Source organism: Lytechinus variegatus, chromosome 6 (assembly GCF_018143015.1).
Source record: "Lytechinus variegatus isolate NC3 chromosome 6, Lvar_3.0, whole genome shotgun sequence".
Lineage (NCBI taxonomy): Eukaryota > Metazoa > Echinodermata > Echinoidea > Temnopleuroida > Toxopneustidae > Lytechinus > Lytechinus variegatus.
In genome coordinates this window covers 41,059,305-41,131,393 of record NC_054745.1, presented here as the reverse complement: position 1 = coordinate 41,131,393, position 72,089 = coordinate 41,059,305, and the positions used below count along the sequence as shown (strand labels likewise).

Here is a 72,089-nt window from a genome sequence, read left to right as displayed (position 1 = left end):
AGAGTAGTAGTAGTAGTAGTAGTAGTAGTAGTAGTAGTAGTAGTAGTAGTAGTAGTAGTAGTAGTAGTAGTAGTAGTAGTAGTAGTAGTAGTAGTAGTAGTAGAAGTAGTAGTAGTAGTAGTAGTAGTAGTAGACATATTCCTGGAAATAGTAGTAGTAGAAGTAAGTCGTAGTAGTAGTAGTAGTAGTAGTAGTAGTAGTAGTAGTAGTAGTAGTAGTAGTAGTACATGTAGTAGTAGTAGTAGTAGTAGTAGTAGTAGTAGTAGTACTAGTAGTAGTAATATTAGTGGAAGTCGCAGTGTGAAATGGTCTATCTTCATTCTTGTCATCTCCTCCGTCCATCTACAATAATTCCCATTCAATGACCCCATCCTAGATCTTTGTGGAATTCATGGTCATCCCTAATCAAAGAAAACATACTACCAACCCTCCAAGAATATTGTTGGGTATGTCATCCTTCATCTCTCCCTCTTCTTTATTTCTACCTTTTTAATCATAATTCTTATCCTCCTTTTCCTGTTCTGATCCTCATTGACCTTATTCTTCCTTTTATCCTCATTTTTTCCCTTCCTTTTCTTATACCCCTTTCATAAACCCAATTATGCGGCTAATAGCAGCATAATTTGGTCGTAAAATTGGAGGAGGACCAGAGTTATCCGCATTATTTTGATGCTGCTATTTTCTGCATTATAGCAGCATCGGGACAAGATTTTGAGTTTATGAACGCATTTCCAAATAATGCGGATAATTGCCGTGGTGCGGTCACAAGGTCACCCTTTTCCAACACAACCGCATCGGAGGGGGGGCGTGTCCAGTTGTCATGACGATTATCCGCCTTTTTCAGGACGGGCGCTCGTAAAATAATGCGGCTTATTTTCGGAGTTTGTGAATGCAATTTTTATTGAATTATCCGCATTACTCTAATAGGCGGCTAATTGGAGGATAGGTTTATGAAAGGGGTATTAGTTTCTCCACTCCTCCTCCTCCTTCTCCTTCTTCTTCTTCTTCGTCTTCTCCTCAGAGACTTCTCTTTTGCTTCTGTATCCCTCCTCTTTCTGTTTCATCCTCTTTCTCCTCCTCCACCTCATTCCTCCATCCTTATCCCCACCCTTGTTACTTGTGGAATCCCATCTTTCCAAATGACAGAAAACATTCCCTCCCAGCAATACATACAGTACATCACAATACCTACAGATGTACTACATCATTCCCATCCTGATACCTACACGTTACCCATCTTCTGGCAGCTCTATCCATATCTTGCGGATATTTTCATGCACGACTGCTAATATTGCTAAACTGTAAATGACATTTTGTCGCAGCCAGCCAGCCAGCCATGGGAAGACGGAGTCAGCCATGGGGAAATGAGAGGTGAGGGAAGGTGAAGAGAGGTGAAAAGAGAGAGGAAGACAGAAAGAGAGGGATGGGGTAAAGAAAGAAAAGGACAAAGAGGTAGGGAGAGAGGGAGGGGGAGAGAGAAAGAAGAGACTGAATGATGGAAAGAAGCAGTAAGTATACTCAACAAATTAAGAGGTGAAGGGGTATAACAAAGAAACAACAGTGGAAAGTGATGATATTTGACAGAGAGATGGAGCAAAAGAGGGGGAAGGGACAGAGATGAGGAGACAAAGATAGAATGTGGGTAAGAAGTAGAGAGGGAGATAGAAAGCGGGACCAAAGTGGAAACTTTCTCCCCTCCCCTTCTTCCTCCTTCTCCTCCTCTTTCTCCTCCTCCATCTTATTCTTCTCCTCCTCCGTCTTATTCTTCTCCTTCTCCGTCTTCTCCTTTTCTTTCTCCTCCACCTTCTCCTCCTTCTTCTCCTCCTCCTTTTCCTCTGTCTTCTTCTCCTCCTCCTTCTCCTCCACCTCCTCCTCCTCCTCCTTTTCCTTTTCCTCCTCCTCCTTTTCCTCCATCTTCTTCTCCTCCTCCTTCTCCTCTTCCTTCTCCTCCACCTTCTCCTCCTCCTCCTTTTCCTTTTCCTCCGTCTTCTTCTCCTCCTCATCCTCCTTCTTTGTCATCATCATTCTCCTCCTTCTTCCTTAAGAGGAAGCAGGAAGGGGACTAGTAAAGGGTGAAAATAACCTGGAGCTCTGAAATATTAAACACCCTTTTTGCATTTTAACACAAAATAAACATCATATTTGTTGTTACTGTATCGCCTATTAAATAAATGCTATGCTTCTAAATATCTTGTTCTGACAGGAAAACAGAAAACAAATCTTGCTGTTGTTACAACTACTTTGTACCGTTATATTTTCTCCTTTTTGTTTTTGTAGAGAGTGCGAATACACTCTACCAATAGTCCCAAAAGTCTAATGAGAACACACCACAAAAAGAGAGGCTGATGAGAACACACCGATGTAAACACAGCTATCAGCTATGGGAAAGCAATATAGATGTCATTAAAGTGTTGGCAAGCCAGTCTAATGCCTTTTTCATAACAAAACAGTATGGGCCTCCATCTCATTTAGCCTTCATACAAGGCCCTGAGTCAGATAGAATGTAGAAACAGAGCAACTAGAAAAGAGACTAATCGCCTGGGTCAGACAGAATTGACAGCTAGTCTCATCGCAGTTCCTGTGTGGTATGGACAAAAAAGATTAAGCTACATGTACATGGCAGTTACAAAGGTCTTGTCAAAAGGCTAGTGTTAAGTAAAACTGCAGGGCATTTAAAGGGGAAGTTCACCCTGACAAAAAGTTTATTGTAAAAATAGCAGAAAAAATAATGAAAAATATTGCCGAAGGTTTGAGAAAAATTCATCAAATAATTAAAAAGTTATTAGAATTTCAATTATTTGATTTGTGACGTCATATGCGAGCAGCATTCCTACATAGCGAATGGTAAAAAATCAATGAAATGTCATTTTCTCAGAAAATTGAAAATGGTTTTTACTGTACCTTTTGTATATCAATAGACAAATCATTTCACATCCGATCATGAATAGAAAACAAAATCAAGTCATCACGAACCTTGTAAAATTTGAAATTCATGCGTTTTATATTACATAACACACGGGGCAGCTGCTCGTTTATGACGTCACAAATCCAAAACTTTTAACTCTAATAACTTTCTTACTATTTAACGGATTTTCCTCAAACCTTCACCAATATTTTTTATTATTTTTTCTGCTATTTTTACAACAAAGTCTTCTTCAGGGTGAACTTCCCCTTTAATAAGACCAATTTGGTGCGAATGTTGTTTTTATGGTAATTTCTAACGGGGGGGGGCTTTAAGTAGGCTTGCCAAAGGATAATGAATGTACTGACATTGCAACACACCTAGCTCATTGCATGATATATTGAATGTACGTTTGTTGTTCTTTGGAAACACCCTACTTATATCTTTCCATTATCTTTTTTTGTTTCACCATGGACCCTACATTTTTTCACACTGTCTTTCTTAACCCCATACTACTTGCTTAGCTGGGGTTAATGTCTTAACCCCTGACTATCGTATAGCTCATGAAGATTGATGATTTTTGCCACACAGAGCATGATTAACATGCAATTTTGACTTCTGTCATCGGTTAATGCTTAGCCCTAATTTTCCTTAGCCTGGTTTTGCTTCATACTGCATCTCTTAGCACTGCAATTGTGGTGCTTGCACCGCAATGAGCCAGCTAACCCTGCTTCTTTGCAGGGCCAGATTGTACCGTACTATTTATCGTGCTAGCCCACTTTGCTAAAATGTTGTGGGAAATGAAGTGGGCTAAGCCAGGGCTAAACTTAACTACATAGCCTATGGAAGAGAAAATCTGAAAAATGGTCTCTATTCTGAGTGAAACCTTGATCAACAAGTGGGTCTTCACTCTTCACACAACACAACATGTAGCAAGAAGACTACTTGGTGTTTCCTTCTGTATGTACTCAAGTCATTGGCAGTGACCTTAAGCTGTGTATTCAGACCACTTTAGAAGTACTTTCCCCAGAGTGGAGGGTTTGCACAGCAGACTAGCATGACAACTCTTGTAACAAAGATCCTATCATAACAAAGGATGATCTCACAAATAAGATTTCTGGAGGCTGACAGCAGCAGAGAAAGCAAGGAAACAACCCCCTATTGTCATTTTGCATCCATTTATGGTGTCCTCAAAGTGGGGTCATGAGTGGAAGTGTCGTGGAAGATTTAGTATGGATGGAAAAATTGTCCCCCATTGTCGAGATCCATCTCCTCTTTTGCAGGTTTGAACTTGATGGTGGTATTCTGCATTCAAAGAATTCCTTAAAGATAAGTACAGGGCCTATACTTAGTATTATTGTTTTGTTGGTCATATTTTGATTAATTGATCATGGATGCAGAAACACAGAAAGCAGTAATCTTTAAAGACTATAGCATCAGTTCTAAGGAGTATGTTTCATATATGAATGAACCTTTCATCTGGCAAATTATGTTACCATAGTAACAGTGCTTCTCAACCAATCAAATTCAAGGAAAGTAATTGGATTCTGACAGCAACAAAGTGTTGAAGAAGAGCTCCCCTGGGGACCGTTTCATGAAAGTCATCAGCAAAAAGTTGTCTTTCTCCAAAATTTACCATATAGTAACAGGCAGAGGCAAGTGCTTCACTGTAATTAGAGCTCATGAGCTCTTGAGAGTTGAACATACATGTACATGTAGATAGTCAGGCAGAATTCAATTAAATCCTTTTAAGCGGGGGAGGGCTAGCTGCTCTTTACCCAAATTACAGACAGACAACACTGACTACCCCCTCCCCCAGATGTTATGAGGAAGCTGCAGTCATTGACCAGCATAGCTACCACACATCGCATCACCTGGGAACAAATGAGCTTTATTTCTGAAAACCATGAATACTTGAATACATCTCTCCTGTCCCTAAATGGATATGTAGATACAAAATTTAAAATTTGCTTCTCAATACAATAAAAGCCAGCCCACAACTTATAGAGTACAGGGGGCCATTTCATAAAGCTGTTTGTATAAAGTTAAGAGTGACTTAACAACGAGTGGTGAACCTTTCTTAAGCGCTCAACCATCGCCAATGAAGATACGGTATACCATTTAGAAGAAAGGATCACCAGTCGTTCTTAAAGTCGCTCTTAATTTACAAACAGCTTTATGAAACATCCACCAGATATCACTTGTGGGACACATTATTCAATAAGACAGTTTTCCATGCTGCGCTCAGCTGCCAAATTATGACAATTTCGATCAATTTTGGAGACTGTCTGAAAATGCATTGACATTCTAGATGGGATGGATAGTATGTTCTCTTCCAAAGAAAAGAGTATAATACCAAGGCAAGTTCATATTCTAATTTTGTGTGCAGATCATCTCAATAACTATTTTAAAATAAAGAGCTGTCTGGGCTTTATGAAGTTAGTATGTCTGCTGTGAGAAAGGATCTTGAATACATACGTTGTAAGCTCAAAGTACATATGAAACTTTTAATAGAAAAATCTGTTTTTCTAAGAAAGGTGGCGAAAACACATATTTCATCATTTTTGTAGAAATTAGGTACACGTCTCAACGCTCTTCAAGCACTCTGCTAATTATAATAATGAGGATGAAAGCATTACCAATAGAATAAGAAATATCAGCATAATACAAATTGTGATGGAAATAATATTAATAATATAATGTTAATATCAACAATACTACTAAGTACAGTTAGTACTACTACTACTACTACTTCCAATGATAATAATAATCATCATCATCATTAATACCTATGATGACAATAATAACATTTTTTAAGATGAAAATGTTCAAAATACAATATTTAATAGGAAAATTTTCATATTTTTTTATGATCAGAAAGGTGGTGAAAAAATATCATTTTGTAGAGATTAAGTTTACACATGAAGGCCTACAACAGTATGCCTGCAATGTATAAAGCACTTTGTGCCTCATGGGCAAGCCAATTGTGATACTGTGCTCTTTACATGTAGGATAAAATCATTAGTAATATTATGAGGAATACAAATAATAATGAAATACATGCAATATTGATAATTATATAATACGTAGTAATAATTGCTGCTGTTATTTCTGCTTATGATAGCTTTAAAGGCCTAATACGGGGCCTACTCCTGCATTTGAATTATTTGTACTACATATGACTTATGCATGTTTATTATCATTTGTTTTTATGTTAATGTTTAATCATATTTCTGAATGTTTACTGTCAGCGGAATACCCTTTTTTTTTAAACCAAATTCCAAAGAATTGCTCAAATTTGGTAGATATTAAAGAGTAATTATTGTCATACTTAGTTTATCTTTATCATTTTAGTATATAGTCATGAACAAAAGTTTCGACAGACAAGTATACGACGGTTTTATATTACATTAAAAAAACATAATGAAGTATGTCTTTGAATACGACATTATGCAAGCCTCCTTTTGAATACTCTCACAATTCCAAACCCTTTAAATTCATATCACTGACTCTGTAATCTAACAGAAATTATGTAAATAAGAGCATTTTCGGATGTTATTTTGATGACATCTATCCTTTGCTCTCTCAGTGTACATAGCTGCTTGTAATTGCCTGCATACTTAGGACGTTTGCCTTTATCACTCACCTTTTGTCATGTATGTTAAACAGTTGTCAATGACCATACATGTGGCTCCAACTAAAGGGACATTTACAATAGAAAGTCAAGTTACAATTTACAATGATGTTAAATTGCATCTAATCCACATGTTTGTTGGTCAGCTGCCTATCTAGCTTTTCAAATCAAACATTCTTTTTTAATCATAGTAATTTACAGAACAGGTTAACAACCTGAACATAGATTATGAACCTATCGTGTCGCAAATACCTTTTCAAATGTGATTCTATTATCATCGTTGTTTGCAATTTGACTTTCTATATAGTCCACTTGTCCATATGTAAATTTTATTCTTTGCAGTTACGATCCGTTGCATTTATTGTATGGATCAGGTTCATTATGCTAATGAAGATATCCACCGTATTATGTCAGGTTAGATTACATTCTTTTATTATTCAAAATCTATCTACTACATAGACCTATGATTTCATTCATTTATACCCTTGCTCAATATATAAGGTTTATCAAATCCCGGTGTGACCCCCCCCCCCTTATTTTTCATCTAAAGCCCGGAGTCTGTTCGTCACATGTACGCGCTCATGATCGGACACACTCTTCTTACATCATGTACATGCACCCTCACTTGCACCTGCACACACCTTTCACTCCAAGCTTTCAACACCGTATTGCAAACCCAAGTTTATACATACCCTTCATGAACCTGGATGACGTATTGGATAATGCAGTATTTACACCCCAGTGTAGATACTATACTGCCAACGAATTTAATTCAGTTTTTAATACTACCCAAATTAACAAACCAATTCACCTTAGCTTTATGCATATAAACATTAGAAGCTTGCAAAAGAACTTTGATACTTTCAGTGAGTTTTTTTCTATATTGAATACTTTTCCCTTTTCTGTAATCGCAATGTCAGAAACTTGGTTACATTCAACCACCCCATCCATTTTCAACATTGACAATTATACATTTAAACATAGTGATCGTAATCGTGGAACTGGAGGAGGTGTCGCTTTTTATATTCACAATGATCTAAATTTTAAAATAAGACATGATATTCAACTCCAAGGTATAGAATCATTATTCATAGAAATTATTGATGAAAAAAATAAAAACAAGATAGTCGGCGTAATCTACAGACCACCAAATAATATCGCCAACATATTTATGGATGAATTGGAATCTTGTCTCGAATGTATATCACACGAAAACAAGGAAACTTATCTCATGGGCGATTTCAATATAGATATATCTATGCCTTATACTCCACAGGGCCAACAGTTTATTAACTTGTTTTCATCATTTTCATTTAAATCTCTCATTAACAGACCAACACGGATAACAAGTACAACACACACAATCATTGATAATATATTTTCCAATGTAGGTCTATTAAATAATGATAATAACAATGGAATAATTTACTACGACATTTCAGACCATTTACCCATATTCACAATTTGTAAAGATAATAGACATTTACAAAAACAACAAAATATAGAAAATATTACCCGACGAAAAGTGACTAAACGTAACATTGAAACTTTAAAAACTGATTTGAGTGCAGAGAGTTGGGAAGATGTCTATAGAGAAGACAATGTTAATAAATCATATGATGTATTTTTAAATAAACTTATTCATTACTATGAAAAAAATATACCTCTGATAAAAATTAAACTAAGTAAAAAGAAGAATAAAAAACCATGGATCACTCAAGGCATAGTTAAATCAATACTGACTCGTAATAGATTATATAAAATATCACTAAAATCACCTACTCAAGAACATAAAAACAAATACAAAAAATATCGTAATAAATTAACGTCAATAATCCGTTTGGCACGCAAATCGTACTTTTCGAACAAAATAGAAAACAATAAAGATAATAATCAAACATTATGGCACACAGTAAACGAAATGTTAGGTAAGAAAACGCATGATCTTAATGTTGATTTCCTTCTAAACGGACACACAACGAAAAACCCTTCCGAAATTGCTGAAGCATTTAATTCTTTTTTCGCCAGTGTTGGTCCTAACCTTGCATCTAGCATTGTGACTAATACCAACAACTTTTCTACATATTTAAATAACAATGCCGAACATTCTTTATTTTTTAATCCTACTAATCTTCATGAAATTTTAGAAATCGTCCGATCCTTGAAATCTACTAAATCGTGTGGCCATGATGGTATCAGTGTATATTTACTAAAACAAATAATTCATTTTGTGGCTTCTCCCCTTGTACACATTTTCAATTTATCTCTCTTAAAGGGAATTTTCCCGGATCAACTTAAACTTGCAAAAATAATCCCCATATACAAAAAAGAAGACCCTTGCCAAATTGCTAACTACCGCCCTATTTCATTACTACCAAGCATATCCAAAATACTTGAAAAAATTGTTTATAAACGACTATATTCTTTTCTGGACACAAATCATTTATTAATTCCCAACCAATACGGCTTTAAGAAAATTCACTCAACTGACTATGCAATCTTACAATTATATGATAAAATAACAGATTCACTTTCCAAAAAAGAGCACACCATTGGGGTTTTCATGGATCTATCGAAAGCATTCGATACCATGAATCATCATATTTTGTTGTGTAAATTAAAGAAATATGGAATTAGAGGTAGTGTACATTCTTGGTTTAAAGATTATTTAAATAATAGACGTCAATTTGTTAATTTTAAATTCAAATCATCCCATACATGCCCTGTTAAATGTGGAGTACCTCAGGGTTCAATTCTAGGCCCCCTATTATTTTTAATCTATATGAATGATATTGTTAATGCATCACCTTTACTTACATACGTTTTATTTGCAGACGACACTAACATATTTTATTCACATCAGAACTTAAACATTCTAGTCGCAACTCTAAATCAAGAATTAAAAAAATTATCATTATGGTTTAAATCAAATAGACTCTCCCTTAACATAAATAAAACAAACTACATGTACTTTAAACATATTAATTCGAAACAAGTATTTCGCGATATCATTTATATCAATGATATGCCCATTAACGAAAAACAGGAAACAAAATTTTTAGGTGTATTGATCGATTCTAACGTAACATGGAGTAGTCATATTCGTAATATAAGCATGATGATTGCAAGGGCTATAGGCATCTTGTACAAATTGAAATATTATATATCTCAAAGATCATTACTAATGCTTTACAACTCCTTTATTTTGTCACACATTTCTTACTGTACAACATATCATGGGGAAATAGTAACAAAATAAAAATAGACTCAATATTACGTCTTCAAAAGAAAGCTCTTCGTATTTGTTATCACTCTCATTATCTCGCCCATACTGATCCAATATTTCATTATTTTAAAACATTGAAAATTTACGATATTCACACTTTTCAAACTGCCATTTTTATGTATAAATTGTCCAACAACACTATTCCAGCATCCTTCCGTAATATTTTTGTTTACAACAGAGACATACATTCATACCCTACACGACATTCATCTGACTTTCACCTAACAAATCCAAAAATAATAATTGCTCACAAAACAATACGTCATCACGGTCCTGAAGTTTGGAACACTTTGCCGAATAACATTAAACAAGCTACCTCTCTTTTGTCCTTTAAAGCTTTATTAAAGAAGTTTCTTGTATCAAAGTACGTGTAAAAATCTCACCTGCACCCACATCTGCACCACCTCACATGACCCCTTTACCCTCTCCCCCTTTTTTTTCTTAACATTTCAAATAATTATGTGACATCATTATTATAGACCCGTGATTTTTTTTCTACAATGGTTTTCATGTAGCTGCCTTCCTTCGGCTGCTATTCTCTCAAGCATTTTGCTTATGATAGCTGGCCACTGCATTTTATTTTATATAATTATTATTACTTACATGTACATGTATATCTATGTAAATTATTCTATTATGTAATCGTCACAATTTGTAATTATTTCATTTATTTTTGTATTTCTTTATATTCATTATGATTACTGTCTTTGATATACTGAATTTTCAATAAATGCAGAAACACCTGCAAAATGTAATGTCACATTTTGTTATTTTGATCATACAGTATAAATTACAATTATTGTGATTTTTTTTAAATCATTAATGTATGCAGAAACCCCTGCTAATAATAATAACAATGATAATAATGATAATAGGCCCTACTTGTAATAATTAAAATTAATAAAGAATGTCAACAATATTTGTACTCATATGGTCACTCAAGCTAGGTAAACACGCAGAGAATTCAAATAAACACCTATTCTATCGCATGCCACTGCACTGCCTCTAGAGGGGCTAGGAACTGTTGTCCAGTAGAGCCTATAGCTTATCCTGACAAGACACTCAATTTATTTACATAGAGCTTGGTAAGATGACCTCTCGTCATCAGTCACTACTCCTCGGTACCCTAATCCTATTCCAGCCAAACTAATTTATGAAATGAGATCGACGCTTGCTCGTCGGTCAGGTGGAAAAGTATTTCACGCGTACGCCACAAGGGTACGCTCTACGGATCTAGCCTGCAAGTGCAGCTCATTGAGGTACAATGGGTCAACATTTATCTTAATCATTCATTTTCATAATTTGAATACAGAGCATAAAATCAATGAACAATGAATACCGGTACATGTAAATGTAATGAAATTTTAAAGTTTTGATTTGCGATATAAAATGCACGCATCTCCTCCATATCACTTACCGGTAATAATGTAATATTCATATATTCCATATAAATAGTTTGTTCATAGACGTGGGAATGAAATGGTTTGTTTGATGTATCCTCCCTCACAAATTATACAAAATCACTTTCAATTCGTTAAATTCGTTTGATATCTTTTAAAAATTTACATCACATGACAATACATACATGGATGAGCACCTCCTCTGTGACATCACATAAGAGTAAAAAAGGGTCAGAACTCTTAAAATTCTTTGGTGGAATTTTACCAAACCTCACATTCACCAATATTTTTCTTTTTTCTTTCTGTTTAAACAATAACAAAACTTATTGTAGGGAAAAACTCCCCCCTGTCTAAACAAAGAGCAACATGAGATCTATGACTATGACCAATAAGTTTGATGAACTAGAGACGACTCTTCAAAATAAATGTGTATGCTATGACTGAATCATGGTTAACCTCTAAATACTGTGGAATTATTTTTTTCAAAGTAGGCGGTTTCAGACCGCCTCGAAGTTCGCCAGTTCCAGGTATTCTCTGATCGGGAAATTTACCCCGATCAGAAAATACCAGGTATTTTGGTAATGTGAAAGCAAACTACGCGTAATTTCCCCGAAAGAAAATACCCGCTAAATAGTAGGTACTTGGCGAAATTACGAGAACTTTCGTGGGGATTTTTCCAAGGTCGCAGGTATTTTGGCGATGTGAAAGCAAATTACGGGAAGTTTTAGCCAAGCTTGTCGTTGGGCGCGGCGGCGTGGGTGGCTGCTGGGCTTGTGATTTTGAATCTCGCGCCTTGCCTGCTTATCAGACCATACTGCGCATGCTCGTAACTTCGGGAACTTATCCCGAAGGATGTGTTTCGGGGCGGTGTGAATGCAGGAATAATTAACAGGTATTTTGTAGCCTTAAAAAGTTCTCGTAATTTAACGGGGATTCTTGTGATCGAGGGGGTTTGAAACCACCTACTGTTCCTGATGAACTGAAATTCACCTGGGTACAAAAAGTTCCCTGTAAAATTGTCAACTGTAAATTGCAAAACAATAGGTGGTTTCAAACCGCCTCGATCATAAGAATCCCCGTCAAATCACTATAACTTTTTTACGCTAAAAAATACCCATTCGTTATTCCTGCATTCACAGCGCCCCGAAACATACCCTACAGGATAACGATAAGTTTCTGAAGTTACGAGCATGCGCAGTATGGTCTGATAGCGAGATTGAAAACCACTAGCTCAGCAGCCACCCACAGTGCCGGCGCTCAACGACACGCTGGGCTAAAAGTTCATGTAAATTGCTTTCACATTGCCAAAATACCTGCGACCTTGGAAAAAATACCTGCGAAATTTTTCGTAATTTTGCCAAATACTACTATAGTGGGTATTTTCTTTTTGGGATATTAGACACAATTTGCTTTACTTGCCAATATTACCTGGTATTTTCTGATCGGGTAAATTTTCCGATCAGAAAATACCTGGAACTTCGAGGCGGTCTGAAACCACCTCATGTAGCAGATGCATGGGCCCGTGAGCTAGATAGAAAAAAGTCACCTCAGAAAAAATTCTAAAATATAAATAAATTACTCACCAGTTGCCAGCCGAAGCTATCCAATCACATAGAGTTTATCAGAACGAAAAGACTGTCTCCAATCTCAGAATCAACTTTTTTTTTTTTCAGGCAGCTTACGAGAATAGATTTTGTTCAATGAGCAATCATTCACAAATTAAGCAAATCTGTGAACAGCGAGGTGAATTTCAAAATGCCCCACAAAAAAATATTTTCAGGTAGTTTCACAAGTAGGCAAGCGATGGCAATCTTAAATTTTGAGATTAATCATGCAGTTAATTTCAAATGCAAAGGCAGATGAAAAGTTCAAAGTCATACACAGATAAGGCAGAAGACTAGGCGAGGGGAGAAATGCCACTATAACTTGAGTCGAAGATCAATTGGATTTAAGACTGTCTAGTAGAAAAGGAACATTTGCCTGATGGAAGATGACACCTACAATGTGTAGTGCAAGAAAGTCACAAGTCCTTGTCATGCAACTGATGAATACAATAATTTTTTATTTCTTTCTGTGTTTATATATTACGGATAAGGAGTTTATGCAGTAGGCAAATTCAATCAAACTGGGATTTGTTGGAATTTAGTGATCAGCTGAGTCAGACAACACTTGAAGTTATGAAAAAAGACAATAATTTGCACATTAAAGAGGTGAATCGACAAGAAAGGTTTTACTTCAAAAGCCTAAGCAATCAAACTAGGAGATTCTGTGTTGAACTTTAGCGATGAGGTTTGTCGGACGACGCTTGAAGTTTTGAGTCGAAGACGATTAGCAGTTTCGAAGCATGGAATCGATGGCAAGAAAGGCTGATCTAATACCCCGTATTAGTATTTGAAAACAGCCCAGCTGCAAAACTGCAAAAAGTCTTCAGTAGAGGAACAATCTTAAAGCAAACTTTAGATGTTCCTGAAGTATTGGCAAGTAATAAGTGGTAGGCATGAAGAGTTGAAATGCTTCCTTGGCTGGCTAAGGCAAGATCTGGTGTGGGGATGTTTTAGACAGTGCTACATGTAGATTAGGCCCCCCAAATAATTACCAAAAATCAATGCCATGCAATGACCACTAAATGTTTCTTTCTCTAGCCCCCCCCCCCCCCCCTTTCTCTCTCTCACACTTTCTTTCCCTCAATATTCATCTTTGTTATATATAGCAAATTGCCAAACACAATATCAATGAAATGCTTTCTTTTAACAGACCCCACCCCACCAAAGTTCTCTGTCTGTCTCTCTATCTCTCTCTTTCATTCTCTAATCATCTCAGTACAGTCCCAAACAACATCAACATATGAAGCACCCCCCCCCCCTCCCACCCTCCTTTCCTCTCTCTGACTGAAAGCAATAACAGACAAAAGAAAATAATCAAAGACAAAAATATGCTAATTATCAGAATTTATAAAATCCATATCTGCCCATCTGTCCTTTCGCATTTGAAGCCAGTAGTCAGATCAATAAATCCATTTGGGTTAGTTAGGGACCTACTCCCGTCTGCCAGTAAAATATTGATTCTATACATCATCCAGCTGGACATTTACTGGCAGTGGTCACTCTCTTTCGGCCACTGCTGACCATAGATAATTGACTCATGGTGGGCAGTGACCATTCTTTGTTGGTTTAGTTTTCAAGCCCTTGTGTTCAAAAAAAGATGCTCATGAAAAATACTGAAGAATCTTTAGTTGAGTTTTAAACATGTGTTCATTTATAATGATCACAAACATTGATCAGTATTTAACAAAACAACAGATCAAGTTGGCAGAAACCACTGACTACTTTATCGTTTACATGCAAAGGTAGAATTCTGCACATTTGTACATCATTATTCACTGTTCAATACGCCACCTCACATACCCTGGCATCAGTGGGGACCGTGACCCGGAGGAGACAATGATTAGAGGGGCACTGTATTGTTTGTGAACAATGCTGTGCCCCTCCAATGCTTTGTCTCCTCCGGGTCAGGGTCCTTCAATGCCTGGCATAACTAAAGAATTATTTTATTTTTAAAAAAGCAAATGAAGTTGGAACATCAAGCCAAATACATGGTTTAGATGTAAAATTAACTATGTATCTGGTTAAATAAAATATCTAAAACGTTCAAAACGTGTGAGCTCAAGTTTGCTTGAAAATGCAGGTACAGCATAAGGAAAGAAGCCGTGTCAATCTCATTAATCAACGTGACAGTTGGTATTTCTTCAAATGTACAGGTACATTTTAACAACAATTCATAATTTCCTATTGGAAACATTCAAACTTGCATCCATTTTTTTTTCACCTCAAACAATTAAAATTAGAACATCATAGATTATAGAGCATCCCTGTTCATTTTCAGCCTCCCTGTTCATTTTCAGCCTCCCCGTTCTCCATCTGTATCCCCTCCAGGAACTCCCTCCCCTATGTGTATTCTCTGCTCTTCGCCCCCCCCCCCCTTCACTCTCTCTCTTTTTCTGTTTCTTTGTTAATAATAATGTGACATACTTTTTATAGTGCGCCAAATCAACTCTGTGCTCAAGGCACATACATGTAAAGAGCTATATATGTGTATATGTTAGAGTTAAATAAAAGAGATTTGAGATTTCTTTAAGTCTTGACAGAAGTGCACGTATGTAACGTATATATCCCGGGGCCACTTACATTGACGAGTGGATACCATGCGCGACCAAAAAAACATGTAAAAGGGATGTCTTTTTTACGATAGGGCACGTTACGTACGTAACGAGATAAGGGTATCAAAAACACCAAAGGGTATCTATTTCGCTAGGAAAGCTACGTGTTTAGGGTCAAATTTTCGGGGATGATAAAACAAAATTGAATGTTTGATAAAGGATACATTGCCCTAACACTCCGTGTTTAGAGTCCGATTTGCGCGAGTTGTGGAAGGTGGGGCCATACGAAACCAAATGGTGTGTAAAGGTAAAACCGACGACCAACGGACCCGTACATGACAATATATCACTGTACTTGTTTTAGGGGTTCATTTCAGGGATTACTTGCCAAGACAAGAGTATCGTTTCGTTTTCAATGTTAAGGGTAGGCTTTGAGACGCCAATACTTGTTAAGGGGTGCATTTTCAAAATATGGAAAATACGTGTTAAGGGTGCTTTTCGAGACCCAATTGTCGCGCATGGTATCCACTTGTCAATGGAAATCCCCCCCCCCCCCCCGGGTATATATATATATATATATATATATACACTGTACATATTTGTTTCTTTGTTTTTGTCCTTTCCTTCCGTCCTTCCTAATTTTTGTCTTTCTTTCTAATAGGGTGTTGCAAGAAACTTGCAATTGATCACAGGTCAATTTCAGGACCCCAAATCAATTGAAATTCATGCATTTCATTGCAAATTTGCAACTGATTGAGGGTCTGATTCTTGCATCAACAAATATAAACTCATTTGCTTCATTTAAAATTGATCTATCATTTCTAAAAATGAATTCAAAATTTTGCAATCGATCGCAAATATTTTCTTGCAACACCCTCTATGTCTCTCCCTCTCTTTTTTCTCCTCTATCTCTCTTTCACCTCTGTAGAAACCATCATCTGTGCATGACTGCATCTTGTAATATCTAAAGAACATCTTTCCTCATTGCTTTTCCACATGTCAGCTATGCAGTTATCAGTGCATACAGTGTCTCACAGTTGCATCTAATATTGTTCTTAGGGTCAATCATGAAAGGACACTCTAAATTATTATTTAGGAAACCAGAAACTCGAGAAATACAAATACTTTTTAGATACTTCTTAAATTTTTTCAATGAAAAATGTTATTGATTATGAGTGTTTTGTTATATCTTGAGTCACAGCTATAGCAAGGGTAATATACATGTAAAGTGCACAAATGAATAGGTACCTAGATTATCGGCAGTCTCACAAATGCTATATATTATATCAAATAATGTATGTCTCCACTGGCGGTTCCAGGGGGGGTACAGACAGCCTGCTTCCCCCCCCCCCCCCTTGAGAGGCACAATTAAAATTTCTAATGTGAAAATGGGGTAAAAGCAGAAGTGTACCCCCTTTTTTATTTTTTTTTTGCTTATTCCTCAAAAAAATGTGCCCCCCCCCCCTTTAAAAAAATCCTGGATGCGTCCCTGTATCTATACACTCAGGTACAACAAGAAGAAAAAAATGTGTTGTTTGAAATGATGAAATCACCCATTGAAGACATACACTGGTAGACCATATCAGGTGTGGATACAAAATTTCCTAAAGGGGGGGGGGCATTTTTTAACAGAAAAAAAAATGACAAGCCAAATAATAGTTTCATCATTTGACAAGCAAAAAAACCAACAAAAATCACTAAAAAATGGAGGTCATAATGTTCTAGAGAAAATTTGACAACGCAAAGAAAAGAAAAAGAGAGGTCATTTGATTCCAGGGAAAATTTGACAACCCCCAACAGAGGAAAGAAAAGGTAAACACAAAGGAAAATTTGACAACCCCAACAAAGGAAAGGTAAACACGAGTGTATCACACAATCCCTTAAAAAATTATCTCGTCTCTGGCACAGGCCGCATGTGCAACCCCCCCCCCCCTTGGATCCACTATTGGACCATGTCAACTCTGCATGCATACAATACACGTCCATCACAGCTCATCCATATGCAGCCAATTTTGCTTTCATCCTCATTGAATTGAAGATGCTGTTCATGTACACAATTAATTCATACAAAGTGCCAAGGTCAACCTACCTACATGTAGTACATTGTCAGTTATTTTTCCATTTATTTTTCCATTTTATGAGTCATATAGGCAGCTGGTGCCCGGGAAGGGAGAAGGGGGGGGGTCAAGATGACATTTCATTTAGATTTTTTCTCTTTTTAATTAATGCATTCTATTCTGAAACCGTTTACAGGCTTTTATGATGTGTTTTTAATAGAAATCAAATTTTGATAATACATTTTCATGAACATTTTATAGCATCTATAATCCAGAACATATTTTTGTTTTCAAAAATCATCACAACTTTGGCAACAATCATTTTATATATAAGTCAAACCCAACTACATGAAGGTTTATAAGGTTAAATCCTATGGCTTCCTCATCCATATTGATATGCCCAATTTAAGTTATGATTTAATTAGGTAAGCCTTTGTGTCTCATTATCAATTAACATTATTACCATAATTCAAATTATTAAGTTAAATTAAAGCATACTTGATACCATAACTTGACAAATGAAAGCCCTCTGAATAATAATTGGGCCATGTTTTAAACAAAGCCCAGATTTTTTGGTACTGGGCTATTTAAATATAATTGGTAGACCTATTAATTACAGTGTAGTGTAGTTATTACAGTTGGGATTATTGTTGATCACCATGCATGATCATTATTATCAAGACTGTCACCATTGTAAATATGTCCTCAATATTGATCATTATTCCAAGTAATATTACTATTGTTATTATCATCCTCATTACAATTATTATGTTATTAGTGTAATTACTAGAGTGATCATCATTATAATCATTAATACATTATTATTATCATTATCACACCATTATTATCACTATCACACGGCCGTCGCCAGGGGGGGGTGCGGAGGGTGCGAACGCACCCCCCTTCAGAACCAAAAAAAAAGACACACAGACACCGAAACTGCATTGAGGAACAATAGGCATGTTGACCAGTATGTACTTTCTATATCCATTCTGGCCGGCGGGCTATATAACTGCATGAAATTGAGTTAATACATTGTTTTTTGTGTTTTTGTGTCTTTTTTTCATAAAAAGCACCCCCCTAGAAAAAAGCTGGTAACGGCCCTGTATCATTATAATTATTATTTTTTATTGGCATTATTAACATCATCACCGTAATATCACCGTCATCACCATCACAACCTTTTAGGCTTATATCAATAAAAAGAAATTGTCTTATATTCATTATAAAATAGAGTAACTAAAGTAGGCTATTAATTTACCCATAAAAAAGGTTCTCAAATATTAATACTCCTACTAAAATAGGCATAAACTTAAAGCAATCGCAATTGATTAGTTGGTTGTCTTCAATCATCAAGTTAAAACACCAAAGCTTCATAAATTCTTAGCTTCCTTTCATGACATTACATAAAGATGAAATACTATATGGAAATTCTGAAAATAACACATCTCTCTCTCTCTCTCCTGCGTTTGCTCCTAGACTATGCTTTTTTTAGACTGGAATTATGATGTAGTTGATCAAGTAGCTACCATGCACAACTGGGATTAACATCAAGAAAATAATAAAAGGATAATACCAGTTAAAACATATACTATTCAAGTTCAGGTCATGTGCAAAAATAAACAATGATAAGTTTTAAATAGCAGTCATTCCGTTTTGAACTCTGGATTGACGCGTTATTACCTGATCCGTACCGTACGAATGTAACGCACACACTCTCAGCTCCGTGTCTCTCTCTCCTTCTCTTTCTCCCTCTCTCCACTTCAAGCAACGTGCATGTGCATAATAAAATGGTACCTGCAACTACACAGCAATGGGGGACGATGTGTACAAATACACGAGTAGCTCGCGAATACATTAGTCACAAAATAGATGGAAATGTATGCGTTAGTAAATGGTACTTACAGGCAATTAGTCAAAAAAGTTAGTTGAATTACAACTTGTTCACCTTCAGCGATTTCAGGGTCTTCTGAGCAAAAATACGGTGCAAAACTTGCTGCTTTTTTCGCTCTCGGTCCATCCCTTGCATACCGCAGCATAGCGTCACTATTGGTGCTGTGTACATGCGATATCAGCTGATTTATGCAGCCAGCCTAGAACGAACAATATCGGATATACGATATACGCAAACAGACAGTAATTTATCGTTATTGTGTCCCCAAAAATAGAGATATAAGAAGAAAGGGTGGTATACGGAGAGCATAAAATTTATGCCCTCCTAAAAATCCTGATGAATGTAGAATATGGCCTTTACCTGTAGGCCTCTAGACTCTAGGTCATATGCCTGACTGTTTGAAATGAAATCTTAACAAATTTGAGAAAAAGTCGTCTTTAATCATCAGCCCCTCCCCCTTCTCCCGATCAAACTACCCTGAGTCTACCTATCATTTATAGCCAAGGCCAATTTATGAAAAATATATATTTCCCCATTTTTGATATTTTTTTCTTTTTGGGGGGGGGCTTATAGAGGGACTATCTGAATATTCGAAATCGCAATGGAACCTGTGGTGTATAGAAACTACCGTTGAATTTGTCTATATTTTATTTTAAAAAGAAAAGGGCTCTCTGAAATTCAAGGGGAGAAAAAAGGGGGAAACTTGAGAAAGAGCGAGAAAAGAGGAAGGGAGTTAAACTTGATACTTGGAACTTGGTATGATCATGGACATGGTAAGATCCTGCATGGCCAAAATACTCCTGCTAGAATTCGAACTCGAGTTTGTGGTGGCCTGGGCGAGGTGGAAGAAAAAGACCAAGAATAAAAAAACATCGAAAATAAAGGATTATACTAGTTCGGAAGTTTAAAGGCCAAATATTTTACAGTGACCCCCCCCCCCTTCCCCCCACAGAAACAAGGACTGATCTTGTAATTTAATCAATTAAACTGAAAAATCGCATATTATTGCAAAGCATAGGGCCTTTAAAGTTTTTTTTTTTCATGAACCACAATGATTTTTTTTTCGTTTTTTTTTTTTTGCTTGTCAATTTTTTTTCTGCTGTGAAGACCTTTTTGTCCAATTTAGGGTTGGAATTTTGCCCCCCCCCCCAGTGGAAAATTAGGAGGAAAAGAAGAAGGTACGAAATCTATATAGGACTTGACCAGGCATCCCCTATGCCTAGGCCTCAGAGGCACTAATGACCGGCGTCCCATTTTTTTTCTAATCACTGTTTCATTGAAAATCCTGTAGCTTCCAATATTTTTTTTTCATTTAAGAGAGTATTAGGTAAGGGTTGGGCCGGCTACATAGAATTAATTAACACGATTTCGCATTTGCCGATATTTTGTCAATGTTACATAGACTTTCGATAACAGCTAGTACGCTATCGTTGTAAATATATCGTTTTCTTCTAAAGGTCAATTTGGGTTTTCCCCGAGATAAAAAGCGGCGCGAGGCTTTTGTTTACCTTAAACAAAAGGTGTGCATATGTATTGTATAGTATTCGTCTGTTTCGGGGATTTTCCGTTTGTCGAACTTTGACCACATGCTTTAGATTGCGAACTTCGTCAGCGATCATATAATTTTACCAATGAAATTACGGAAACATAGGCCTGTGAGCATTCATCTTTAAATAATAAACATTAATGATGAGTGTAGACCACGCTACGTACAATGCAATTAATAGATAGAGAACATTAACAATAAAAGTTGCAGATTGCAGAGACATAAAGGCCCGAATTCACATACGTGGACTAAAGTTATACCGGGGTTAAATTTAGTCGGGGGTTAGCTAATACCCGGGTATAACTTTAGTCCACTTTTGTGAATTCGGGCCAAAGAGCTCATATTACGAAAGGGTTTAGATCCATTTTTAACAAAATTTTATTTTTGTCATGTTTGTGTCTCAATGTATAGACTTTTATATGGAAGCTCTATAAGATGATACCAAAGAAAAGTTGAAATACCCATCAAAACCGACGTGAATCAAAATGGCGAAGAAAAAACACGTTTTTTTATTATAAGGGGCTAGATACACAAAAGTATTTTTTTCTTTTATTTAGATATGAAGATATGAAGGTGGATTTCTTTTATACCCAATTTTATGTTTACATGCATGGTAGGGTAGTATAATCATGACAATTTAGTTTCGCATAAGAATATTGCAATTCTGTGAGGGAATTAAAAAAACATGATTTTCTCGAAATGGTCTAAAGAAAATCTCTCCCCTATACGCATAAAAATTGTTCATATGAATAAATGAAATGTTAATTTAACATGGAAAACGTTGGAGGATTGCAAACCATTTTCTAAATGTTACATTTACCACATTATTGGTTCGACCCAACACTTGAAATGTTGGATTCAGCTTTATGCCATATTGAGTAATGACTTTTGGGAAAGTCACTGTCCCCCTATATATAGATTCCCTATAACTCTGTGAATAATTCGTGTGAATAAAAACTCAAATTGTTGTAATATTATCTTATTAAAGAAATGAAAAAGGAGAAGAAAACGAAAAAAAATACTTTAAGAGAGAGATCGAGGGGGGGACGGGGTGGACTGTCATCCGGGACTGATACAGGGAGCATCTCCAAACAACATTGATTTGTAGAAAAAGAGACAAATCAAAGAAGCATAACACTGAAAACTCAAAATCGGATGTAAAATGAGAAAGTTATGACATTTTAAAGTTTCACCTATTTTTCACAAAACAGTTATCCTATGCATAACTCAGTTATATGGAAATGAGAGAGTCGTTGCTGTCACTCACTATTTCTTTTGTTTTTTTTTATTGTGTGAATTATACAATATTTCGATTTTTACAGATTTGAAAACATGCACCCTCACGTTAGAACCAAAATATGTTAAAGCAATGATAATTACACATGTTTAGGGAGGAATAAAACTATTTCACTTGACAATGAGGACAAAATCTGAATATTTCATATCCCATGTAATGATACAAAGGAAATAGTGAGTGGATGTCATCAGTCTCCTCATTTGCATACTGACCGGTAGGATGTAAAAATAACTATTACGTGAAATTAAGCAAAAACTTTAAAATGCCATTATTTTCTTATTTTACATCCGATTTTGATGAAATTTTCAGTGTTATACTTGTTTGATTTTTTTTTCTTGTTATTTAAATCAGCATTTCATTGGGGTGAACTTGTCCTTTAATGTATATAAATTTTCACTTTGCGTTTAAATGAGCTGTACGGAACTGGAAATCGAGTTGAAGATCATTTTAAAATAACAGGCCAGTCACAATATAGGCATGGACGGACATCTCTCCCCAAAGGTATATAGTAGGGTGACCAGGCGGGCTGGAAAAATTTGACAAGCAAAACAAAAAAAATCACCCAAATAGTAACGTCATCTCGTCCAAAATACATGCTTTATTTCAATTTTAAATGATGTATTTCTTTCCACCAAAAATAATGGGGGGACATTTTATTTCATGCCCCCTACTATTTTGAATATTGTTGTCTCCCCTGGGATTTCCGCCCATGAATATAGGCCTACATGAGAAAGCAATGTGAGTAGGTGTAAGCTGAAAAGAATGGCTTGTAAGTGCATTCTAATAGGAATAAATCTCGCCATTCCTTACAACATAAGAAATACAGAGTGATGGGTAGTTCCTGTGTTGTCTCGACAATAATGAAATTGGAAACTCAGAGCGCGGTGTTGGCTCAGTCGGTAACGCGTCTGCCCGTCGAACCAAAGATCGTGGGTTCGAGTCCACCCCGGGCGGTCTGACTGAAGCCAGTGCATTGTGTGTAAACATTTCTCCCATGTTTCATAGATGCAGGCTATGTTACAATGGAAAACACTCCGTCCCTTGGATAGGACGTTAAATGGAGGCCCCGTGTAGAGGAGAGTCACCACCTTTGAACGTTAAGAACCTATTGCACTATTCGTATAAGAGTAGGGGAAACCCCAGTGTAGTGGTCCACCTGCATTCCCCCCAATCAGTTACATCGGGAGGAGAGACCTGCGGGCCACATGTGATTCAGTTCGCTTTTCGCCTCCCAGGCACATATGACGCCAAAACAAATAATAATAATATTCCGAGGTTAAACATATTATAAAGAAAATGGATTCGAAGAAAAAAGAATGAGCCCGGAAAATTGTATTATTAACTTATATTAAATATATAATTCAGGGTCCCGTCTTACAAAGAGTTATGATTGATCAAATCAATCGTAACTCTATTGAATTCCATCAGTGCCATATAATTTTTTTACAGGAAATTTGCAAAATGTCTTTTGTAAACAAAAGAGAACACACCAAAGTGTCAAGAAATCAGTGGATTCATGTATATACATTCATACTTATCTAGAAAATATTTTGACTAAACATGCTCTTAGCTGGCTTTCCATAGTTGCGATTGATCGGACCAATCGCAACTCTTATATAAGACGGGCCTCTGATGCATCTTCTTTGAATGGGTAAAAGTTTATTATTGTGAAGTTTTTGAGCTGCCGCCCCCCCCCCCCCCCCCCCCCCCCGGATTCTGTCATTCAAATACGGCAAATAGAGTAGAGTTCAAACGCAGTTTGCCAGGAGGTTGTTTGCTGCCATCTGACGGCACAAATAGGAACGTTACCATCACAAAATATGTTCTGTGTATGGATATGCATATATTGGTTACACTTCGTAATTCCGAAGGTTCTTTATTCCGAAGGTTCGTAATTCCGAAACACGTAAATTGCCTATACCTCGATGTTCGTTAATCCGAAAACGAAAAAGGGTTCGTTAATCCGAACATTTGTGGCGTTATTCCGACGGTTCGTTATTCCGAAGGTTCGATAATCCGAAAACGAAATAAGGTTCGTTGTTCCGAAGGTTCGATAATCCGAAAACGAAATTAGGTTCGTTGTTCCGAAGGTTCGTTAATCCGAAAACGAAATAAGGTTCGTTGTTCCGAAGGTTCGTTAATCCGAAAACGAAATAAGGTTCGTTGTTCCGAAGGTTCGTTAATCCGAAAACGAAAAAAGGTTCGTTAATCCGAAAACGAAATAAGGTTCGTTAATCCGAAAACAAAATAAGGTTCGTTAATCCGAAAAATGAAAACCGGGAAAGCAGAGGCTGAGGCAAGGGGGGGGGGCGGGGGACACTGTTGCCGTTCAATTGTTATGAGGATGGGAAGGCAAGGGCGGCCGAACGAATTTTCGTTGGGGGGGGGGGTAAAGCCAAAAAATGAAACTCATACGTCAAAATGGGCACTTTGGTGATATTTTCACCTGAAGATTATCATCTGCTTGAAGTCATTGTGTGTTTGATAGTGATTAAGTAGAGAAAACTTTTTTGAAGTGACTTCTTATTATGGCAAAATGTATATTTAGGCTTTATTTTTCGGGAGAGAGTATAATGAGCGAGCGGCTTGCATGGTATTAAACAAATTCAAAGGTGAAGTTGTAAAACCTTTAGGGGATCAATTATTCTTAAAATGGCATTATTGCGAGGTGTTGCGAGCGTGAATCACAAGCTAAAACTTTAGGGTATTTCAATAAAAAATGAAAATAAGTTTTTAAAAATCCGAGCAGATTTCTGCTGTCATTAAAAAGATGTGCATCTAACTAAAGAATTAACACGAGCGCAAAACGCGAGCTTAAACATATACTGACCAGAAAAGAAACCTGTTAAAAAAACCATTTAGTGATTTCTTTAGGATGCATATTTCACCAATCGAATGAGGGTGCGAAGCGCAAGCTAAAAATTTGCAATATTCCAGCCTGAAAACTTAACTTGTATACTTTAAAAAGAGTATTTCGTTTTGAAAAAAAAACATGAAAACCGGCATATTTATTTTTGAAAACGGAACTTTCCCATTTCGGAAAATATTCATTTCCCTGTTTTTTATTTCATTTTTTTTAGGGTGCAAGTGCCCCCTGCCTCCCATCCGGCGGATCCTACATTCGTCAAATAGGGGGGGGGCGATTTTTTTTCAGCCATATTTTCCTCGATCGGCAGCTTAAAGTTGATTTTCGTTTGTTTCTTTGAAAGGGTAGTCCTAACAGTCAATAATTAGCTTCATACTTATAAAATAAAGAAAATATGTAATAACATGATAAACCCTTTTTAAAAAATGCGAGCGCGAGCTATATATATATTTTTATATGATGGGCAATATGTTTTTGATCTTCAAAACGAGATGCTTGTGTAACTAAATTTAGATAATAACTGCGAGCAAGAAGCGCGAACAGAAATTTTAAATATATAAGCTCTGACCTGATCTAAAGGGGACATTTTAAGAACTTTTTGCAGTTAGTCATGAAGAAGATGCGTGTTTCAACCAGTGGCGGCGGAACGTATTTTCCTTTTTTTGTGGGGGGGGGGGGGGGGCAAAGCCAAAAAAGGGGCCAATAGGGGCAATTTGGTGCAAACGGATATTTTCACCATGAGATTATGATCTGTGTAAAGAGGTTGTGTGTTTTGTAGTAATTAAATTGAGCAAAATTTTTTGAGTGATCACTGATTGATAAGTTATATATTTACGTTTCATTTCTGCGAGCGTAGCGAGCAAGCGGTTTAGGGGGAAAAATCAAATCTGAAGATGTAAAATTCGCCTTTTTGGTCAATTACTGATAAAAGGGCATCCTTGTGAGATGTTGCGAGCGAATCACGTGCTCAAACTTTTGGAAATTTCATGTAGGCCTAGAATGATAATAATGATAATATTGATATAGATATTATTAGATATTGATATTATTTACCCAAGGAAGCCACTTCAGTTCTGAAAACTGTTCTCCCAGCTATTATTTTTTTACAAGAATGCTTAGAGTGTCCAGTTTTCAGGTTGGAAAATCGGAAAAATTTGGCTCACGTTTCTCGCTCGCATCAAGTATTGTTTATTGAGGAACTCATTCTATTCCTGGTTTAAAAAAATGAAATGTCCAGTTTTCATGTTGGAATATCACAAATTTTAAGCTTGCGGTTCGCGCTCTCATTATTTAGTTCATGAAATATGTATTCTATTATGAGTCACTAAATGCAGTCCTTAAAAGATTACTTTCTGAAGCCCGTTGCATAAAACTTTTTACCTGAGAAAACTTTTTTTTGCCCTGTGCTAAAGTCAATGGCGGAAATCAGACTAACCTTGTTAGTTTTCAGTTTTTGAAATGAAGAGGCTTTAATAGGAGCAAATTAAGAATATAATTATTTTCTGACTTTTCTGCAGATCGAAATTTTCATTACAGATCGAGCATACCGATTTTAAACAAATAGGAGTAATGCCGAATATTTGTAAACAAATTATAATTTTCTTTTATTGTGTAAATAAACAACATTTTGTTGTATAACAATTATGACGCACAGGAACCTTGCTGACAAAAACCTGGCTTATTACAGATTTATCGCAATTGACACGAACTCCATGGGGTTTTTGCCACAATGATTACGCACCCCGCTAACCATGCTAACGATGTTCTTTAACTTCATATATCAGTATATTTGCTTTACTCAATAATAATTGCATGTGTGCTCGAGTAAGCGAGGTAAACGAGCGAGATAATGCGGTAGGTATCTCATCAATCTATTGCAATCTTGCAAGACGAGGCCGAAATAATTTTACAGTTATTATGAATGTCCCTCAGCTCCTCCCCCCTTGCTGTGAAACACAGTGTATTGTTATTTTGTTATACTCATATTTTCACTTTAGATGCCCTATTATATTTCTGATATTTTCCTTCATTTTTTATTTTTGTTTAGGATGATCACAAGAACAATAATTATGTTTTCCCTTGGCGGAGAGTAGGGGTACATCGAGAGCCGCAGGCTAAGGTTTGTCCCATATAAACAGATAGCAACTGAGGGTTTTTTACGGTTTTTTCAATGGAAAAGTGGCTATAAAAAAAATACTTTCAATAAAAAGGATCGCTATTAGCTTATCACCTGCGCATTTGCGGTGGAGGCATCAAAATTTAGGGGGGGGGGATGGACGGAAAAAAATATTTTCACCCATGTTTTCCCCAGTCGGCTGCTTAAACCTGACTTTTTTATATTTTGTTCAGGGGGTAGCCCCCTCATAAGTCTGAAGTTTTCAGTACATCTTAGTCTTTTTTTTTCTTATAAACAAGATTAGATATCTAATAAGGCAGGCATGTGTCGAGGATTCTGCCCCCGGGGGCTCGACTTGATTTTGATGCCCCCTGTGTATTTTTCGAAAAATGGCGCGCCCCTTTGAACATGAACCGTGAACACGATGGGTATCTAAATAAACATATCATGTTAGATGAAGGACAAGTCTACCCAGGGGCGGAAATCTCTCCCAAAAGGTAGGGGGACAAGGGGCTGGAAAATTTTACAAGCAAAAAAAAGGGCCAAATTTGCACGCGAAGTTTACGTGCGTGGAGGAGAGGTATGGAGAGAGAGAGAGGAGTTAAATTAAAGTACAAAAGGGGGTTAAAGAGAGATGGAAGCAAGGAAGATACAGAGAGAGCTCCATGGAGGGAGGGACAGAGAGAGAGAGAGAGGGGGGGGGGGGAGAAAAGAGAACTGTTTGACATGCAATATTTTCTTGTATAACAACGCCCAGAGAAACCTTGCTTACAAAAACCTGGCTTATTACAGATTTATCGCAATTAACACGAACTCCATGGGGGTTTTGCCACAATGATTACGCACCCCGCTAACGATGTTCTTTAAATTCATATATCAGTATTTTCTTTGCAATCTTGCAAGACGAGGCCAAAATAATTTTACAGTTATTATGAATGTCCCTCGCCCCCCCCCTTGCTGGGAAACACAGCGTATTGTTATTTTGTTATACTCATATTTTCACTTTAAATGCCCTATTATATTTCTGATATTTTCCTTCATTTTTTCATTTTTGTTTTAGTTGATCACAAGAACAATAGTTATGTTTTCCCTTGCCGGAGAGTAGGGGTAAATCGAGGGCCGCAGGTTAAGGTTTGTCCCATATAAACAGATAGCAACCGAAGGTATTTTTACGTTTTCTTTCTTTTTTTTTCCAATGGAAAAGTGGCTATTTAAAAAAAATAATTTCAATAAAAATGATCGCTATTAGCTTATCACCTGCGCATTTGCGGTGGAGGCATCAACATTTTTTTTTGGGGGGGGGTTTGACGGAAAAAAATATTTTTACCCAGATTTTCACCAGTCGGCTGCTAAAACCTGACTTTTTTATATTTTTTCAGGGGGTAGCCCCCTCTTAAGTCTGAAGTTTTAAGTACATCTTAGTTTTTTTTCATGCAAACAAAATAAGATATCTAATAAGGTAGGCGTGTGTCGAGGATTCTGCCCTTGGGGGCCCGACTTGATTTTGATGCCCCTGTGTATTTTTCGAAAAATGGAGCGATAGCTCAGTCGGTAGAGCGGGGGATTCGTATTCCGGTGACCCGGGTTCGATTCCCACTTGGTGCGCTAGTGCCCTTTCGTAAGGCATTAATCCTCAGTACCAGGTCCTTCGGAGGGGACTTTAAGCCGTCGGTCCTCGGGTTGCTTGCTTACAAGCATTCACGCTTTCTTAGCAAAAAATCACCACCTATGAACATAAACCGTGAACACGATGGGTATCTAAATAAACATTTCATGTGAGCGCGTAGCGCAAGCTAACATTTTTTGATAATTTTACTCGACACGAAACTGGACATTCTAGCTATTTTTTTAAATCCATGAACAGGATGGTTATCTACCTAAAAAAACTGTAATGATGCGAGCGTGAAGCGCGAGCTGAAAAATGTCAATATTCTGAACTAAAATTGGGGCATTATTAGAACATTTTTAGTGATTATGAACAAGACTTGTATCTAATTAAAAATTGTATGCGAGCGCGTAGCGCGAGCTGAAACTTTTGATATTCCAAACCCAAAACGGGACATTCTAAGCACATTTTGTAATTCTGAACAAGATGGGTATCTAAACATTTTAGGCGAGCGCGAAGCTCCGACCCAAAGCTTGTGATCCTAACCACTGTTTGTGACCCTTAACGGTTAGGATGGGTATCTATCTAGACAGTTCATGCGAGTGCGAAGCGTGAGCTATTTTTTATATTCTGACCTAAAATTTAACATTCTGAGCACTTTTGGTAATCATGAAAAGGATGGGTATCTTACTAAACATTTTATACGAGCGCGAAGCGCGAGCTAATTTTCTTTTTTATTCTGAGATAAAATGTAGACATTATAAGCACTTTTAGTAATCATTAAAAGGATGGATATCCAACTAAACATTTTATGCGAGTGTGAGGAGCGAGATAAAAATAAGTGATATACTAAAAGGGAACACTTAATTTTAGCTTTTTGTTCGCTGTTGTTCATGAAGAGAATACAATTTTTTTTAATCGTTTTTATCGTATATCCTTTTTCTTTCATCTTTCTTTCTTCTTTCTTTATTCCTTTCTTTCTTTTTCCTTTCAGTCTTTCTTTCTTTAATTTTTTCTCTCCTCAGTTTTTTCTTTCTCTCTTTCTTTTTTTAGGGGTGGGGCTGTCCACCAACCTGAAATTTAGGAGGACGCGTCCCCCCCCCCCCGCTTCCACCGCCTATGCTTGAGTGGATTATTGGCCTCTTAAAGTCACATACTAGATAATCTGAAGCCTAATTTTTTGTGGGGGACACTCGGATCCATGACAAAGAAAGTTTAGGCCTATCACAGAATAGAATGAAATAACATCCCAGTAAAGCACAATGCTTGAGGCTCAATACATTCTCAGACAGGGACCTGGGAGCGATTTTTTTTTGCTGGGGGTGCTAAAGTATATTTGAAAAGCAAATAATAATAATAATAATAAAGGGGGTCACCAAAAAAAGGTCGTTTGTAAGGGTGTCTGATGGGTGTATATGTGTGTGTTTGTTTGCTTTGTGCTTTGATTTTGCCCCTCTCCATCTGAAAAAATGGATCGACGCCCCTGCCTGCTCGGACCGGATTTATGCCAGTACAAAGAGTTCTAATCAAAGAAATGACTTACTAAGGCCCGTTGCATAAAACTTTCGCCATAAAAAAAACTCTTTGTCAATTTTTTTGCCAGAAATTTTTAATGTAGTAGGCCTAATTTTCAATGGTTTTATTAACTTTGTTTGCCAGAGTTTTTTTTTGTGGCAAAAGTTTTATGCAACGCCATTTGCCTCAAATTAACTTAAAGGAGAATGAAACCTTTGAAACAAGATAGCTTGTGTGAAAAAAAACCAAACAAACAAACAAAGAAACAGATCAACGAAAGTTTGAGAAAAATCGGACAAATAATGGAAAAGTTATGAGCATTTGAATATTGCAATCACTAATGCTATGGAGATCCTCATATTGGCAATGCGACAAAGATGTGTGATGTCACTTGTGAACAATTCTCCCCATTACTTTAGTATATATTTCACTTAAACTGCTATTTTATCACGTGTCCCCCCCCCCTAAATATTTGTTGATATATATATATATTTTTTTTACTTGTCAATTTTGTTTCCTGCGTCCCCTACTTCCATCCCAAAATTTCAGGTGGACCTCCCCGACATTTTTTTGCTTCCGCCGCCAATAACAACCACCATAAACAACAACAGTATAAAATTCGAGTAATTCAAGACCAGTTGAATTAACTGGACCAGTATGACCAGTTAGACCAGTAAACCAATGTTCCAATTTCCAGAGATATCAGTTAAAATTCTACTGGTCTAGTGGAACTGGTTGTTCCTTCTATAGGAGGGCATGTAATACATATTTTCAAAGAATACGTCATGGACAAAGAGTTGTACTCTATCACTATAAGAAAGCAAAAAGAGACTTTAAGGGGGGGGGAGGGGTATTTTATAGTCCATCACTAGGGAAAGTTGTTCACATGTGACATCGCACATCCTTGTCGCATTGCCAATATAGGAGGATCTCCATGGATATAGGAATTGCAATATTCGAATGCTCGTAACTTTCTCATTATTAGTCCGATTTTTCTCAAACTTTCTTTGTTCTTAGCTTCGATTTTTCTGTTATTTCGACACAAGCCTACTTGTTTCAAAGGTTTCATTCCCCTTTAAGGGTTAGTTTAAAATACTATTTTCAATTCAATTTTATTTATTTCACTTCCATCAAACAAAAACAAATTGTATACCATATAATATATAAACATAAGTATTTGTATCCATTGCAAAGAAACAAAAATAATAATACATATGTTGTGAAAAACACTTACACAATTTGGGAAACACATTGGAAGTTTTAAATAAGTATACTATTTTTCAATATAAATTAAATTAAGATGGAAATGGAAGGACCCACTAAAAAGCAATGCTTGTACAATGTGGGCCCCTCAAAAAATAGATAACAAAACCAATAACAGAGTACAAATACAGACATATGTAATCAAATGAGAAAAAAATAAATGAGAGAGAAATAATACTCACAAAATAAATACGAAGTTATAAAAAAATATAGTTTGTATAGGACAAAACAACCCGTCCTAAAATATATCCACCCTTCCATATCAATTTGTTGTGTACAAAAAACGCTCCTCTTATTAGGCATAGAAATGGGACGTTTAACGCACAGTCACTAATACGCGCCACTGTCTTCGCATCGTGCAGGCAGTCTACGTGTATAGTGGCGGGCTGCTACATTGTGGTGCAGGGGTGTTCAACTTACATATCGTGAGCGCACTCAGCTGCGTGTTTTCACTTCTTCTCCTTTCTCTCCTTTTCTTGTCATTTTCCTCGCATTACTTGTTTTCATGAATCTCCCTCTCACTTTCCTTGTTTTCTCACTCCCTTCAGTTTTGTAAATCTTCTTGATCACTTGCATTAATTGGCACACCCCCGGTCAAAAATGGTACGGTCCTATCCAACATACACTCTAGTCGTCGCATGAAAACCACTGATCTCTATAAAAATAGAGATCAGTGATGAAAACGTGCAAAATTCTTCACGCGCTGCGTTGCCTAGCTATGCGTGTGTACTGTGTACTATACTGTGTACACACAATGCCATCGGCTGAACCCGCCAAACTATAGTGACCAATTATTGCAAAAGCTTTTGCAAATGTGAAAAGTGACAGAGGTTTTTTTTATCCAATCAAAATCATTCTTAGGTATTCGCAATCTACAGCATTTTCTGCAAAATGTCTTTTTTTGATAGGGTCTATTGTGACGTATATATTTTTTTACAACAATGTGAAGTCGCACCAAACGTTTCGTTTCCCGCACTTGCCCATTGGCTCATGTACAAATGGATTTCCAAAATCATCAAGAAAGGTTCCAAAAACCTTAAAAGTGACAGAACTTAATTTGACTAAAATTAAATGAAAATCATCATGTTCAAGGTGAGAATCTGCTCTATTCTATTTTGTTTTGATAGATCACCTTGTTGACGCGTTTGGGAGATATCTTAGCAAATCCCTCAAAAACGGCGTATTTTCTATTATTCTCCATAGGGAAATAATTTAACACGCTACGCACTGCAAAAAAGGAGCGCAAACAAATTGATATGCCACCCCCCCCCCGAAAAAGAAAAGAGAAAGGGGAGAATGCCCTGCATGAGAAGATGGATGGGTGCTGCTAAACGTAGCTAGAACACATGCTATCGTGGACTCAAGCAAACTGGATTCAATGATGTGTATAAAAGGAGAAAAAAAATATATACAAAATATATAGTATATAATATATAAAATATATATAAAATATATAGTAGGATGGGGGGTCGGGTGTCCGGCCACTTTATCTTTTTGAAGCCTTCTTTTTTGTCTGTGGATTACACTAAAAATTTGAATTCATTACTTGTAATCGTTTTCTATATTGTTCTTTATAATATTTCCTAACATTTTGTACTAAAAATTGATGAAACTTCGCTGGTAAATTTTTCCAAATGACATTCTAAAATTGATCGTCCGGACACACAACCCGTCCGGATACACAACAACTGGGAATACTATCCAGCATTTCTGGCTGTTTCATAATCCCATATGAGCACAAATGAAAAATTATTCTGCCATTTAATCGTAAACTAGAGCACTGGAACAAGAAACCATAAATTTGAGGGGCTGTGGAACGGCTCTGGAAAATACATGTACCGCAGGAATTTCTATGGCTTCTAAAATGATGCTCCGCCAGGCCGGCCGGCCCTCGCGCGCCGGCCCCGATCGTGTTGATTCTGTTGTTGCTTAGTGACGCCACGGACGCCGCTGAATTCTACTCGCAATCGCAGATATTCATTTCACTTATAAAGTGTGAGTTTTCCAACCATTCTGACGTTTTACTCGTGTGAATTTCTTAATGATGATTTTATTTGATAAATCCAAAATGTTTTGAGTTTTCTTTAATGAGAAATAGATCTAAGTTACGTCTAAAGCTAATGGCTGCAAGTTCAATTCAAAGTTGCCGATTGTCTCTGTCACTAGTCCCGCCTGCTTATTTTTGTGTGTTGTCACTGTTGAACATTACGCAAACGTCACTTGTCCCGTTTTCGGTCCTTTTTCGGATGTGTGACAGTTGTTGTTTTTAAATTGCAGCTCTGTTAATTAAAGGTGTGTCATAAAGTGCAAGGATGGAGATGGGTAGATATGTCCTGGAGTAAAGCCAAAGGGGAAGTTCACCATGATGAGCCCTGACATGACAAAAAAGTTTATTGTAAAACTGAAAATGGCCATGCAAAAAAAATATACCGGTATTCATGGCAAATTTTTAGTAAAAAGCCTTGCCCTTTGCTTTGGCTTGGCTGTGGCAAAGCCGAAACCAGGCAAGCAGGAGCCCGGAGGTAACGTTGTTAGGTTAGGTTTGTCTTGACTGTCTTTGAGTCATTTTGACTTTGTCTTTAGCCTTAGCTAGGCCTACTTTCTTACTTTGTGTTGGGGTAGGCCTAGACGTGTCTTTTAATAGCTTGATTGGGATTGCACTTGATGAAAAGTCATGACAGTTGTGTTTTCCGTGTTTGGTTGATACATCCCGCAGATTACACACGCACTTCAACCAGAGACAGAGTGGTAACCCAACATGCCGACTATTGTTGAGATTGTGGATGAAGACCCGTCTGTAGATCAGGCACCGGTCTTCGTCACAGAAGTCAAACCTGTCTCCATCGAGCCTGTGGAATTGGAAAAATCAAGCAACCTAGCTTCCTGTGAGCCCACCAAGGCCCTAGATGCGGAGGAAGTGGAGGATATTCCTGGAGCTGAGGTTGTGGATGCTGATGGACTGTCAAGTGAAGGATTAGGAGAAGGAGATGGTGAACAGAAAGATGATGGACCAAAATTGGTTAAGGTAAAATGGAATGTCATTATGGAGCTTTGGCTTTTCAACATGAAGTCTCCTGGAAATATGCAATATTATATAGCACTAGCACAATACACAGTACTTATTAGTGCTACATACCCGAGGCTGTAGTATGGTACTGGTAGCCCTGACCTGTTATAATTGCTACCCCTGTAGTGGGGATATCAAATGTAAGAAAGGGTAGTTCCTCTGCTTTGTCCATTTGTGACTGTAAGTAAAAAGTCACAAATTATGCATATAAATTTACATGTATATGTAAGGCTTGCTAGATTTTTAAAATCAATACTTTTGGGGTTTCAATTAAGCCAAGAAATGTGTACATTTAAATGGGTTTTCATGACCAGCATCTTGTGTTATTAAGAAATTTTCACACCATGAAAAAGAACGCTTTTAAGAATGTAGAAAATGTATTGTAAACTGCCCTTCATGACGATGAACAACCAAGAAGTCTTTGTCAAAAATTGGGGAATCAAAACTGCAGTTTCGTCCTGGACCCACAACGTATTTGCCATTATTTGTCAGCTCTGAATCATCGGACCATTAGGGGCCTGTTACACAAAGCTTAGGAATGATCGTAGAACACATTTCTACGATTGATTGCACTGACTGCAATGCACAATCAATCGTGGAAATCAAGCGTACTATTAATTGCTAACTTTTGTGTTACGGTACCCCAGTATTTGGGGTCCCCAATTTTTGACAAAGACCTCCGGGCTGTTCGTTCTGATTCGATGGGCATTTTAAGTACATTACTGACAGTGTTGGATTTGTTCTGCGTGGCGCATGGGCAGAAATCCCAGGGGGGACGTGTCCCCCCTACTCAAAATAGTAGAGGGGGGGAGGGACACAATATCAAGTGTCCCCCTACTATTTTTGGTCTTTTTATGATGGAAAGAATTTAGTTTTTTTCACCCCCAAAATAACTTTTTGTGGTTATACCCTTTTTTTTTTGCTTGTCAAATTTATTTTGGTCGAAATGACCTTACATTTGTGGTGTGCTGATAACCCTTTTTTTTGTTTGTCAAATTTTTCAGCCCCTGGTCCCTCATACCTTTGGGGAGAGATTTCTGCCCTTGGCATGGTGGTCCAAAAATTAGCTATCGCTTGAGAATCAATGTACTTTTCATAGCTTGACTGTAGTCTCTTCCTCTCTCTCCCTCTCTTTCTCCCCTCTCTCCCTCTCTTTCTCCCATCTCTCCCTCTCTTTCTCCCCTCTCTCCCTCTCTTTCTCCCCTCTCTCCCTCTCTTTCTCCCCTCTCTCCCTCTCTTTCTCCCCTCTCTCCCTCTCTTTCTCCCCTCTCTCCCTCTCTTTCTCCCCTCTCTCTCTCTCATCAATTAGGATGATGATGAGCCAAGCAAGAAGGAAAGAAACAGGAAGGAGGAAGACGAGAAGGAAACAGACTCTCAGGTTCCTGAGGATGACGACAGATTTCCAAGGTAGAAAAATTAAATGTTGAGAATGATAATGATAACATATTACTGGGGTAAATCCAAGCGGCAAACCTACCCTTCGAGGGGGGGATGAATTATTGTTTCACCCCTCCTGAATAGTACGCCCGTCGTTACAGATTTACGCCAATGAAACAAAGAGTATTTGAATAGCGCACATATTCACCTGTTACGCGCTCCTATATCACCCCAGCTGTCAAGGCTAGTCCACCAATTCTGGTGCTCACAGCTTTTTGAGGAATTAGTTTCTTACCCATTATACCTCACCTGGGTTGAGTGCAGCACTTTTTGAGTCAGTTTTGTGCTGAAGGAAACTACATGTCGAACCCACGACCCTCTGTTTCAGAGTCTGGGGACTAATCCACTGGGCCATAATGCTCCAGAATGAGGAACCCCAATAACAAAACAAATTGTTTTTTTTAATGTGAACTCTGGTCTAAAGATTGTGTTTGAAGTTAACAGCGCAGGGTCATGTTATCCGTTAATTTGACATTGTCTGGGATAATTCAAACAATGTTTTACACCATAAAAGCAATAGAAAAGATACAACCATAAACATTTACAAACCTTCAAAGTAAGCAAAATATTGGACACTTTCCCATAATTTCAACTCAGAGTTGTGCCTAACTTAAAGAGGACTTGAGAATACCAATGAACATATTCATTTGAATGAAGTCATTGAAGTTTGATGCAATTTTTTCTGTATTCTAGCAATCAGACGTTGACTGCCTGGCTGGGCTGTCAAACTTGAGTTTACATATTTTTGAGGTCACACCAGAAAAAAAGCTCTAGTTTTAGAAATATCAACATGAAATCACGTTTTTGAGGGATTTGGGGTTTGACATACACTCACATAATTTTTCTTGATTTTGTAACTGCGTACCTTGGGCGTAAAAGTTGCGTGGATACTTGACAGTACATGTAAAAAGTTAGTGAGCAGTGTTGTCGAAAATTTAATTTTACAGTTTTATCGCAAAATGTGTTGGGGGAGGAGCAGTATACCCCCCCGTGTATAAGGGTTAAAGACGCCTGGGCCCCCTATCATAGAGCTTAGTGATTAATCATTGGGCCTTTTTACGACTGATTATTCACTTCAATCAATCATGGAAATCAGTTCCATGATCAATCAATTAGCTCTTTGTTACACCCCCCTGGGGCCTGTTGCATAAAACTTTGTACCTGAGAAAACTCTGGTAAAAACTGAAAACTAAGGTTAGTCTGATTTCTGCCATTGACTTTAACACAGGGCAAAAACTCCGGTAAAAACAACCTGAGTTTTCTCAGGTAAAAAGTTTTATGCAACGGGCCCCAGATCAACTTTAACTTGGAAATTTTGCACTTGTTTTTGTTTTTATTTTAAGAATGACAGAGAAAGCATTGAAGGATATATGCAAGCAGCATGACCTGTACAGGACGCCTGAACTTAACGATGTACTTTATCTCCATTATAAAGGTATGTCACCCTTCCCCCATTTCTTAGGTACATTAGCAGTGCGTTGGAACTTGGACGTTAAAATTGGGCTATAGTTATAGTATGTCAGACTTCGTAAGTGCGTTAGTGGCATTTATCTTCCTCATATATTATACAAATAGCGAATAGGCATGAGTGCGATGGTGCGAGATTTCGCATGAGGTGAAAGAAAGATGCTCTATTCAACGAGGCGTTAGCCGAGTTGAATAGAGCGTTTCTTTCTTTCACCGAATGCGAAATCTCGCACCATTGCACGAATAAGAATATTCGCTATTTGTGTTGTACAACGCCTCGGAATCTAGCGAAAATATGAAAAAACACAAGAGTTTTTCCCTCCAGTAATCTATGAAAAGGGAGCAAAAATATTGAAAGCAAAAAGCAAAATCCCACAAGCGCACATGATCTTGGACAGCATTGCGCATTTAGCCAGCGGGCTGTACGCGCATTGTTACCTTATTCAATGAAATCGCATTGTGACGTCACCTCCTAAAGCCGTGCAATGGTACATTTTGGACGGTACATTTTGGATGTTACGTCTTGTGTGCAACGGTACGAATGTGTGACATTCAGCCTCCCATTTGATCGCGTACAACAAGCTAAGTAGGCGTTGTACAATAGGCGTGCGAGCACGATTGATGTCAATTAAATTTGGCATACATACTGTATCTGTCCTGCAGTAAAGATGTGTAAGAAATTTTGATGCTATGGTATCAGTTTATATCATGGGACAAAATTAGATTTAAAAATATTTGCCAATCAAACTATACTTCTTCAGATTTTGACAGTTTTTTAACGTATAATTTAGAGTCATAATGTGGAAGACATTTTTTCAAGACGTTTGAAAACCGTGTTGCCATGGTAATGGCATGCTATGTCAAAAGATACAGGGAAAATCCTTTGCGATGTGGCAGAGGTATCAATCACCTTCAGTGTATGTCTAGTTAAACAATAAAACTTGATCGATTCGTCAAATTATTTTTTTGTAGGCTACACCCGCATCGAGGGGCTGGACAAGTACACCGGACTGAAAGCCCTCTACCTGGAATGCAACGGCTTCCGCAAGATTGAAAACCTTGATAACCAGCGAGAGCTGCGCTGCCTGTACTTGCAGCAGAACATCATCGCCAGGATCGACAACCTACAGAACATGCAAAACCTTGATACACTCAATGTGTGCCATAACCATATCACAAGGATAGAGAATATCGGTGAGTAATGCTGGAAATGAAATTGCATATTTGCAGTAGAATATCATCAGAAAGATCAACATTCTACAGAACATACACCCAACATTTGCCATAATCACATCACAATCGGTGAGTACAGCTGAAAATGTTTCATATTTGCAGTAGAATATCATTAGCAAGATCAACGACAACCACCTAACATAACATGCAGAACCTTGATACATTCAGTGTTTGTAGGAACCTGGCCATGGAGGATTAGTATCAGTTGTCAGTAGGTGGTTTCAGACCGCCTCGAAGTTCTTCAGTTCCAGGTATTCTCTGATTGGGAAATTTACCCCGATCAGAAAATACCAGGTATTTTGGTAATGTGAAAGCAAACTACGCGTAATTTCCCCGAAAGAAAATACCTGCTAAATATTAGGTACTTGGCGAAATTACGAGAACTTTCGCAGGGATTTTTCCAAGGTCGCAGGTATTTTGGCGATGTGAAAGCAAATTACGGGAACTTTTAGCCCAGCGTGTCGTTGGGCGCGGCGGCGTGGGTGGCTGCTGGGCTAGTGATTTTGAATCTCGCGCCTTGCCTGCTTATCAGACCATACTGCGCATGCTCGTAACTTCAGGAACTTATCCCGAAGGGTATGTTTCAGGGCGGTGTGAATGCAGGAATAATTAATGGGTATATTTTAGCCTAAATAAGTTCTCGTAATTTAACAGGGATTCTTGTGATCGAGGCGGTTTGAAACCACCGAGTGAGGGTACTCTGACATTTCTCTACACTCCTTGGAACAATGGATTAATCCTCCATGGCCGGGGCCGGGAATGTCTGCCATAAACGCTCCACAAGGATAGAGAATATCGATGAGTACACCATGTAGGTTTGAAAATAAAATTGCATCAGCAATATGGACAATTTACAGAACATGCAGAACCTTGTTACACTCAATTTGTATAAGATTAGGGGAAACCCTGGTATATAGTGGTCCACCTGCACTCCCCCAATACGTTATATCAGGAGGAGAGAACTTTGGCTCAGTGATTAACTTACTTTGCTTTTCGCCTCCCAGGCACAGGTGACACCATACAAATAATGTTTGCCATAATCATATCACAAGGATAGAGAGAGAATATCCGTGAGTACGGCTGAGAATGTTTCACATTTGTGGACATTACCATCAACAGCTGTTTCATTGTCTGTCAGTAATACCGTGTTTACACATTGACTCGGCTCGGGAGTTGAACACGAGAGCCGTGCTCAACCAGGCAATTTCATGTTTGTGAACGCAATCAGAGTTATCCGCGAGCCGTGTCGAACACGGCTTTATCGATCCTACAAAATCGAAGGTTTCAACCCGCGACCAGAGTCAGACTCGGCAATTTTTTCGTGTGTAAACAGAAAGCCGTGTCGAACTCTCTTGACCTAGGTGACTGCGCGCGCTTTCACTTTTGGCATTGTTGTTCGCAAAAAACACAGACAAGATTCGATTCCGGCGGTGAATTTCCCGCGTTTGATTTGCGACGTCATAATTCTTCTTCCGTTCGAGATCCGTGGGCCGTGTTGAACTCGCCTTTTTATATGTACGTATCAACGCGATCTCTGATCCCTTCTTCGCAGTGTTCAACCCGGCTCACGGATTCAACATGCAAGCCGAGTCAATGTGTAAACACGGTATAAGTGATCTGCCTGTCCCATAACCAACAATTGGAAGCTTTCGCACTGCGATGCAGAATCAACCCTTGCATCAAGCAAATTATTTGAAACCTGAGAGGCCTTCATTGAAAATTGTTGAATCGGACCAGCACTTTCATCCGACATTCCGGAGCTTACGAAAAATTGCAAATCTGTTGTTATCCAAAGGCACAGTTCCAATTCACCGACCCTTGACAAAGATTTTATTGTCATAGATTCTCTTCGTTCCAGATAGCCCTTATGAAAAAATCTGTAATCAGTCACTCAAAATGAATATTCGGATATTTTTATCGTGATTAAAAAAGTACATTTAGAGATGATATGTACATGTAATATGTCAAAATTGATCACCCTCAACATATTGGAGTATTATACTCTATAAAAGATTGATAACTGTCAAAGTGTTGGTAGAACTGAAAAGCTATCCAAACTTTAGTGTTATGGATCTCTTTTTTTTATAATCATTCTTTATTTTGTCCTCTCCAACTTGCTTACCTCAACTGTAAACACTCGGCGGATCTGTTTCCTAAAACTTGTTATGATAACAAATTTGCAATAACAGTTAAAAGCTACTGAAATCCTTTTGTCTGATTGGCTGATGGTAAATTTGTAATAGAAATTGTGTATTATATTTTACTATAACAAATCTTTATGAAAAGGGACTCGGATCATGCGTTACAGTTTGTTAACGGTTGAAAATCTGATGGAACTCCAAGGCTCTCCAAAACTGTGGATCTCTCTTTCTCTTTTCCTTTCCAGCGTGCGTACCAAAGCTTGATACACTCTATATCACACATAACAGATTACAAACAGCTGACGATTTGATGGAATTCCAAGGGTCTCCAAACCTTAAAATTGTGGATCTCTCAAAACCTTTTTTTTTTCTTTCCCCCTCCCCAACTTGCTTCCAGAGTTTAGCACACTTCAGATCATGTAGAACAGGTTGACAATAGCTGAAGATTTGATGGAACTCAAAGGCTCTCCAAATCTTAAAATTGTGGATCTCATAACCATTCTCTCATTTTCTCTTTTCTTTTACCCTTGACATCATGGCCTACAGATCAATCTGGGCCCCGTCTTACAAAGAGTGACAATTGATGCAATCAATCGTAACTATGGAAATCCATCAGTGTCATAATCTTTTCTACAGGAAATTTGCAAAATGTCCTTTGTAAGCAAAGGAGAACACACCAAGTTGTCAAGAAATCAATGAATTTATGGATATACATTCATATCTAGAATTTATTTAAGCAAACATGCATTATATATTTTGACTTTGCTGGCTTTCCATAGTTGCAATTGATTGGATCAATCGCAACTCTTTGGAAAACGGGCCCCTGGGGGCTGTTTCATAAAGCTGTTCGTAAGATAAGAGCGACTTTAAGAACGACTGGTGAACCTTTCTTACGCGCTTAACCATCGCCAATGTATATACCATTTACCACAAGAAAGGATCACCAGTCGTTCTTAAAGTCGCTCTTAACTTACGAACAGTTTTATGAAACACCCACCTGATCTGTTAGCATTATGGATCTCTCTCATAAACATTCTTTCTCTTTTCCTATCCAGCCTGCTTACCAAAGCTGAACACACTTCAGATCACCCATAACAGATTGACAACGGCTGAAGATTTGATGGAACTCAAAGGTTGTCCTAACCTCAGTGTTTTGGATCTCTCACATAATCGTATCAACGATCCCAAGGTCTTAGAGGTCTTTGCTGCCATGCCAGTTCTGGTAAGATAACAATGATTTATTTTCATGATTGTAACGTAAAAAGCTGAGTGATACTATAAACAATCTCAAAATGGTACTGAATGTACCCGTAATTGTGTTAAGCTGTTTGGTAAATTACAAAACCTCAAAATGGTGCTAAATAGAGACATGCTCAAAAGTTTTCATCTTGCACATAAACCTTAATAAGGGGTATTTTGCTGGATTTACATGTAAAGAGGTGGTCCTTTTTCGAAAGCTCTTTGCTGTTTGTTGAGTTATCTAAACAATATCTACAAAATTGTATCCTATTATTCCCAAATTAATCAATTTTATCTTTAGTTGATTATGCAAATGTAAGCATAAAATCTGGATTTAGTTGTAAATCTGTAAAGGCCCTTGAAGTGTTCGAAGTCCTGATATTTGGAACAACTTTCCAGACAATATTAAGTCATGTTCAACAATATACTCATTCAAAGCCACTGTCAAAAGAAAAACCATTGAATCATATGCATCCCCCTCTTCAAGTTAATTATTCAACTGCCCTTTACTGCACCCGCACCTGCACCTGCATTGCACCCACTTGATCAATGAAGAAATAAATTTATGTACCATTTTACAAGGCCGCCATCATTTTCAAGCTTAACCGCTCACGATGGCGGTCTCCTGTATTCATTTAAACTGTTATTTTCTTTCGATTGAATATTGCTTCTTGTCGATATTTATTTTTCATTGCTTTATTATGAATATTGCTTTATTACTTTGTGAAACTGAATTGTATCACCTTATTGAATTGTTGCATATATTATCTTGAATGCAGAAATAAATAAAATAAAATAAAATCAAATTGTTTTGTTTAGGGACCTTGTGTACATAAAACAATTTTTTATATATCAACTTTGTACTTTTTTTAATTCAAATAATTTTTTTTTCTTCAACTTTTTTTTCGGATTGAGTTTTCAAAAAAAATTGTTGGCGACCTTTTTCACCTATCACAAACAACATGAAATTGATTGAATTTAATCAGTAAGAGTAGAAATTATGATAAAGTTTTAGTTTTGATGAGAAACAGAATTTGAATTTTGAGAATCTGTGCATGTTTTATTTCACATTACAGAGGGTTTTGAATCTTATGGACAATCCAGTGATCAAACAGATCAAGAATTATCGCAAGACTCTGATTCGCGATGTGGTAAGTGCAATACCTTTATTTACAACTTTAGTAAAGTAGATTTATTTATTTCTTTAAATGCAGGGTGGCAATGTGTAAAAAGTCACCAGGAATCCTGGGGGCTGTTTCATAAAGCTGTTCGTAAGTTAAGAACGACTGGTGATCATTTCTTATGCGCTAAACCATCGCCAATGAACATTTTAGTGTATACCATTTAGCGTAAGAAAGGATCACCAGTCGTCTTAAAGTTATGAACAGTTTTATGAAACACGTACCTGATGTAGAGACGCATTGCATTTTTATGAAGCGGCTCTCCTACATTTTGCTTTTTGTTAAGATGACATGCGTTTGTAAACGGAAAGCCCATCAAGGTTCAATGTTTTATTTATATCAAACATACCACATTTTCAACAATGTCAACAACTCAGTACAAACAATTATATTATACAAGACAAACAATAATATTATACAATACAAATTATTATAGGAAAGCATAAATGAATATCGTAAAATATGAAAAGTGTACTAATAGAAAAAAAGTACTATAATGCATTCTTGTAAATGGTTGTAATATAATGACAGAGAAAGAAAATGTGAGGTGTAGATATGGGGAGCCAAAGGTAAAAGCAGAGCTTGTTGGACAAAGGCTCCAAGGAATATGCAGTGAGAGTCCCGTGAAAATATCAATACGACAAGAGAGGGATAAATAAAAGAGCAAACGAAAAGTAAACAAAAAATTGGGATACACAAATACATAAATGATGAGTAAGAAGAAATAAGAGTAGAAAGCAACAAATTGAATTCGAGCCTGTAGGAGAATGGAAATAATCAATGCTAAGAGTGGGAAATGGAAAATTTATGGCATCAGGGAGCAATGAGAGGAAGGGACATCTTCCAAGGATTAACACAACCCACGCACAACGATGATAAAGGAGCAATGAAAAAATAAGACATTAAAAAAAATCAATTTGGTATAAACCAGTAGAGCAAATGGAATGAGGCTATAACTAATAAAAAGATACACAACTGTGTTCGTACTAAGTATAGGCCTTGAGAAGATGGTGTTTCAGCTTTCGTCGAAAGACATATATTGAGGGTGAATGTAATATTTCATTATGGAGGGCATTCCAGAATATTTGACCTGTAAAAGTGATATTCCTTTTGGCAAATGAAGTTCTCACACGAGGAAGATGAAACAGATTACTTTGCCGAGTAGGATATCCATGGACACTGCTAATTTTTGAAAAAAAAGGAGGGAATAACAGAAGGTATATCATTGGCATTTAACTGATACATAAAGATTCCTACATGTAAGTTATAGGTATAAAGATCAAAAATACGAAGTAGTTTGTTTTTTTAGAAATAATGGCCAGAGAGCTATTGATCAAGCTGTGAGTTTGCTATTGTTTTATACCATGGTTGAATCTATACAGAGATTTGATGAAATGGCTTTGAACTTATTTTATTTTCATATCTTGATGCTTTCTATTAATTTCTTTACATAATAATGATAGTAATAATTGGAAAAAAAAGAAAAAAAATTATAATAGGCATTTATATAGCATCATCTATCTAGAAATATTCTATTCAGAGGCGTGATGTTAATATTACCCCCGCTTTACCTCGAGCTGCCTTTCAGTGCTCATGCATTCAAGGAATTAATCCTGCCGGGGACCCATTCACCTCACCTGGGTTGAGTGCAGGACAATGTGGGTAAATATCTTGCTGAAGGAAATTAGACCATGGCTGGGATTCGAATCCACAACCCTCTGTTTCAACGTCAGAAGACTAATCCACTGGGCCACAATGCTCCACAATTTCATTAACATTTTTTGCATTGGTTTCATCTGTGTAGAAAAACCTGACGTACTTGGATGATAGACCTGTGTTTCCTAAAGAGAAAGCCTGTACCTTAGCCTGGTAAGTATGTAGTATGTCTAGCCATTGAGTCTTGGAACTCTTGTTGGAGTGCTCCCCAGGGAGTTAAGAAAGTGCATTCATTGTATGGGAGCATGTCAGGATCTAGTGACCAGGGTAATAATATATCTGTAAAGCGCTTAGAGACGTTGTTCTGACGTATTACGCACTTTATAAAAAAGCGGATTATTATTGTTATTATTACATGGAAAAAATTGTGATGATAAATGCCCGTTGTGGTAATGATTTCAAAATGAGTTTATACAGAATCCACCAAAATGACCACCCAAGTATCTGTGTACACGTAGATAAAAAGATATGTGCAAGAAGATTCTATAAAAATTATGTAATTGCTGAGAAAATGACAAAATAAGTGTGGCAACCAGTTTTGACATTGGGTGTTTCTCCATGCAATAAAAATTCACATATATGCTTTTCTGTGTTATCTATCTTCAGCGTGATCATGAATTTACAACGCTCAGTTTATGCAACGATGACATTTACAATGTGGCCAATTTGAGGTCTCAATTGGTATAGTGATTACCAGGTTTTACAACTTTTGAAAATTAATAACTTTCAAATTTGTCCAATGTTTGCCAAGACTCTCACCCATGTGTATTTGTCTGATGTTTCTTCTTCTGAAAAAAACTATGTTTTATTTGGGTTGGATTCCCTTCTAATAATGATTTCCCGATGATTTTGTTGCTAGGTGGGAAGGAGGTCGGGAGGCTGAGAAAGCTGAGAGAGATCGCTGGATCAACAAAGAAAGACAGAAGATCATGGACAGTGTAGAAGGTAAAGATTCTTTGAGAAGATTTATTTTGAATTTAAAGGACAAGTCCACCCCAACAAAAACTTGATTCGAATAAAAAGAGAAAAATTCAACAAGCATAACCCTGAAAATTTCATCAAAATCGGATGTAAAATAAGAAAGTTATGACATTTCAAAATTTCGCTTCATTTCACAAAAACAGTTATGTGAACGAGCCAGCTACATCCAAATGAGTGAGTCGATGTCATTCACTCACTATTTCTTTTGTTTTTTATTGTTTGAAATATGAAATATTTTGATTTTCTTGTCATTGTCATGTGAAATGAAGTTTCATTCTTCCTGAACACGTGGAATTCCATTATTTTAACAATTTGTGCTTCAGGCAAGGAGGTCCTAATCATCACATTCGTAATAATTGAAATATTGTATAATTCAAACAATAAAAAACAAAAGAAATAGTGAGTGAGTGACATCATCATCTCTCTCATTTGGATGTAACTGGCTCGTTCATATAACTATTTTGTTAAAAATAAGCGAAACTTTGAAATGTCATAACTTTCTTATTTTACATCCGATTTTGATGAAATTTTCAGCATTGTGTTTGTCTGATTTTTCTCTATTTATTCAAATCAACATTTTACTGAGGTGGACTTGACCTTTGAACATTGTAAATAAAGGTGTGAATATTGACACATTGATCCTCTGACTGTTTTAAGATCTAAAAAGTGTTCCCACAGTTATGGAAAATCCTGGAAAAACTTGTGGTCATGGGAAGTCAGGGAATTTGGAAAATTTGTGAAAAGTCATGGAATTGCATTTACCTCTTGGCTATGGCAGCTTTCCAGTTTGTCATGTCTCGCAACACTCATACCCTGTGATCATACACAGCTATCATAATTGGTGTTCATGATTTCCATTTTCCCAGTTTTGTGACATCCCAAATATTACATGACTCCCGGGACGTCACGGGAAGTCATGGAAAGCAGCAATTTAGTCATGGAATTCTTTTTTCAAATTTCTGTGCGAACCCTATCTAAATCATCATAAGGATACTTATATTGAAATCTCTGATTATGCTGCAATCCTTAACAGAATAAAACCGTATTGAAAATCAAGTAGTAATGAAGTAACTATACAGTAGATCCTCGTACATTGTCATTCCGTAAATTAGATTTTCATCGATTTCCACCCCTTCAACCTTCGTAATGTGTGTGAGTACATTTCTTGGAGTTCTTTACAGATCAAGTATCATCTCCAATATATAGCTTTATACAGTATGAATGTGAAATTAAAGATTTTTAATTTTTATTTTCTAGCCCTTGCTGCAATCAGGAGAAGAAACCAAGAGAAGAGGAAGGAAAGAGAAGCCAAAGAACTAGAAGAGGTATGATAAAAGACAAGGACCCTTGATCTGATCAACCCCAACTTTATGCAAATCCATCAGTGTCATATTTTTTTCTACAGGGAATTTGCACCATGTCTTTTAAAGGGGAATGAAACCTTTGGAACAAATAAGCTTGTGTAGAAACAGAAAAATCAAAGAATAAGAATAAAGAAAGTTTGAGAAAAATCGGACAAATAATGAGAAAGTTATGAGCATTTGAATATTGCAATCACTAATGCTATGGAGATCCTCCCATTGGCAGTGCGAGAAGGATGTGTGATGTCACTGATGAACAACTTTCCCTTTGGTGGACTATAAAATACCCTCAAAATGTCTCTTTTTGCTTTTTCTAATGATGATACAAACGCTTTATCCATGATGTATTCTTAAAAAATATGTATTACATGCCCTCATGTAGTAAGAACATTATGATCTATGGATAGATGTGATAAAAGAGGCAATTCAAGTGAAATATATACTAAAGTAATGGGAGAGTTGTTCACAAGTGACATCACACATCTTTGTCGCATTGCCAATTTGCCATCTCCATAGCATTAGTGATCGCAATATTCAAATGCTCATAACTTTCTCATTATTTGTCTGATTTTTCTCAAACTTTCTTTGTTCTTATTCTTTGATTTTTCTGTTTTCACACAAGCTATCTTGTTCCAATTGTTTCATTCTCCTTTAAAAACAACGAGAAGCACACTAAACTTTCAATAAAAGTGTATGAATATACATCATATCTAGTATTTTGAACAAACTTACTGTTTGGATGTTGAGTTTGCTGGCTTTCCATAGTTGATTGGATCAATCGCAACTCTTAGTAAGATGGGGCCAAGGATCGCTTTTCTCATGATAAGCCAGGGCTCCACATAACATAAAACTTTAAAGGACTGCTCCGGGCTCAAAATCATATGATTCAAACGGGTAAAGAAATATCAGACAAACGAAACACTGAAAATTTGATCAAAATCGGACAATGAATAATAAAGTAATGGCATTTTAAAGATTTGCATTATTCCGGTGAAATAGTTTTAGGTTTGTATTCATAAATATTCAATGAGCAAATTGATTATGTCATATCCCCACTTGTTCTTTTGTATTTTTATTACACGATATAAGGTTTATTCATATTTTTTTCTACCAATAAACTGAAAAAAAATTGGATTGACAACTGATTTAATGAATTAGATATTCATTGCTGCAACTTATTCCATTGTAAAGGAGACATATTGTTCACACATATATGAAAAAAAATGAAACAATTATGATATCATGTAATAACATAAGAAAAAGGAAAGAGGGGTCGTGACATCATCAGCCCACCTAATGAATATTCATGATGACGTGTATAAAACTATTTTCACAAAATATTGCTAAACTTTAAAATTCAATAACTTTGTCATTTGTCATGAAACTTTCAGCATTTTGCTTTGTTAATTTTACTCTATTTATTTAGGGTGTGTTTATGCTTCCGTTGCGAGGACAGAATCAGCGATTTCAAACGTCGATTCAAAACGCCGATCGTAAACGTGGTTCTGGGAGAGCTGTTTATGCTTAACTTTTCAGAGCAAATCATGATATCCAGCTGGCTTCGCATCGTAAAGCGAGGTCAAATTGGGCGCGCCTTTTTTCGAAAGTTTTTTTTTCCGAATGTTGTTATTACGTGGAGATAACATGGAGCAATACGACTGTATTTGCCCGCGGATTTTAATCTCACCGGAAGCATGTACCAAATGACGTTATTTAAACACGTTTACGATCGTGGTTCTGTTTATACTTCCCCAGAAAGCCTGATTCTGGTCAAACGACGTTTACAAATGCACCTTTTTGTGAGTTTACGATCGGCGTTTTGAAACAGCGTTTAAATGAAAGTAAGCATGGAGGCAACCGTGTTTTCGACTAACCACGATTGGAAATGCTGATTCTGGCCTCAAAAGTGGAAGCATAAACACAGCCTTACATATAAATATTTTCAGCCCAGAGTACCCCTTTAATAGCAATTCATCAATGGGTGTCGATGTGTGGAATCTAGTAGAGCGTAGACAGACTGAACTGTAGATGAAGTAGGATTTGACAAGGATGAGACGAAATAGGAATTAATGATAATGATATTGATAATGAAAATCATGATTTCAACAATGATGATAATAAAACAATAGTACTAACAATGATAATATGGAATTACACAGTATATAGATCGAAATATTCATGACCTCTCAATGCTTCACAAGCACTAGATAAAGCAGGTTAATATAATAATAATGACAATATTGATAATAGTGATAATGATTATAATACTGTTAAGGATAATAATAACAATAATAGTAATGATAATAACAATGTTTATAATAATAATGATGATAATAATAATAGTAATAATAGTAGTATAGTAATGATAACATGGAATTTATAACACTAAATGTTTAGAATCTATCAATGCTTCACAAATACTAGACAAAGCGGGTGTAGATAAATTGACAATTTTCCATTTGAACAAGTCTATAACACTTCACCAGAGAAGCCTTAACACTTATTTCCATCTTCTTTTTTTCGACAGCATGGTCCGGATTTTAAGAGAGAGATTCCAGACCCAGAGACCTTTATTCATCATCCCCCTGAAGATGAAGATCTCTTTACTTTCAATGTAGAAAAACCAGAGAATCAGCAGAAACCTGGTAAGATATAACGTGAAAATAAATACATGGGACTTGACTTATTTTTGTCTCTGTTAAATTACCATCATAACTTTGATAGTTTATGGATCTGACTCATTAAACTTGGACAAGAGTAATCAAGTATCACTGAACATCCTGTGCAAGTTTCAGGTCACATGATCAAGGTCAAAGGTCATGTAAGGTCAATGAACTTTGGCCACGTAGGTGGTATTTGTTGAATTACCATCATATTGGTCTAGTTCATAAAACGTGGACATAAGAGTAACCAAGTATCACTGAACATCTTGTGCGAGTTATAGTAGTTTTCAAAGTCAACACTGCTGCTATATCGAATTGGGTGATGCAGGTGAGACCGCCAGAGGCATTCCACTTGTATGAGTCCCAGGTCACATGATTAAGGTCAGAGGTTGTTTAGGGTCAATAAAATTTAACCTTGTGCTAACAATATTAAAATCTTAACCAATGTCAAGATTTAGAATTTTCAAAATAATAAATGTACATATATACTCATATCAGTAGCACATCTAGCATCAACTATGACAAAGAAATGAATGGGCCCATGCACAAGCATTGTAGAGCCACTATTGTCCCCAGACAATTGGGCCTATGAAATGCTTTATAGGATCTGATGCTAGATATACACATGAATATTTCATAAAAAACAACATATGATGGCCATCAAGTATCAGCAGATGGATGAATGTTATTTTATATCACTAGGTGAATTCATAGGTCAGTTAGGGGTCGATAAACTTATGTCAACATGAAAAGAATTAACAAAATTTCAGGATTTTTCAAAATTTTCTGTCATCTTGTGGAACATGGATATGATAGCTTTATAAGGTATCATAAAATATATGGGTGTGATTTTAGATGACCGTGTGAAGGTAATTTCAGTTCAGTTTGATAGGAATTGGTTTTGTGTATGTTATTGATAAAATAATATGTTAATCACATAAGATAAAATTGTTATGAGATGGTTATTGGATATCACAAATGAAATTAAAATGAAATATAAGTTTCTTTATAGTCAAGGTCAATGGATTTAGGAGTTTATTATCAAATGAATGTGTGTTTTTATCTTCTCTTCTTGATGATAATTATTCATCTCACATGGAGTTGTTTTCAGAGTCATCACTGCTGTTTAATTGCATTATGCAGGGGAGACTCCCGAAACAATCCACTTATTATGGTATCAGTTGTACGCCATGAAACATTCAACCCTTCAGATGTGAAGGTTACAGCTCTGCACATTAAACATGCATGCAATTACATTCCACAAGCATGATAATTAGCTTTCATCATATTTTTACCTCTGAAGCAGTACAAATGCTAAGATTTATCTGCAGGAAAATTAGAGATATCTATATTGCATTGACGAAAAACAAAGATTTAAACATAGGTATCAAAGAAACAATCATAAATGTTATCCCCTCAGAATGACTCCATCGTGTAAGATTTGAAGGAATATGATTGCTACAATTTCAAATTTGATAGAAACGGCAATATCACTGGCTTATTTGATATTCAGCATTTTGAAAAATCTGTTTTCTTGGTTTTTAGATTCTGTCACAAGCCCTCGTACAGCATGGTCTGATCAACAAACATCGTCAGAGGATATCGATGATGGAAAGATTAATATTGACGTAAGTTACACATTTGGAGATGTGGTGGTGTGTTAGAGTTTTTAAGTTTAGAGTATAAAGTTTGAACATTTAGGCTCGAATTCACAAGGGTGGTTTTGAAAACCCACGGTTGAGTCCATGGTTAATGCAGATTTCCTCTATAAAGTACACTTAATTTAGCGCTTATCTGGCGCGTGTTTAAAAAAATGTCCAAGTCTAGGGTACACGGTTTGCAAGATTAGGTTTTATTTTTTTTTTAAGTGTAGGGTGTAAGGTTTGAATATTGAAGATGTAAGGTTTTTAAGTTTAGGGTATAAAGTTTGAAAGTTTATGGCAGAAAGTTTAGGGGTGTAAGTTTGAGAGTATAGGGTGTAAAATTTAAAGTTGAGGGTGTATGGTTATATAGTTTAGGTTTGAAAGCTTATGATATTTAGTTTAGGTTAAACAGTTTAGGGTGTTTAACCAGGGTAATAATATGTGCTTAGATGGAGTAAAATGTACATCTGTCCTTTTATATGAATGCCACCTTTATAATATTTTATTATTTTTTATTGTATGTTTGATTTCTGTCCGAGGCCAATGGAATGCATTTTAAGTGAATTCTTGTACATGAAATTAAAAAGTACATGGCAAAGCTGACAATACAACTTTTCACAGCTTCTCAGTTGCCAATTTGAATCTTGCATGGTCGTAGGGATCTCATTTCAAAACCAGCTATAACTTTTTGTATTCTTTATCAATTTCTTTCATGCTCTACCCTTTCTATTTCTCAGACGTCCATGGTTTCACTTGTCTGATTATTAAAGCAGCCATAACTTTTGTTGTTTTGATTCAATTTCTTTCAAACTTTCATAAAGATTCTCTTTCTCTCTTATATTTCATTAGGATCTTCCAGATTTAGAAGACATTGATGAAGATGAGATAACGTGGGCCAGGCAGTCTCAGAATGTAAGTGATAACTTTATCTAAAAATAAGACATTCTACATTTTGTGAAACCTTATTTATTTATTTATTTATTTATATATTTATGTATTCATGTATTTATTTATCTATTTCTATCTATCTATGTATCTATATTTCTATCTATCTGTCTATTTATTCTCGAATATTTAAACAGGGTAGCCTGATAAGCATAAAAAACAAGAAAACAAAACAAAAAAAAATATTTCGTCTAAAAGCAGTTTGGTCCAATAGCCATTTGGTCCAATCAGTACTTCGTCTAATCAACATTTCGTCTATCATCATTTAGTCTCATAACCAGTTGGTTGAATTCCCATTTTATTTTCATTAATTTTGCCTAATTAACACTTAGTCCAATTAGACCAAATGGTATGTGAAAAAAATTGGCTATTGGACCAAGTGGTTACTAGACAAAATATTGGACGAAATGGTAGTTCTTGGATAGTAGACAAACTGCTGGTAAACTAAATGATAGGGGGCGAGCGGGTAATTAGATACATGTAAATTGGCATTAGACCAATTGAAAATAAATCACCTTATTGTGTGAGGTAAGTGCGGGAATGAATATCAAAGTTTCTCTTTGAATATAGCTGTAGAAGTTATTCCAATGATGCAAATACAGGAAAATTTGTCTAAAGTCAACCAATAAGTCATATATTCACCCAGGTCAAAGCAGTATTATAGTTGAAAACAGTTGAAAACGTACTTGTATCCAGGATAGATGTAGCTTTTAAGTGTTGTAAATTGATCTACAGTTTAAACGCTATGATATAGTGTACTATGTATAGCATTCCTAAATGCCTTATTATTATTATTATTATTATAGTCCAGATTATGCAAAAATAAAGTGGGCTTCATGATTGCTCCTAAAGCTATAGTTCTCATGATATTAGATGGTATTTCTATATCTAGAAAACAAGCTGGCATCAATTATTTTCAGTCCCTTGCCACCATCTTTGGAACAATCTTCAAACATCTCTCTGAAACATCTCTCCTCTCGACCTCTTCAAAAAACATCTTAAAACACAACTGCATAAACTATAAACCTGAACTTATGCCATTTACAGCTCTTTGTATCCTCTGGGGAAAAAAATATAAATCCAGTTATTATTATTATATTTTTTATTCTTCATTTGCATCTTTCTCTTTTCTATAGAAACCACTCATTGAAGATATCACACCTACCAAGCCGGTAGTCTCCATAGCAACGGATGTCAACAAGCCCTCCACATCAGGCCGAGTTCTAATCGAAGAGGTCGGTCCAGTAGAGAGTGAAGTTAGCCGGCAATCTGGGAGAGGGGATGGTATGGTGTCCCCAACGAGTCTGATAGAAGATATCTCATTGTCTGAAAACTCTGCTAATAAGGTAAGTAGATTGATCTAGGTCCTGTAACACAAAAGGGATTAATAGACCAGTTCTTAGTTACATCATGGACAATTTTGGTCAAAAGACCTTTCATTCCTATCATTGTGATTGGGAGATTTCAAAGCAAGATATTATGTATGCATGCCTTACTTAGCAGGATGGAGAAATTGTATAGAGTAGGGGATTAGAATAGTACATCAACGAAAACTCTATAAAGGCATTTGTTGCATTTCTACTTTGAATGCATATGACAGCATGTTGCACAATGCATTTGGCAAACTGTGAAATACTGCATAGAAATCTAATTAAGAATAGATTAGGACTTGTACATCTTATCCAAAAATCTCAAAATCTATTTTTTGACCAACATTGACAGATATGTTGGTTCAGATGACTGCCGATGATGTATATTCACATGAAAATATTGTACATTCTCTCCTTTCTTTTAATGCACTTTGAGTAGAGAAGATTTGGCACATCATAAATCATGTCTATATTTGTTTAAATCAATTATCAATTAAATCAGAAAATATTCACTCCTTATTCACTCACAGGAGGCGAAAAGCTTTGACCAACTGAAGGCAGAGTACAGTGACATGGAGACGAGGTTGCCAAGAAGCTGGCAGCTGAAAGAGCAATTCAGTGCACCTGGCGGCCCACCTGGGGCAGAGGTTGACTTATCACCTGAAAGTGGACGAACTAAATGCCTGGTTGAAGAGGTTGGGCCTCATAGTGATGCAGTCACGGGCTCGCTGGTGTCGGAGGTTGAGGCAGCAAGTGGAAACGCAGATGTAACAAATATTGCTGGGGAGGAGGTTGATGAGGAAAGTGAACTGATCAATGAGAGCAAAGACAATGAGTATCTCACATCTGAACAAGGTTAGTATAACTCACCAAACATTTTTGTATTTCATGAACACACATTTGTTCATATAGATCTACTTCAAGATTTGAGATGATTTCATAGGTTCACGAATACAAGCATACAAAGAAACTCTTTCCAATCGCTTTCAAACATGGGCAACGAGGAAGAACTTCCCTTTGGGGAACTCTGACCCACATGGCACTCTGTCTAATCTTTCTCTATGTCATATGGCTTATTTATTGTTTTCTCTTTTTTACTCATTTGTTGATAATGATGTGCATGTACACATTTTTGTGGTGGAGTAGGCGTCTTTGTCCTCCCCTTCCTCATCGACATTTTGTTGAATACAGTACAACATCAAAAGCAGCTTCAAGATAAAATATTGCAATACAGGGGCGGGGGAACCTTCTTGAAGGTGGGGGGATGTGACCATGCAAAAAAATCACCATCAGATGGCAATTTTTGATGTTTTTGTACACTGTTTGGTAAAAGGTGGGGAGCTGAACCCCCCCCCCCATTTCCATCACCCCTACTTTATTATAACAAATTCACTTAAATAAAAAGATTCATTCTTTGCTTTGATCTTGTTTTTGCTAAAATGCAGAAAGGCAAAAGGAGATTGAACAGAAGATTTGGGAATTAGCAGCTAACGCAGGATCAACGCTTGGCAGGGAGGAGACCGGTAGTCTCAATAGTGAACTTATGAGGACTCTGAGAGCCAAATATCAAGGCATGGGACCTTAAGAAGAGTCTTGTCATCCTTAAAGATTTGGAAAATGGCAGATGAGGCAGGACCAATGATAGCAGACATTCTTAAAATGGAACTTATGAGGACTCTGGAGCTAGATACCAGGGAATAGCACCTTAAGAGTCTTGAAATCCTTTAAAGGGTCAGAAGATTTGGCAATTGGCAGATAGGACATGACTGGTATTAATAGACATTCTTAAGATGGAACTTATGAGGCCTCTAGGAGCTAAATACTAAGGCATGGGACCTAAAGTTGAGTCTTGAGATCTTTAAAAGGGTCACAAGATTTGGCAATTGGCAGATGAGGCAGGACCGATGATAGCAGACATTCTTATAATGGAACTCATGAAGGCTGTAGGAGCTCAATACCAGGGAGTGGGACCTTTAGACTCTTGAAATCCTTAAAAGGGTCAGAAGATTTGGCAATTGGCAGGTGACAGGACTGATGTTAACAGACATTCTTAAAATGGAACTTATGAGGCCTCAAGGATCTAAATACTAAGGCATGGGACCTAAAGTTGAGTCTTGAGATCTTTAAAAGTGTCACAAGATTTGGCAATTGGCAGATGTGGCAGGACCGATGATAGCAGAAGTTCTTAAAATGGAACTTATGAGGACTCTAGAGCTAAATATCAGGGAATGTCACCTTTAGAGTCTTGAAATCCTTTAAAGGGTCAGAAGGTTTGGCAGGTAACAGGACTGATGTTAACAGACATTCTTGAAATGGAAGTTAAATGAGGGCTCTAGGAGCTACATACCATGGAACAACAATAAACAAAATTTCCCGATTAGCATTGGTGTTGATCCGTGACGTCATACTGTTCAGGGATGAAACAATAGATCATCCCGCCTTGAACAATAGATTAACAACACAAATCGACACCAATGCCCGTTTAGTCATGTGACCAAGCAGTTTCCTGTAGCTTGAAGGTGAGAATAGCATACAGCAAGAGGGATAAAAACTAACCCTAAACCCTAAGTTATATGATGATGACTCCTCTAAATGTATGAAGTGATTCAAGGTAAAAGACATCAGTTGCAGCAAACAATTATTTCATGAGAAAGTCTTTAAAGATAAATGCTAGTTTTGGTAACGATATCAAAATGAGTTCGTACAGAATCCAATGAAATGACCACCAAAGTGTCTGTTTGTATAAATAAAACGTATGTGCCAAAGGATTCTGGAAGAAATTGTGTAATTGCTGAGAAATCAGCAAATAAGCACAGGATTCGGGTAGAGCGTCAGGCCCGACATTCGAAGCAATAATTATACACTGTCCCACGTGCACTTATCTGTGTTGGGGATCTTCAGTCTGAACATTTTTCAGCGTAGATTTCAAGATTTCACAAAGTTCAGTTTATGTAACTGTACCAGATCTAGATCCTTGATGATATACTGACAATTAAGCCCTGTTTTACAGACTTTCTCATGAAATCGGTGTTTACTGCAACTACTGGAATTTCTCTTTAAAATCAAGGTTTATTCCACAATATCATCATAGATCTAGATCTGGTACATTGAAATAAAATTATCTTTGTGAGTTCATGAAATTTTAGCTGAAACCCAATAATCCCGATGATCCTGATGAACCTGTGTGAGTACATAGGAAAGCATATGTGATACAGTGTATTACCAGGGTTCCAACAGTCATGGAAAATCCTGGAAAAAATTGTGGTCATGGAAAGTCAGGGAACTAGGAAAAATTTGTGAAAAGTCATGGAATAAGCCAGTTCGTAGTTCCTTTCTGCGCATGATCAAAAGATTCTACGCATGATCAGAAGGTCATTTGTACTAAAGTGACATGGTGCTTTAAAATCTTAATGAGATAAGCACCAACTTTGATGTCTTGATTATTCATATATTCTTTTGAATTGTCGTTTTCATTTACATCCACAAAAAAACAACAATGCTTCCACGAACGACTGGTATTTCACAGTTTGTCAAGTACATTGTGCAACATGCTAAGATATGCATTCAAAGTAGGAATGCAACAAATACCTTCATTAAGTGTTCATTGGTGTGCTATTCTAGTCACCTGGTCTATTCAATGTCTTCATCCTGCTATATAAGGCAAGCTTACCTAATATCTTGCTTTGAAATCTGCCTATCATAATGAAAGAAATGAAAGGTCATTTGACCAAAATTGCCCATGAAGTAACTACGAACTGGTCTATTGCATTTACCTCTTGGCTATGGCAGCTTTCCAGGTAGTTGTGTCTCGCAACTCTCATACTCCAATCATACTCTGCTGTTATAATTTGTGTTCATGATTTCCATTTTTCCCAGTTTTGTGACATCCCAAATTCTACATAACTCCCAGGACATCACGGGAAGTCATGGAAAGCAGCAATTTAGTCATGGAAAAGTCATAGAATTGTGATTTCAAATTTCTGTGGGAACCCTGATTAATATTGCTCGGAAACATACCCAACGTTTGATGGAATTCTGTACTTATTTTGCTAATTTCTCAGCAATTACACATTTTCGTCCAGAGCCACTGGGCACATATTTTTCATTCACAAACACTTGGGTGGTAATTTTATTGGATTCTGTTCAAAATCATTTTGAGATCGTTACCAAAACTGGTGTTTATCTTCAAGGAAGCGGCGTGAATTTGATGAGACTAACGCTAGCATCGGCACAAGTAGACCGGAAGTTGTTGAGTCACACACAAGAAAAAGAACAAGGACAATATCTGTGATTTAGATATAAATCAAATTCAGGCCATGTACTGCATCCAAGATTTTTAGGGTTATTGTCGATAGCGAGAAGTTACGTATGCTGATGTCCGCACATGTATGACATGCTGTTTTATTATTTGATCCTCTTTCTTGATATTACAAATTAATATCTTGTTTAAAAAAATAATAATTTTGTAATGTTATCAGTAGGCAAGATGGTGCTATTAGCCTTCTCATTATTTGCTGTTTATATTCGATATTCCGTCCGTAGTCATTCCATGGTACACCCTATTAGTATTTATTGATACTTTTGTATTTGAAGCTAGTTTGAAATGTTTGATTGCAGTTTTCTAATTTGGTAACTTATAGGCCAAAAACTATTTTATAATTTTTGGAGGCTACATTTCACGACTTACTACTTGAGTCTGCAACATTAGTAAGCTTTAGCACTGCGATGAATGGGGATTTACCAAGCCTCTTTTAAGCATTTTGGGGAAGAGAATTGATGAGAAGGGAAACCGGGGTATAGTGGTCTCAAATGGAAGTTTTTCGTCATGTGAACAAGTTTGACATACTGAATGTGTACTGTTAGGGATTTGTGCTCCAATTGGCTTTCCATAGTTAAAGGGGAAGTTCACCCTGACAAAAAGTTTATTGTAAAAATAACAGAAAAAATAATAAGAAATATTGCCGAAGGTTTGAGAAAAATTCATCAAATAATTAAAAAGTTATTAGAATTTCAATTATTTGATTTGTGACGTCATATGCGAGCAGCATTCCTACATAGCGAATGGTAAAAAATCAATGAAATGTCATTTTCTCAGAAAATTGAAAATGGTTTTCACTGTAACTTTTGTATGTCAATAGACAAATTATTTCATACCCGATCATGAAAAGAAAAGAAAATTAAATTATAAGGAACCATACAAAATTTGAAATTCATACATTTTATATTACATAACACATGGGGCAGCTGCTCGTTTATGACGTCACAAATCCCAAATTTTGAACTCTAATAACTTTCTTACTCTTTAGCGGATTTTCCTCAAACCTTCACCAATATTTTTTACTATTTTTTCTGCTATTTTTACAACAAAGTTTTCTTCAGGGTGAACTTCCCCTTTAAACCACAACTGTAAATCAGGGTTTAATTTAAACCTGAGTTTAGAATACGGGTCCATGTATGAAGCACTTTATAAATACAATTTAATTCTATCATTATTATTTGACAGTGTCGTCTTGGGTATACCCAGAGCTGCCAACCAGTACTGATTTTCAGTGTTTAGTACTGAAAAATGAGAAGGATACTGATGGTTTCGTGCAAAATACTGATTTCTGAAGTTTCAGTCTCATGTGTTGTGCAATGGTATTTCTTTGAAAATACTAATTTCCTCACCAAAATACTGATTTTCAGCATTTAAAATACTGAAATGTTCGTGTTCAGGTTGGCAGCTCTGTATACCGTTTCAGTCTTGGAAAAAGCTGAGGGGGGGGGGGGTTTTAATAAAGCTATTCTTGAGAGTTACACAAATCATTTTACATATGATTGGGATATAAAACGCCAAAATGTTAAACCGATCCATGCTGAAATGCCCACAAGTCCAACAACTGTAAGATGTATTTTTTTTATCCTATAGTGCTCCTTATTGTTTTAAACCCCTGACAGATATGATTTTTACTGTAGAATGTTTGTTTTTTACAATTCTGGTGAACCTGTATGGATGTCGTGTGTAATGTAAATAATGTACATACAAAAAATGTAGGGCCTATTATTACTGTTGCTGGAAAACAGATACTGTTTGTACATGTATATCATTGGGTTTTGATACCTTAGCCTTGAAAATAAAGTGTTTTCATTTCGAAAATAAAGAGAGAGGACATTTTTTTTTAAGCTTGTCAAATGGGTTGTTGATCCTGATCTTTTATTTTAAAATTTTAAAATACTTTCCACAATCTAAAACATATGCAGATAACTGCCTAAGTGGATCTTCCATACAGTACGTCCCTCGGATAGGACATTAAATTGAGGCCCCGTGTAGAGGAGAATCACCACCTTTGCACGTTAAGAACCCACTGCACTATTCGTATAAGAGCAGGGGGGAAACCCCGGTGTAGTGGTCCACCTGCATTCCCCCCAGTCAGTTATATCGGGAGGAGAGACCTTGCGGGTCATATTGATTTAGTTCGCTTTTCGCCTCCCAGGCACAGGTGACGCCAAACAAATAATAATAAGTCGAATAAATCGCATGAAAGTCAAAGCAATCGTAGACCACAGCCCTGTCTGACAAAGAGTTCCAATTGATCCGATCAACCGTAACTATGGATTGCAGGCAATGTCAACATCTAAAATGCAAATTTGTTCAAAAGATTTTCTAGATGTAATGAATATTCATACATGTACAGTCATCATCGTTCTTTGAAGATTCAGTTTGATTCTCTTCGTTTAGTTAGGAGATTGTGCAAATTTCTTGTTGAAAACAATTATGGTGTGGATGGATTTCCATACAGTTGAGATTGATTGAATCAATCGTAACTCTTTGTAAGATGGGGCCCAGATTAATCAAAACACAAGTTATATATCTCTTCTTAGTCAAAATTTTGCCTTGGTTGAAAAGTTCTTTTTTCCCAAGAGATTCGACTTAAGCAGAATTACATTTAAGGAAGTAAATCTTCTTTAAAGGTCAAGTCCACCACCAGAAACTGTTGATTTGAATCGATAGAGAAAAATCAAACAAGCATAATGCTGAAAATTTCATCAAAATTGGATGTAGAATAAGAAAGTTACATTTTAATGTTTTGGTTATTTTTTTACAAAACAGTTATATAGACAATTTAGTGATATGCAAATGAGAGAGTCGATGATGTCTCTCACTCACTTTTTCTTTTGTTTTTTATTGCTTATATTATACAATATTTCAAATATTACAGTTTTGACCATGCGGACCAACTTGGCTTAGCTGTAAACTGTTAAAATGATGGTAATTCTACATGTTCAAGGGAGGAATACAGTTCTATTTCACATGACAATGAAAGGAAAATCAGACTTTTTTTATATTTCATATAATAAAATACAAAATAAATAGTATGTGAGTGATGTCATCAGTCCCCTCATTTGCATACCAACAAGGATGTGCATATAACTGTTTTGTGAAATTAAGCGAAAAATTAAGATGGCATTTACATCCGATTTTGATATAATTTTCGGTGGTATGCTCGTCAGATTTTTCTCCTTTTATTAAAATCAACTTTTTGTTTGGGGAATTGGGGTGGACTGGTCCTTTAAAGAGGATCAAACTCTGGGAACAAGTTAGTTTTTGTGAAAACACAAAAATCAAAGAATATTATTTCCAAATGATGGGACTAACAATGATAGAGCTATGAGCTTTTGAATATCGAGAACACTAATGCTATGGAGATCTTCCCATTGAAAATGCAGACGTGTGTCGTCATGAACAACTTTCTTGATAATAATAATCCGCTTTTTATATAGCGCTTAATACATCGGAACGACGTGTCTAAGCGCTTCACAGATATATTATTACCCCGGTCATCGGATTCAATCAGTCATTCCCGCACACAATGGTGCACATCCTCCACTCCCTGGGGAGTATTCCAGTCAGTCGCCGGTGAGGCGCACACAGTACTGGACAAGGTACAATGACTTTCACATCCTACCGGGTACCCAGTTAGCACCTGGGTCGAGAGTGGCAAAGTGTGGATTAACGCCTTGCCAAAGGACGCCAGACCGCGGTGGGATTCGAACACACGACCCTCTGTTTACAAGGCGAGAGTCAGAACCACTACACCACGGCTCCTCCACTTTCTTCTTTGTTTACTGATAATGTACCCCAATACATCTCTTTTTGCTCATCCTACATGAGACAAAATAATGATTGAACCGTGATATTGTAAAACATGTGTTACATATTCTCTCATAAAAAAACATGATCTTGTGAAAAAAGAAAAAAATTCAGTTGAAATTATACAACGGTAATAGGCGAGTTTTATGTGTGTCGGAGATTAAAGGGGGATGAAACCCTTGAAACAAGTGGGCTTGTGTGGAAAGAGAAAATTCAAAAAATAAGATCAAAGAAAATTTAAGAAAAGTCGGACTAAAAATGATAAAGTTAGGAGCATTTTAATATTGCGATCGCTAATGTACTATGGAGATCCTCCCATTGGCAATGCAACAAATGATATAAAAGCCTGGCTGCTTGCTGGATTCCCGCGTAAAAGACATGGCTCTGACTTCTGTTAAAGATACCTTGTTTTTAAGTGATTTCCGGGTGGGTGTTTCATAAAGCTGTTCGTAAGTTAAGAGCGACTTTAAGAACGACTGGTGATCCCTTCTTGCGGCAAGTGGTATATTGAATTGGCGATGGTTTAGCGCGTAAGGATCACCAGTCGTTCTTAAAGTCGCTCTAAACTTACGAACAGCCTTATGAAACGGCCCCCAGGGTTTCATTCTCCAAAGTAATGCTATAGGAGTCCACCGGCTGGCGCACCAGTTCGTGCTAACGCAAAGCGGCTGTGTGACCCCGGGTGTGTGACACCTAGTGTTGCCAATAAGGCAAGTATAAATTATGTAGTGCGGCGTGCAGTGGCTCAATTCCCAACTGGCATGATTAGTGGAGCGTAACGGCGCAAAAAAATTGAACATGTTTGTAATTTATTTTTCATCGATCAAACTTCAATTTTAGGCATCGTTACGCGCCACCGTGCGCCAGTTTGGAGGCAGATTGAGCCAATGTACGCCACGGGCACCTACATGTACGACACTAGGCGCAACAGCCGCTTTGCATTGACGCGAACTGGCGCCGCCCAGTGGACTCTTAGTGCTGGCATTACAGTCACGCTAATGAAACCCAACTCCTTACAAATTAATCGGTCTATAATTATGTATAGTCTCTTTATTGAATCGGTTGGTATGACTGTCAGGGGCCGTGGAACAATTTGCTAAGAGGGGGGGGGGGGGGGGCTGGTTTGGTAAGAAAATTTGACACCTCCCCCCCCCCCTTCCACACACATAAATTTTGGGAGGGGACTTGGTTTTCACTTCAGTATGTAGGTGATTTTTGCTAAGAGTTTTTTTACAAGAAAAAAAACCCATCTAAGTTTGGTTACAAGGTTTAATTATATCCTGTACACACCTGAATTGTACAGATTTTTTTAATAGGCCTATTTAATTTACTTGTGTATTTGCTTGTTCTTTTTAATTATTTTCTCCGTATTTAGCATTTTCATTTCATTTTATTTTGTTTATTTAATTGTATTAATAATAATAATAATAATAGGCATTTATATAGCGCCATCTATCTAGAAATATTCTATTCCGAGGCGCGTTGTTATTATCATTATTACCCCGGATTTAGCTCGAGCTGCCTCTCAGCGCTCATGCATTCAATGAATTAATCCTGCCGGGTACCCATTCACCTCACCTGGGTCGAGTGCAGCACAGTGTGGATAAATTTCTTGCTGAAGGAAATTACGCCATGGCTGGGATTCGAACCCACGACTCTCTGTTTCAAAGTCAGAAGACTTATCCACTGGGCCACAGCGCTCCACATTGATTGATTGATTATATTTTAGGGGTGGGAATGGACTGAAGCACCCCAATCATCCCCCTTTCCAGAGCCATGATGACTATGTACAGCATATGACCATGTAGGGTGGTCCATGATATTACAAAACTTAAAGGACAAGTCCACCCCAACAAAAACTTGACTTGAATAAAAACGGAAAAATTCAACAAGCATAACACTGAAAATGTCATCAAAATCGGATGTAAAAAAAGAAAGTTATGACATTTTAAATTTCGCTTCATTTTTCAAAATAGTTATACATGTATACACATCTCTGTCGGTATGCAAATGAGGGAACTGATGACATCACTCACTCACTATTTCTTTTGTATTTTATTATATGAAATATTGTTATTTTCTCGTCATTGTCATGTGAAATGAAGTTTCATTACTCCCTGAACACGTGGAATTCCATTATTTTAACATTTTGTGCTTCAGGCTATGAGGTCCTAATCATCAAATTCGTAAAATTGAAATATTGTATAATTCAAACAATAAAAACAAAAGAAATAGTGAGTGAGTGACATCATCGACTCTCTCATTTGGATGTAACAGGCTCGTTCATATAACTATTTTGTTAAAAATAAGCGCAACTTTGAAATGTCATAACTTTCTTACTTTACATCCGATTTTAATGACATTTTCAGCATTGTGCTTGTCTGATTTTTCTCTATTGATTCATATCAACATTTTTCTGCTGTGGACTTGACCTTTAAGCCCAAATACATGTAATAACTACATACAAAGTACATGTTTTTTAACATAGGAATTTTTTATTGACATTGCTTCACCATTTTAAACGAACATCACAATACCTCATTTTTTGGCCGTCCCGGCCAACCATGGTAACAATGAGTGAGTAGCTAGACATGTTTTTCGTCTCATTTTGTTATAAGTTAATATTAAGTGTTTGCACAATAATATAAATTCAGTATTTATAATCCAGTTCTTTTTCTAACCCTTTTTTCAGTCAATAGAAAACGGCTAATTGATATATTTAACAGTATATGCTACAAACTAACACTAATACCACTGCTAAGTACTTACATACAAACCTAACGACTATACTTTTTTTTTTTTTTTTTTCTTTCATCAAAAGTGTGCTTTTATCGGTTTAAGTTGAAGGTAAAATGAACTCTACGTATCCAACAATTAAATGTGTTGCAGATACAGAAAAAAAATAAGCATGAGCAATATACATACAAATTCATGAATGCATAATCCATTTTTCTTCTTTGTGTAATATATATATTCATATATCACATGACTGCTGCTGGTGTGTAATTAAAATCAAATAATATGGACAGTTCATATTGCAATGTGCTTTTATCCAGCAAGCTACGATTGAACTCATTATTTCAAACCAGTCCGTGCCGTTAGAAGGTTTGAGGATTTCGGCAAGATCCCGAAAACGGCAACGGAAGATATGAATAGCAATTTCTACTTCTACATCTAGTTAGGTAACTGCTACAATTGACTAACACATAACCACGTTACCACATAACACTCTATGGCAGTTTAGCATGCCTTTATATTACATGTATGTACAGTTTTATGTCAATAAATAAGAATTCAATTACAAAGGGATTTTAATGCCATTAACTACCATCTATGCATTGAACAGACACAATGTAAGACGTGAGTGCGCTTACTAAAACTTACCACAAAGGAGATAACTCCCTTTTGCTCTTATAAGATAAGTTGCGCTCGTGAATGTGCAAATGGCATTAAAATCTTCCTGCAACTAAATTCTCTCTTTTTTCCATTTTTTAACACATGATTCTCAAACGCTCCATCTTGTTCTATATATAGATATATGCCTAGAGCTATTGAAACAAAAATTGCTAATCATAAATAAAATAAATTGAACTAATTTCTCAAAAGTTTAATTAATACAAAATGGTGTAGATTTAAGAAGATATTCAGTTCATGTATCTTTATCGTGCAGCCTCTATTCACTCATTATTTTTTTTGTCACTTGTTAACCAACAAATTAAGTTATATGTCACCATTTTGCAATGAACGATTGTGAATTAACTTAAGTGAAATAATTCGTGGATACACTTACAAGTTGGCAAGACGATAGTGTATACATGTTATTCTTGTGAGTTCTAACGCCTTTAATTTTCATCACATTCCCAATGCGATCTTAACTTAGTTTCTTAGAAATATCAGTGTTTAAATTCTTAGTGCTGATTCAAGTTTTCCTTTATATCGTGCAGGCCTAAATGACATTCTCTTAACAGAAGCCTCCAGAATCCAGGCTTTACCAAATTATGTAATAAGTAAAATATTAAAGGAACATTGTATTACAATACATCATACTCACTGTCAACCCTCTCTCGCCCACATTCGCGCTCAAAAGCCCTTCACATTTCCCATAATCCCTCACGAGCTTCACTCACATTCAAATGACTGACAGTTACATTGAAATCATATAAATAGGTAATATGTCAGGAAAAAAATGTATATACATATATCGGTAGAGTTGCATGCAAAAATAAGCAAATTACAAAACAGTACATGACAATTAATATTCAGATTTTTCTCCCCTTTTACAAAACTTAAACTAAATCACTTTGATAGTTCCAAGTAAAGTCTTCATGTAATTACTTGAAACACGTACTTACTTAAAAAAAACCTACAGAACTTCACATACAACAATAGAATAATTCCCAGACATAAACATACACGCTAAGGGTCCGTTGCAGAAAGAGTTGCAATCAATTGCAACTCTAAAAATCATGCGCAACTTGGATTTTCAACCAATCAACAGCGCGCATTATTTTGGGACTTGCGCTTTTTTTTACTTGCGTTTAAACGCAACTCTTTTTGCACCGGACCCTAGGTCTCTTTTACTGATAGCTACGGTGGAACATGCTGCGTTTCCAAATTTGAGATATGTGACGTCATAATGGTCAAGTGGTAAATGATAGTGATTTTGATGGCATTTTAATCAGTTCCTCTGCCTGTGTTTGATTCATAAAACATTTTCAAAACATGCAAACAAACGAATAGACAAGACGGAAGTACACGGATAAGTAGAAAAGTAAAATATCAACATAAAACTCAACGAAACGCTTAAAAATAACGGAAGCAAAGTGTGTGTCCAAATGGTACTTTTATATGCATAGCAAATTTGAGATCCCCTATCTCGCTTTTTTTCGTTTCTCACCTTGAAAATCAAATGTGTACAAGAAACAAAGCAACGATTCTTATATAGTGATGACATGGTTAAATTAAAATTTCGCCTCAGTTGAAGGTAAATACAGACGTGTGAGTAGTTCATTACCCCCCCCCCCCCCCCCCAAAAAAAAAAAAACACTAATTCCACTTTGCTACTTGAACGCTTTGCGGGAATCATCAACTCATGAAATTCCTAAAATCGTCATGCAAAATGCCCAAAATATTCATAATATATTCACCAGACTATTTCTTTCAGAAAATCACTAATTAACCCAATATATTGTATGCCCTACTATGGGTGAATGATTACTGGCCAATTGAACTATTAACACATTTTCTTTCTCTCTGTCTCTGAAGTATGTTATATAACAATCGTATGGAACTATACATCATTTATTAAACGTAAATTATGTGGGTAGGATGGTTATACCTTACATGTTATACTACATTGGAGTAGAAAATATGGATCATTTTGGCACCACGTCCATCCCGATCTAAAGTTTCTAAGGCAAAACGGGAAGTATGCCGTTTTCAGGAGGGCGTAAATAGTCAATTTCAGAGCCTTTGTTTCCTTTTTGATACAATTTCTTTTTGGTCAAAAGAGCAATGGTTTGGAACAATTATATCGCCGATAATGCCAATCACACAAAACATGTAGTGTATGAATGCAAAAGAAAAACTATACGATGATTATATTTACCATATACCCTAGTACTAATCAGTTCCATACTAGCCTATGCCTTAGTATCGTGAAATATACTTGTTATTTACTGCTCCAAGTTACATTCGATAACTATTCCAATGATTAGTCGATTTCAAAAATATGCATAAAGTGAAATAACTGAAACGAAACTTAGTGGAAGGATATCTGTAGGCTTAGATTCCAAGCAGTTTGGCCCTCACAAATGATTCTGATATTGCATTAATCGATCAGGTTTTGAAGCTTTGTAATTTGACATCGAATCCTCACTTTAATTTTGAAGGAAAACGTACGACATGCGCGCGGTATTTTTACGATTCATCGCGCCAAGGGTGCGTTTCTTGAAATCACTTGTCGCATGGTTCTTCCAACGAGTCCCATCGTATCCGGCGGTTACCATAGTAACATTGCTTCTCGGCCATTCAGAATCAAGAAAAGATGTCCAATCTGAAAACTTGTCAGGCGAAAATGTTTCAACACTCCCCATGAGTGCATGGACGAATGCACGCATGTTCTTTAAACGTGTAATACATGTACTTATGCACTATTCATGAAGGAAAACGTACGTTAACTCGTTCAATGCATAAACACCCAACCTTTATGAAAAAGCTAATTATTCATTTTGTTCTTTGCCGCTGCAACTTGAATGTATTTGTGCGCCCCAACTGGCGTTCCATATTATGCTGCAAGTTTTGTTTCAACTAAGCATGTGTACATTTGAAACGCGCGAAACCGTATGTATAATTTGACAGCCCATGCCGTTTTCAAACAGTTGCAAACGCGTACAAATCCGTTTCGAGTAGACCGATCGTTGTTTCCACTCGACTAGTGAAAAGACCATTCCCTGATCAACAGATATCTGCTTCTTTAGTTTTAGGACCATATTTACATAATAATGCCTGTAAAAAAATCTGACGATATTGTCTTAGCACCAGTCGTTATGGATCTAATACAAAGTGGGCTGACTGATTGATAGGTGTGGTTGATAGAAATGGCTACCTCTTTGTAATTGTGTCATATCTGCGAATAACATGTAGTATAAAGCAATCCTGACACTAACATTTTTACCCCAGAATATATAAAATCTTCATTATGCTAAAATGTATACAGTGAGGTCGATATATTTAACCTATTCACCCTAAATGTCGCAATTTCAATGATTTTTGTATAATATTCCAATATAGTTGCCGACAAAAGTAGACAAAATAATAAATGAATAAAAGAATATATACACCGGAAGCCGTCAAAATGAAACACAGTTTGGTGATATATTATTATCATTATAAGTCCAAACGCATGCAAGGCACCTTTCCGTTCGTTTAATTCAACGAACGTAGAGGGCGTCAACAGTGCAAAGCGTTGAAGCCCTCTACGTTCGTTGGTTTAATGCAAGAAAACAACATTAAAAACGATTACTTTCTACCAAGATAATTTTCATGTAAAATACTCTGAAATCATGACTAAATCTATCATTTTGCTTTCTCCAAACACTGACGAAATTATCCGCAAAGCTATTTGCTCTTGTGTATGCATGTATTATCCTAGTTGGGGAAATTAGGGAGCATTTCATGAAAGGAATAGTCCAAGATTTTCGCTACTGTTATAAGCTACCGAAATCCTTGCATCTGATTGGTCAAAACGAAATTAGCCAGTTGGAATTACTATTTTGTTTCATGAAACGCTCCCCGGTATGGTATTCAAATAAGTATAAATGACAAAACAAGACCAAGAAAAATTAAACGAAATACCCTTTAAGAATAGAAAGACTTAACTCATTTTCGATATGTTACTAGTAATAGAAAGATCAGTCAATATTATTTTTACATAAACTCACAAAAAGCAAAATGGAATGCCATTAATCTTCTTCCAAAGTTTGGGATAGATATTACTATTATGTGTGAAATTATTCTCTCGAGTAATGCTAGTCTAAATGCTCGATACGAACGAATCATCACTTAGCTAACGCAAGAATGCTGACGCAAATTTTCTTAAAAACTGCTTTAACTAGCCATGCCTTGCAAAGTGTGTTCATGTATGTGTGTGTGTGTGAATGTCAAAACGAACAGCGCAAACTTGCCTTTCCAAAGTTTGGCGCTAATTTTTTTCTGACCTAACAATGATTAAACCCTCTCTTTTTGTAAAATGGCGAATAACTAAAGAAAGGAGTACTTGCTGACCAAGTGCGTTTACACACAACGAGTAGAAGAAACTTGTGTTCACACTAAAACACGTAATATTTCTCTTCCTACATTAGTGGAAACGTAACTCTACATCAAAATAACGGTGACAGAGGGCTAATATTTCTTAAAATTATAGAACGCATCATTCAAAATATTATCAATAAACATGAGACGTTCTTCCAACAAAAGAAATCAAACATCGGGCACGTGTTTGAAAAAATGTCCATTTTGATAAAACTCTCTCTTTCTCGAATCGATATTCCTTCTCGCTTTCAAGAAGGTCATCTTATTCTGTTGCAGCACCCTCTTCGGCCGGTTTCTCATCCGAGGCTGGTTTTTCTTCCGACGCCGCTTCCTCCTCCTTCTTCTCCTCGGCGTTCGTCTCTTCGGCTTTCTCTTCGGCCTTCTCCTCGGCTTTTTCCGGCTCGGCTTCTCCGTTTTCAGCGGGTTTTTCTTCTTCGTCCTTTGCTTCGCCTCCTTCCTCTGCTTTATTTTCCTCTTCTCCTTCAGCTTTTGTTTCTTTCTTGTCCTTCTTATCCTGCCCCGTCAATTTCTTCCAGTACTGTACATTTGAAGAAACCCAGAAAATGTAAAATGATACGACTGACACAAAACGTGAAACTTGATAAAAGGATGCACAAAGAAGATAACGAAAACATTTGTATTAGGATAAATTGAACATACAAAAAAAAATGCTTTATTAAAGTGGAAGACTCGTCTAAAATCTTATCATTTGTTTTTAAATATTCAATAAACCATTGATGACTTGTTTCTACGCATTTTATAAATCTATCGTCTTTTCGATATTTTCGAAACTATTTACCGTTTAGATGTTATCGTGTAGCGACAGTGGATAACCGACTATTTTTAAAGGGGTCTTTAAATATATGAGGGAATGTTATCATATACATCGTTTTTCTATACGAAGTTTATAAATCGATCGATATTCTCGAAACTATTTAACCTATTGTGGTATAGGTTTTTACGAAGTAAGAATGCCCTTCTGTAAAATTGTATTTGATTTATATTGTTTTATATTACTTTGTATTATGTTTTGAATGGAAATGAAATAAAAGAATTGAATTGAATTGAAAAATAGCGATAGCAAACAACCGGATGTTCTTTACCTTACGAGTCTTAAATTTAATAGAGGTCATAATATTACTAACCCCTTATAATTATACACATATTTTAAATCGATAGTTTATATGATATTCATGACATTATTTACCGTGTTGATGTCATCGTATAGCGATACCGGATAACCGATTGTGACCTTATTCACCATCATCTTGGGCATCCATCCCTTGAGATTGACCTGACCCACCCAGGTCACGTGGGTTGCTACGTCATCACCCTCCTTAGGCCTAATCACAATACCCATTACACCAACATCAGCTCTGGGGAAAGAATATTAAAACAAAGTAAGACACATCAGCATCTAAAATGTAGACGTTCATATTCTGTTGCCGAAGGATTGGGCGATGTGAATTTTTTTACATATTCTCACACTTAGTTGAAGCTTGATCTGAGCTTCTTTCGATAACACACATTCAGTTTTCTGGACTTCGCTCAAATGTCTCTAAAAACTTATTTTAGATGGTTCATGTTTCTAGACGGTCGTTAATACCAAGCTAAGCATGCACTTATTATACAAAAGCAAGAAACTAAATAAGAAATACTCTTACTTCGGCTAATCTTATTCTCATTTGGTTTTGGTGAAATGGATACCATATCATGACAGAACAAGATCTTGAATTCTGAAAAAGTGGTTATCCAAGTGGGATTAAACCAGTTCTTTCACCATTGCCCTTATGTAAACGCCATTCTTAGGAACATCACCGTAACCATTCCCATGTACCAACTAAAGTTAGCGGAACACCATATTGAATATATCCAATGCCTTATATGACAAACCTTATGTGGCCTTTGTTATTTGGTGGTTTGCTTGGATGATTGCAGCTCTTGTAAAGGATGGTATGACGGATTGGGTCTTCATCTGATCTTACTACAGTGCATTGGACAACATCACGATCATCACAGGCTGTGGGCATCTTGAATACTCTGCAATGGGTTAAGAACATGATGTACACTTATGCCACATATGACATTTATGACATACGCATATGTAATTCAAAAGCCTGTGAATTAATTAATATATTATGTAGTTATATGATATATTTATGCA

The 72,089-nt window shown here is 36.6% G+C and overlaps 2 protein-coding genes across 2 annotated transcripts in view; one reads left to right on the top strand and one right to left on the bottom strand.

Annotated features, from left to right (window-relative positions):
- The first annotated feature begins 33,426 nt into the window (after nt 1-33,426).
- Nucleotides 33,427-55,885, top strand: LOC121417498 (dynein assembly factor 1, axonemal-like). The gene is made up of 16 exons (XM_041611220.1): nt 33,427-33,533; nt 34,255-34,563; nt 35,915-36,012; nt 37,386-37,477; nt 38,482-38,703; nt 41,939-42,105; nt 43,199-43,273; nt 45,108-45,172; nt 45,879-45,964; nt 47,258-47,325; nt 49,889-50,006; nt 51,570-51,652; nt 52,517-52,579; nt 53,749-53,958; nt 54,513-54,837; nt 55,428-55,885. Exons 2-16 carry the CDS (start codon nt 34,297-34,299, stop codon nt 55,565-55,567), a joined length of 2,079 nt encoding a protein of 692 aa, XP_041467154.1. The 5' UTR covers nt 33,427-33,533; nt 34,255-34,296; the 3' UTR covers nt 55,568-55,885.
- Nucleotides 55,886-69,967: 14,082 nt separating this feature from the next.
- LOC121417497 (steroidogenic acute regulatory protein, mitochondrial-like) overlaps nt 69,968-72,089 on the bottom strand; it is an 8,036-nt gene continuing 5,914 nt past the window's right edge. Inside the window, exons 3-5 of the mRNA XM_041611219.1 lie at nt 71,819-71,965; nt 71,133-71,301; nt 69,968-70,463 (exon numbers count right to left, since the gene is read on the bottom strand). Coding sequence (XP_041467153.1) covers nt 70,188-70,463; nt 71,133-71,301; nt 71,819-71,965 — 592 coding nt within the window. The 3' untranslated portion in view covers nt 69,968-70,187. The remainder of the gene's footprint in view (nt 70,464-71,132; nt 71,302-71,818; nt 71,966-72,089) is intronic.

Bases quoted from the DNA above. Each gene is read 5' to 3' on its own strand.
- LOC121417498 (XM_041611220.1), top strand. From the start codon at position 34,297: ATGCCGACTATTGTTGAGATTGTGGATGAAGACCCGTCTGTAGATCAG. The intron at 43,274-45,107 runs GTAAGTGCAATA...TCATCTGTGTAG, and splicing joins AGACTCTGATTCGCGATGTG to AAAAACCTGACGTACTTGGA. The intron at 53,959-54,512 runs GTAAGTAGATTG...ATTCACTCACAG, and splicing joins CTGAAAACTCTGCTAATAAG to GAGGCGAAAAGCTTTGACCA.